This window comes from Lagenorhynchus albirostris, chromosome 8 (genome assembly GCF_949774975.1).
Source record: "Lagenorhynchus albirostris chromosome 8, mLagAlb1.1, whole genome shotgun sequence".
Lineage (NCBI taxonomy): Eukaryota > Metazoa > Chordata > Mammalia > Artiodactyla > Delphinidae > Lagenorhynchus > Lagenorhynchus albirostris.
This window is the reverse complement of record NC_083102.1, coordinates 98,224,860-98,296,948: the sequence shown is the minus strand read 5'-3', so window position 1 is coordinate 98,296,948 and position 72,089 is coordinate 98,224,860. Positions and strand designations below refer to the sequence as shown.

General features: G+C 37.7%; 1 pseudogene; it reads left to right on the top strand.

Annotated features, from left to right (window-relative positions):
• Window positions 1-70,522: 70,522 nt before the first annotated feature.
• On the top strand, window positions 70,523-71,007 carry LOC132524363 (large ribosomal subunit protein uL30m-like; annotated as a pseudogene).
• Window positions 71,008-72,089: the final 1,082 nt, after the last annotated feature.

Genomic DNA, 72,089 nt, shown 5'->3' with positions numbered 1-72,089 from the left:
CATTTTTTTAATTATATTTGCTACACAAATAGAGCAGTTTCAGAATTACTAACCCATAATCCTGTGACCCTGTGAGAAATACTTTTACTAACTAGATGACAACATGTACATACAGGATTTTTTTTTGGTTCATTTTCATTATTGTTTTTTAGCCTTATTGTATCAGGCAAGGAATTGTTTTCCAAAATTATTTAAGTTCTTTCCTTCCTCACTCCTTCAGTGTGTTTATGTTATTAATTTATATACAGTAAATTCATTTGTTACTATGTGCATTCCATTTTGGATTCCCCACATCCTGGTTGCTTTTAATTGTTTGTTTACTTTCTGGGTATGTGAAGGACATATGAAACATCTATAACTGTGAGTCAGAAATATATCAAAAGACATGTTTAAAAAAACCTTGTGCATTCTTCATTCCTGCTTCTCCATTCCCATTTCCCTTCTACCCACTCTATTCTCACTCACCCCTTACAGGTAACTCATCTTTTTGGTTTCTGGTTTATTATTTCTGTATTTTGTTTTAAAGAATTTGTCTTTAAGAGTTTAAAGTGTTTATCATTTGTCTTCAATTTTAAAGAGTTCTTGATAGATTAGGGATATCAACCATTTACTAATATTTTCTCCCAGTCTGTCACTTGATTTTTCGATGGTGTTTCTTGTCATGAACTTTTTAATTTTTATCAGTCTTTTACTGCCTCTGCATTTTGAGTCATAGTTAGGAAGTCTTTCCTTGTACAAAAATTAAAGAACAATTCACCTATGTTTTTTCTTGCGCTTGTATGTCTTTGATTTTCACATTAAGCTCCCTAATTCATTTAGACTTTCTCTTCTGTGTGGTGTGAGGCATGGGTCTAATTTTCTTTTCTTGTCAAGTGGCTACTCAGCTTTCCCAGCACAAATAAATAAAAAGTTTACATTTATCCCTACAATTTAAGATGCCATCTTCGTCAGATACTATATTTCCATATACATTTGTGTCTCTTTTTACTTTACTTCTTTGGTCACTTTTTTATTCAAGTCCCATTACTTCTCTGTTTTAACTATTGAGATTTCATGGGAAGTATTAATATCTGTTAGGGCTAGCTCTCTTTGAGATTTCCTTTTTCTGTGTTTTCCTGGTTATTCTTGAGTGAATACATTTCCATACGAATTTTGATACCAACATTAGAATGTTTTGCTGAGATTTCACTGAATTTATGAATTAATTTAGGAAAAATGATGTCTTTACAATGTTGACTCATCCTATGTAATTTAAGATGATGTCTTTTGTGTATTCAAGTTTACTTTTGCATTTTTCAGTAGTGGAAAATATTTAAAACATTTTCCTCTCATAGGTTTTGTACATTTCTTGTTAAATTTATTCTTCTTTGCTGCTTTTCTAAATGACATTTTCTCTATCATTATGTGCTCTTTTTATTGCTTATGTTTTTGAAGGCTATTGGTTTTATATGTTAATTTTATACCTTACTACTTCACTGATTATTTTACTGTTTGAATCAGTTGTGTCATTTTTCATTGTCTGCAGTTTTCCAAGTATACTATTATTTCACCTGCAAATAGAGACAGTTTTACTACCTTTCTAAAAATGAGGTATAGTTGATTTACAATATTACACTATGTTCAAGTGAACAACATAGGGATTCAAAATTTTATAGATTATATCCCATTTAAAATTATTATAAAGTACTGGCTATATTTCCTGAGCTGTACAATATATCCTTGTAGCTTATTTATTTTATACATAGTAGTTTGTATCTTAATCTTCTACCCCTATCTTGCCCCACATCTTTCCCTCTCCCCTCTTGGTAACCACTACTTTGTTCTCTATATCTGTGAGTCTGTTTCTTTTTTGTTATATTTGCTTTATTTTTTAGATTCCACATATAAGTGATAACATACAGTGTTTGTTTTTCTCTGTCTGCCTTTATTTCATGAAGTATAATACCCTCCAAGTCCATCTGTGTTGTTTCAAATGGCAAAATTTCATTCTTTTTTATAGCTGAGTAGTTTTCCATTATATACATATATATCTTCTTTATCCATTCATCTGTTGATGGACACTTAGGTTGCTTCCATATCTTGGCTATTGTAAATAATGTTGTGTTGCTGTTGTTGTTGTTGTCATTTGTAAATCATTGGTTCTTTTTTCCTGTAACACTTATGGATTTTTTTAGTTTATCTTTGAAAGCTATTTATTTCATTTGGATAGGTCTTGCTGTTTATAATTCTGAATCAATTTCCCTAGATATCTGGTCAACCTTTTCAATGTGTAGACTCAAGTATTTTACTATACCTATAAAATTTTCTTGTATTATAATTTTATATATTATTTCTGGTCTCTTGTTTTATTTTTTGTTTTCTTTAAGGAATCCAACAATAGAAACATTTTTTCTTTGCTCATTTTTCATTTCCACCACTTTCTTTCTGATACTTTTGGCTTTTTTCTATGTGCCATTTTCATAGTTTTCCTGCCTTTCATCAATGCTCTTTAAAAATTTTTTAAATTTTAGTTTATTGTATTTTAGACAGCTCATAATTTACTCTTTATTTCTGAGATAAATTTATCTTTTTCTTAAATTTCTTTGTGTTCAATCACCTTTTAGAAAACATGATCTCAGTTTTTGTCCATTTACTTTTAAAAATTTTTTTAAATTTCTGATTCAAAGTGGTTTTTCATACATTGAATGTTTGGGTATAGGTAATTATGTTTGGAGAATTGTGCTAGGCAGCCTTCCAAGTTGGCTCCCCAAATTCCTAATTCCTGAAATATGTGTTTCTTTGAGTGTTGGCAGAACTTGTGAACATGTTACACTATGTTATATGTAACAATAACCAATTCTATGATTACATTATGTTATATGGCAAAAGAGATTTAGCGGATGTAATTAAGCTCTCTATTTAGTTGACTCTAAGTTATTTAACAGGGAATTTATCCTGGGTGAACCTGAACTATTGAAGTAAGTCCTCAAAATAGACAAGAAGATCAACAGATGCTCTCCTGCTGGCCTGGAAGAAAGCAGAGGTCTATTGTGAACTGTTTAGGGAAGAGCCACATAGCTAGAACAAGAGAGTCGTCTCCAGGAACTGAGAATGATTCCTGGAAAACTGCCAGCAAGAAAAAGGGGACCTCAGTCTTAAACTACAAAGCCTGAATTCTGCCAAAGACATGAATAAGCTTGAAAGAGGATTCCAAGCTCCAGATGACAACAGAACTCCATCCAACATCTTGACTGCAGACTTTGGAGATCCTTAGTGGAGAACCTGTTTATGCCATGCCCAGACTTCTGACTTACAGACTTCTGACTTACAGAAACTATGAGATAATAAATGGGTGCTGTTTTAAGGCAGTAGTTTATGGTGATTTGTCATGAAAACTAATACTTACTTTAATATCTGGAAGTGAGGTGCTAGAAATGTGTGAGTAGTTTTGGAACTGGGCAATGGGAGAGGGTAGAAGAATTTTGAGGAACATGATAGACAAAACCTAGATTGTCTTGAACAGACAGTTAGTAGAAATCTGGACTTTGAGGATGGCTCAGAAGAAGTGAGGTACATGTTATTGTAAACTAGGGAAGGGGGATTCTTGTAATGTAGTAGCAGATAGGTTAGCAAAATTGTCTCCCGGAGCTTTGTGGAAAGCCGGACTTGTAAGCAATTAACTTGACTACATAGCTAAGGCGATTTCCAAACAAAGTATGGAAGGTGCTGACTGGTTTCTTCATGCTGCTTATAGTGAGATGCAAGAGGAAGAGATACACTGAAGGAAAAATTGTTAGACAAGAAGAATCCAAAACCAGATGACTATAAAGTCTTATTCTCTTCAGGTATTCAGTGATCCTAAAAGTGAGAAATAGCTGATGAAAGTTTTCATTAAGAAAAGTCTGAGTGTGTGACTGGGCAACCTTTCTAAAACTTTAGAAAGACCCAGAGTTTAGCATATAAACTCCCACAAAGGGTCTTTTCAAGAGAACAAGGGTGTTATCTTCTCAGGAAGTTTAAGGACCTGCCCCTAACCACCTCAGCAGGTGCCAGAGATAAAGTTGGGATTATCTTTAAAAGATCTGTGGATATGGCTTTCATCCAAAGACAAAACCCTTGGAAAACCCACATATTTCTTTAGAGAATCATTTCATCAGAAACACATTTGAACTACAAGGGGCAAAGAGAGGACAAAAGGAAACAGGCTGTTGGACACCTAAGATTCTACTAGCAGGAAACAGATTGATGAAATGATTTACTGGTAGACTTGTGCTACCCTTCATTGAAAAGCAGTGATGGTTTGGAGGGTGAGGCCAAGAGCCCAGAGGGCAGAGCTGAGAGCTAGGAAGACTGATACCCAGGTCCTGAAACCTAGGCAGGCACTCCTGTTTTCCCAGCTAGATTTCAGGACTACCATGGAGCAGTGAGCCCCCTTTTTATCATTTTCATTCAAACTGGATTTAGATGATACCAATGATGGGAATTTGGACTTGGAACTGATGAGATCATGTGGTCTAGATCAGACAAAGAGACTTTTGTTTTTGAGGTGACTATAATGAGACTCGGCTAACGCTTGCCCAGATTACTGACTTCTAGAGACTGCAAGATGTATTGTTTTGAGCCCATAAGATTGTGGTAATTTGCTATGCACCACAGAAAACTAACACAAGTGTAGACATAGAATTTTTCGTTTCTCCACTGGTTGTGTTTCAGGGAGGAATTTACCTCAGTCAATATATGTGAAATTTTATTTTCTGATTTTCTGCACAGTTTTATACAGACTGTACTTTTCTTTCGTTCTTTTAAAAAATGATATTATGTATCTTGTTATTGGTATCTAGTATAACTAGTCCATTTTGTATATTGTGGCTTTTCAATCAATCTAGCAAAATCCAGGTACTTTAGCAAGTTTCCTAGGTTGTTTCTGATGTTGGGGGTGGGTTGTGAATCTTCTGATTTGGGGATTCTTTTTTTATCTTGCAGAACTGTAAATTATCCCTTTCTCCTTCTTTGCTCCTTCACCTCTTAACTGTCAATGGGCCCATCTTCCTGAAGTGTTTTTTAGAAGTCTGAAAAGATAGGTATGAAAATATTAGCTCTGATTATTTCTGAGGGATGCATGTTTATTATATCATTTATATTTATTTATATCTTAAAATTTGTCTTCACTGATTGTGCTTTATTAAAGTAACAATATTAATAGTGATAATAATGGTAATAATGATAATACCCGTTGTTATGTGCTTTTCTTATGTGATTTACCAAGAAGAATACTTTACATACATAATTTCATTTATTCTATGCAGCAATATCCTTAGGTTATGAATTATAATTGTCCTTTGAGGTTTAGTTAGCTTAGATAGATGTCAAAACTACAACTTGATATGTCATGAATCAAGATGAAAATTTGGTGGAAATTATATAAAAATTTATTGGAGAGAGGTCTTTTTTCCTCCTTCTCTTCCTCTTCCTTCTTATTATTATCTTCATTGTATGACTAATAGATATTGAAAGCTTACTGTCATTATGGACCAGGCACTGTGCAAAGCACTTCACAGCCATGATCACATTAGCCATATGCAATAGAATCAATGCTATTAGCATTCCACTTTTACAATTAAAAAAAAATACTTTACAGAACTATTAAGTGCAGAATCTATGTTTTGAGTACAACTGTCTAGGTACCTCCTAGTATATATATATATATATATTTTTTTTTTAAATATTTATTTATTTTGGTTGCTCTGGGTCTTACTTGTGGCATTTGGGCTCTTAGTTGTGGCATGCAGGCTCTTAATTGTGGCATATGGACTCAGTTGCTGCATGCATGTGGGATCTTGTTCCCTGACCAGGGATTGAACCCGAGGCCCCTGCACTGGGAGCTTGGAGTCTTACCCATGTACCACCAGGGAAGTCCCCAAGTACCTTTTTTATTATCACAAAAATCCTGTGTTTATGAGTATTCTTATCATTATCACCCTTTTTTTGTCCATGTGAGTAGTCTTAGAGATGTAATTTATCCAAGAGTGCATGGCCAGTAGATGTCAAAGAAGGATGTGAACCCAGGTCATTAACTGTGAGAACTCTTTTCCCTTCACCATAGTTATAAATATAACTGTTCACATTAGAAGTGGATTATGTAAACTAATTTCTCAAGCTGTTTTGTATGAAATAACAGGCACTAATGATCCTTGATAGTACCTAATTTCTTGTCTTGTGACTTACAAATACTGTGCTGAGTTGACTGTGGACATGGTAAGTTATTTTCTACTTGATGGGCCTCTTGGGTCCTGTAAGACCAAATTATATTCAACTTTGGACTAGAAAAATGTTTGATTAGGCTGAGTTTAACATTTCCTCTTTCTTGGTACATTCCACTCCTGAGTTGCTCTTGCCAGAGACTTTACAAAAAGCTTTCCAAGCAGTTCATTGGTCTGGGGCAGACTCTTTCCATGGTCTTACACCTGGGTCATGGATCACATTTGCCTGTAATGTCAGAGCCCATTTTTAATAAAGGACTTTTGCCATTGCCATGACCCCCAAAATGGCATGAGCAAAACCAAACTGTGTTTTCAAGAAGACTGATCTTCCACCTAGCCCAGATTGATCGGGCACAGGCAATATTTCACTTTTTCTTTCAATGAAAGCATTTCTTCCTTTATTTTTTTAGGAAAACATTTCCATATTGTCACCCTTGAAATGTAAATCTAGAAACGTGGATGCAAAGATGTTGACTTTGTAGCTGGGGCCTGAACTGGAGCCTTGCTGTGAATTTTGACCTTGCTCCAAGCTTAGCGGCTACAGCCTGGTCTACGGTCCCTGTGTCTGTGTTATGGTTCCAGGACTGTTTCCTGGTTACACTCTGGGTACATGGCTTCTTCCTGGCATGCACTCAGCTTACTGTTTAAAGACTCCAAAATGAACAACCTAATTTCTGTGTGGTATTGAAGTGATATTTTAATCCTCAGTAAACAATTATTAGGTTGAATAATTTAATAATAGTTCAGCTATGTTATCAACTTGCCTCTCAAGCTTTTGAAACAATTCATACTTTTTCATGTCCTTTTAAAGTTACCAACAGCTTCTACAAACATAAATCAATCCAGAAACATCTGGATAATTTTAAGTTTCAACACTTTTCCTTTAAAACCTTACTCTAGAACTTAAAGGTTGAAAAATGTATAACCAGTTTCATAAAGGGTCTTGCTATAATCTCAAATTCACTTTAATATAAGTAAGACCCTTTAAAGTAGAGATTTTATATCAGAAATAAAAGTCTTATGTTTAATACTGTAATACTGTTATTCAGGTAAACAGTTAAAATCCTACTTTAAAGCTTGTAATACTGAGAACTCTTCAAACTATCTTTGTTCCTATGTGTGAAAGACAGGGATGAATAAAAATTTGAAAAAGAAAAAGAAAACAGAATATGGAGTTACAAGCCTTGTAGATTAAAATTAGCAACATAACAGCAAAGGTTTGTGATAAACATTTTATTTAACAGATAACATTTATCTGGCAACTAATAGGTGTCCATTCTTGTGTTAGTTTCCAAGGAAATGGAAACACAACATACTTTCTGCCCTCCATGCATTTTTTTTAACATCTTTATTGGAGTATAATTGCTTTACAATGGTATGTTAGTTTCAGCTTCACAACAAAATGAATCAGTTATATATACACATATATTCCCATATCTCTTCCCGCTTGCGTCTCCCTCCCTCCCACCCTCCCTATCCCACCCCTCCAGGCGGTCACAAAGCACCGAGCTGATCTCCCTGTGCTATGCGGCTGCTTCCCACTAGCTAACTGCCTTACGTTTGGTAGTGTATATATGTCCATGCCTCTTTATCGCTTTGTCACAGTTTACCCTTCCCCCTCCCCATAGCCTCAAGTCCATTCTCTAGTAAGTCTGTGTCTTTATTCCTGTTTCACCCCTACATTTTTCATGACATTTTTTTTTAAATTCCATATATATGTGTTAGCATACGGTATTTGTCTCTCTCTTTCTGACTTACTTCACTCTGTATGACAGACTCTAGGTCTATCCAGATCTTGTGAGGACGCACCCACTCTGCCCTCCCATATTGTGATCAGTGAACACCCCGTAGCTTTTTTTTTTTTTTTGCGTTACACGGGCCTGTCACTGTTGTGGCCTCTCCTGTTGCAGAGCACAGGCTCTGGACACGCAGGCTCAGCGGCCATGGCTCACGGGCCCAGCCGCTCCGCGTCATGTGGGATCATCCTGGACCGGGGCACGAACCCGCGTTCCCTGCATCGGCAGGCGGACTCTCAACCACTGCGCCACCAGGGAAGCCCCACCCCTTAGCTTTGTGAGAAGGTCACTCATCCAAATCCGTTCTGAAATTGAGGATCATAAACAAAGAGATTTTATTGTATGCCAAACTTTAACAGCTCCCATTTTAAGAACATATTTTCTGAGATTACATGAAAACAAAACCAAAAAGCTACAAAAAACAACCCAGCACTAACTATGAAGAGTTAGTTGTCTGGTAGTCTGCCTGCTTGAATAGACTGCAGAAAACGTGGTGTCCAACACTACCAGTGACCTAAGGACTGAGTTCACATACCATGAAAAGTTTTAGAACCATTTTCCCTTCGTAGATTCACAGAGCAAGAAAACTTTGGCACCAGTTGAGTATATCAGGGAGAAGTAATCAATTTTCACTGACTCACATTTGGGGCTGGATGTGCAAAACTGTGGCATGGCAAGGAGAGACAAGAGACATGTCATCTGAAAAGCACAATCGATAAAAGGTGGATGTGGAAGAAATTCTTAGCTTAATGGAACATTTCCTTCCTGATATTAGATCAAATTTCAGAGGGAGAAGCCTATTGTATGAGATTTTGTGCCATATCTTTGCTTAAAAATTACCTGTCATAGTACTAAAGCCTTTGATATGCATTCTTTCCTTGTCTCCTTCCCACTGGGCTCCGTGACACCTGTCTTCAGCCATAGGCTCCCCACTTTTGCTAGGCTCTGAAGGCTTCATCCTACCTTAACCGTGCTCACACCTCTGCAAGTAGCTCCTCTAGTACCTCATCCTCATTTGAACCCTGGGCGACTGGGTCTCTAACCTCGGAGACTAGGGGGACTCTAATGGTAACAACTGAGATAGGGAATATCTGAGGCAAATCCAGGTTAAAGATGAAATAGAGTTTCTCTTTTGACATGTTGAATTTCAGGGACACTTAAATTTAGTTATTCAGTAGCAATTTGTTTTGATAGGATTCTAAAGGTCAGGAAAGAAATGCATTAGGGAATTATCACATAGAAGGTGGGTAAAATAAAGTCAGTTGATGAAATCATCTAAGAAAGTGTTACAGGAAAAGCAATGGCCAAGAGGCAGCAGTATTTAAATGACAGAGGAAGGAATACAAATTCCTTAGAGAATCAAAAGCTATGGTTAGTATTTCAACAAGGAAGGAGTGACCCTGAGAGGCAGCTTTAGAAGAAAGCTGGAGTAAGAAGTCATTAGATAACCATCCATTGTATTTACAATTCACAGGGCTATTTGTGGCCTCAGTGATTACAGGATCAGTGGAGGAAAAGGAGTGGAAAGTAGATTAGTACACTGGGAGGTGTGAATTGGAGGTGGAGTCATGGAATCAGTGAATAGAGACAATGCTATGTCGACTTCAATTTCTAATCTTTTTTACATATACTGTATGAACTATGTCTTCCGATTCTACTTGCTCCCTTTGATGTTGGATTTACTCTGATGTGTTTGACTATGCTTAGAGGGACTGGGAAAAGTTTTGTAAATAGGGAATAAATACTTATTGAAAACCTACTAGGTGCCAGGCACTAAAGACAGAAGCTTTACTTGAATCATCTAGTTCAATTCTCATAACGTGAAAGGTTGATTGTTTTTACTTCCATTTTGTGGTCAGGAAACAATTATTTAGTGGAAGAGCCAGGATAGGAACACAGGTCTAACTCCCAAACCCCTTTACTTTCCATCACATCACACCACGGTCTTGAAGGAGAGGCTCACAAATTACTCTCACTTTGTAGATAATTGATGTGGTATGTGGTCTACTCTGTAGTGGCAGAGCTAGGGTTCTGGTTTGGGACTGAACTTCTAACTCATGGCTCTTTCTGCCCCACCACATGGACTGTTTACAGAAAGCAAGGTTACATGTGCTAAGTATCATGAAGTATATAAATGTGCCTATGACATGATTTTTTTTTTAAAAAGATGTTATGGTCTAAATGGGATAATGTACTTGGACACAGAAAACAGAGAGGAGGATTCTAACTTAGCAAGTGTGTGGGTAACAATAAAGCAGCTTATATTGAGCTGTATTTGGGAAAAGGTGTTCACTTTTTACAAAAGGAGGCAGCCTCTAATTAGAACTGATTGAAGATGTAGCCATGAACTTATAACACTGTGAAAATATTATTCAAATACTATCAACTTTACTGCTTGCAAGTAGTATCAATAGCAAGCTAAATTATTGAGCTGTATTAAGTTATTAGTCATAAGAAAACACAGACTTTTAAACTCATAACTAAGGGATGCATTGGATGGCATTTTCATAAGAACTTAATACAGAAAATAGCTGTACATACTGCATCCTAAACTAGGCCCCTGGGGAATAGAGAGTATTCTCATGCACACATAATGATCTACAGTCACGAAGACAGTTTTTAGTCTGAGAAGAGGTCAATCTCTTGTTCCCATCCGGTTAATGTCTGATTAATGTGCTAAAATATAATTAAATGCCGTGTCAAATTGTAATTTTCAGAAGGTAAAGACATGTATCTCATAAAGCATACTCAGGTGTCAAAACTTCATTCAACTAATTGATGAGGGAAATATTGCAAAACAGGATCAATGAACATTTTTAAGAACTGGATACTTATCAGCATTTTGAAAAAAGTATTAGAATAAGATTGATAGGTTAGATTCAAAACTTATTAATATCCCACCAAGCAGGACATTAGTTACAGTCTGTCCTGGGCAGCAATCTACAAATTGACTACCTCCATAGTGTCTGAGTTCCAATCAAATAGTAAATAGCAAAACTGGGCAGGCTGCCCCATTTTGATTTCCAAGTTTTGGGTGCTTTTCTCAAAGTCAAATTCTAAAACTATCAAATGATGTAGTTACTACTTTCAGGTATCCATACAATGCTGAATGTAATAAAATTAAGTTTTATTAATGTGGCAAGCATGACACTAAAATGACAGAAATGACGTGTCAAATGTTTTAAATATTAAAAATACTTTTATTTCAAAATCATTTTATATTTCCTTAGGTCTTTAGACTCATGCTAATTCATACATATATTTTAAAATTTGCTGCAGGTAATATTGAACTTAAAGTGAAATAGTTTTCCCAGTGGAAATTTACTCTGACTTTTTGTACATATAGAATTAAAGGCAACAATATTAATATCATTCTTCCATTCTTGTTTCTGCAACTACATATCTTTAATTGGAGCATATGTGCTACTTATTAAGGGCATACTGGTGAACTTCTGAATATTTATTTATCTATCCATGGTGCATGATTGAATATAATATGTTAACATATATGTATGTATAGGTGAGATATATTTTTAAAAGAAAAATATATAAAATATTTTTAAAACATTGTCATGTTCAGAATAAAACAAAGAGATGAACAAAAACCTTAAACTTGTTGAAGGAATAAAAGGATTGAGGTAATTTTTGAAAGAACTGTGAACTGTTCTGATCCAGGTTAATAAAGCTTAAGTTTCCTCAGCTGCAATCTGTGAGGTAAAGAGAAAAAACAAACAAGAATAACAACAAATCATTTCTTGATGTGTACTTTAGGGTGAGCTGGTCTTGTAAAACTTATCTTCAGGTTATCAAAGAGCTAAAGGAAGCATTCAGGACTTCCCTGGTGACACAGTCGTTAAGAATCTGCCTGCCAATGCATGGGACACAGGTTCGACCCCTGGTCCAAGAAGATCTCACATGCCACGGAGCAACTAAGCCCGTGCGCCACAACTACTGAGCCTGAGCTCTAGAGCCCGTGAGCCACAACTACTGAGCCAGTGTGCCACAACTACTGAAGCTCGTGCACCTACAGCCCATACTCCACAACAAGAGAAGCCACCACAAGGAGAAGCCTGCATACCACAAAGAAGAGTAGCCCCTGCTCACCGCAACTAGAGAAAAGCCCACGTGCAGCAACGAAGACCCAATGCAGCCAAAAATAAATAAATAAAATAAATAAATTTATTTAAAAAAATAAATAAAGGAAGCATTCATGTTACATCTGTTTGTGGAAGAGAAAATAAAGGATTTTAAAATTAGAAAGAAGACAGGAACATTTTATATACGTGTATTGTTTACCACTGAGCCTCAGCTGATGAAGATTCAAGCATAATTGCTACCAAGTTTGCTCCTGGTACTTTTACATCTGCTAGTAGTACCTACTATGAACATATAATTTTGTGTATTTCATGCATTAAGATTTCATGCACCCCAATGTTCATAGAAGCACTATTTACAATAGTCAAGACATTGTACCAACCCAAGTTCCCATCAACAGATGAATAGATTAAGAGGTTGTGAGATATATATATATATATATATATATATATATATATATATGACTTAGCCATATAAAAGCATGAAATACTGCCATTTGCAGCAGTGTGGATGGCCCTAGAGAATATTATGCTTAGTAAAATAAGTCAGACAGAGAAAGACAAATAGTGTATGTTATCACTTATATGTGGAATCTAAAAAATAATAAAATAAATGTATATAAAAACCAAAAAGACTCACAGACATAGAAAACAAACTTGTGGTTACTAAGTGAGAGAGGGAAGGTGGGGAGGGACAAATTAGGGTTATAGAATTAACAAATACAAACTACTATATATAAAATATATAAGCAACAAGGATTTACTGTGTAGTACAGGGTATCAGACCCATTATCTTGTAATAACCTATAAAGGAGTATAATCTGTAAAAATACTGAATCACTATGCTATACACCTGAAACTAACACAATACTGTAAATCAACTATACTTCAATTAAAAAAACAGATGTCTGTACTAAAATAACTGTTAAGAAACACACTTGAGAGTTTCTGCCCACATCAATGTTTACTTGCCATTGATATTCCAAATTTACATTCAATATTTCCATACAGTTGTGTCAACTGCTTGGATCAGGCTGAAACATGTCTCCCTGGTGGGGGACCACATTCTTCCTGCCTGCACCCAGCACAGAGGAGCTGGGTCCCCAGCTCTGACAGGGGGATCTGGGGCTGGGCAGCCAAGCGCTGGGGTGCAGGCAATCTGTCCTGTACGCAAGGGTCCACACCACCCTGGCTTTCCTTAGCTGAAATGTTCACCTTCTTTATTCTGCCAAGTATCTTTATTTTAGCTACTACTTTTGACTGATTGCTGAACAATCTGTTTTCCACAGCGTAAAATATCTGTGAGGTGGTTTTAATGTTAATACACTGCTGTGTGTTGAATTGCAGATTTAAACCAGGCTCTACCCTATACAGTGAACAAGCTCAGGTTAACCTGCCTCCAGGCATCTCTAGAGAATTTAGAGAAGGTAATGCATCTCCACTGACTCTACCTTTCATGTTCACAGTACTTAATAAATCATGATGATCTACAAAGAAACTGGCAACGAAATACAATGTTTCCCTTTACATTGGATTCCTTAGGGTGAGATATCCAATATAGCAGCCAGGGGACACATGTGGCTATTTAAATTTGAATTAATTAAAAGTAAATAAGACTAAAAATTCAGCTTCTCTGTCACATTAACAACATTCCAAGGGGTCAATAGCCACACTTGGCCAGAATGAGCAAGGCAGACATGGAACATATTCATCATCCCTTGAAGTCCTCTTGGATGGTACTGTCCAGAGCTGGGTAAGATGTAGGAAGACTCACTGGGTTAAAGAATTGTGTGGTTGAGAAAAAAAAAATTAAAATATATGTTTACTTACAACTTGATTTCCTCACTTAAAACTTGATTTTTCTTTCTCAGTTGAGTCCCTTAGAAAATCTCACAGATGGACATGCTACTTTCTGAAAACTAAGTTAGTCAAATTTTGTTGAAATATAATATGTATCTATCTACAAAGCTAAAATAAAAATCCAACAACAACAAAACTAGGAACACCAGTGAAGGTTTCATCAGGGCATTTTATTTTATTTTATTTATTTATTTGCGGTACGTGGGCCTCTCACTGTTGTGGCCTCTCCTGTTGCAGAGCACAGGCTCTGGACACGCAGGCTCAGCGGCCATGGCTCACGGGCCCAGCCGCTCTGCGGCATGTGGGATCTTCCTGAACTGGGGCACAAACCCGTGTCCCCTGCATTGGCAGGCGGACTCTCAACCACTGCACCACCAGGGAAGCCCTATTTTTTATTTTTTAACATCTTTATTGGAGTAAAATTGCTTTAAAACGGTGTGTTAGTTTCTGCGGTATAACAAAGTGAATCAGCTATACATATACATATATCTCCATATCTCCTCCCTCTTGCGTCTCCCTCCCACCCTCCCTATCCCACCCCTCTAGGTGATCACAAAGCACGGAGCTGATCTCCCTGTACTATGTGGCTGCTTCCCACTAGCTATCTATTTTACATTTGGTAGTGTATATATGTCCATGCCACTCTCACTTCATCCCAGCTTACCCTTCCCCCTCCCTGTGTCCTCAAGTCCATTCTCTACATCTGCATCTTTATTCCTGTCCTGTCCCTAGGTTCTTCAGAACCATTTTGTTTTTCAGATTCCATATATATGTGTTAGCATATGGTATTTGTTTTTCTGACTTACTTCACTCTGTATGACAGACCCTAGAAATAACTCACTACAAATAACTCAATTTCGTTTATTTTTATGGCTGAGTAATATTCCATTGTATATATGTGCCACATCTTCTTTATCCATTCATCTGTCGATGGACACTTAGGTTGCTTCCATGTGCTGGCTATTGTAAATAGAGCTGCAATGAACATTGTGGTACATGACTCTTTTTGAATTATGTTTTTCTCAGGGTGTATGCCCAGTAATGAGATTGCTGGGTCATATGGTAGTTCTATTTTTAGTTTTTTAAGGAACCTCCATACTGTTCTCCATAGTGGCTATATTAATTTACATTCCCACCAGCAGTGCAAGAGTGTTCCCTTTTCTCCACACCCTCTCCAGCATTTATTGTTTCTAGATTTTTTGATGATGGCCATTCTGACTGGTGTGAGATGATATCTCATTGAAGTTTTGATTTGCATTTCTCTAATGGTTAGTGATGTTGAGCATCCTTTCATGTGTTTGTTGGCAATCTATATATCTTCTCTGGAGAAATGTCTGTTTAGGTCTTCTGCCCATTTTTGCATTGGGTTCTTTATTTTTTTGATATTGAGCTACATGAGCTGCTTATAAATTTTGGAGATGAATCCTTTGTCAGTTGCTTCATTTGCAAATATTTTCTCCCATTCTGAGGGTTGTCTTTTCATCTTGTTTATGGTTTCCTTTGCTGTGCAGAAGCTTTTAAGTTTCATTAGATCCCATTTGTTTATTTTTGTTTTTATTTTCGTTTCTCTAGGAGGTGCATCAGGGCAGTTTAGAATCTCTTTGTTCTAGAGGAGACATGACCAGTGTCCAGTGCTCTTCCTGCCTGGCTTGTCTTTGAGGGTCAACAGCACAACAGACTCTGTGTGCATATTGTCATCCAAGTCCAATGCCTGGCATGAGCCGTCACTGTGGAGACAGCAGCTGGGCTTCCTTAAGTAATCACCATGGTCGGATTAAATGTGCCTTGTAGATCTGAGATCTGGTTTTCAGCATAAAGACAAGAAGTGGAGAACTATGCCAGCTCTTGAGAAAATTCCAAAGTTTTCCTACTAGTTTATAGACAATCATCATTTTTTGGCATAATACATTGGAATTTTGTCTAAAGAAAGTAGTTCACTAGTTATTTGAATGTTCAGTTTTAGTAGCAAGTGAAGGAAAGCATGTTGATTTCGGCTCTTGCAGAACTTTGATTTTAGGGAATAGTAGACATTATAGAATTTTTTCTCTAATGCCCAAAGGTCACTATTTGGAAGACCAAGTCTTATTGTAATTTGAGCATTAACTTAGCAATTTAAAGTTTACAGGTCTATTTCTCATGTACAATATGTTGGAGAAATCTTCACAACTCTTAGAAGACAACACCAGGGACTAAGAGGAAAAAAATATTGGCCAAGGTTGAAGATGTAGGAATAAGCATAAGTGTTGGCTTCAATATCAAGTGTAGGCCATTATCAAGGCCACCAAAAAAGCACCCTTGTTTTTAGTGCTTACATTTTTGTTTGTATAACTCATGTAAATGGTTCCTAACCTCTGTTTGATCACACTACATCTTTAGGCTATGATGAAATATCCCAGAAACATGCCCACACCCACAGAGAATTTACATACCCTTTCTGGAGGTTTTGGGGTCCTGTAAAGACATATCAGGGAGTCCATGGGACCCAGGATAAGAAGTCCTAAGATAAACCTAAAGATTCAACATACCTTTTTTTAAGGCCAGACGCTTTCCCCACATTTAGTAAACCTAATATCCACATGATGGCGGCAAAGTCACAAAGTACCTTTCCACGGCGTTCAACGTTCCCAAAGTAAGACTCCTTCTTCCAATGTCACACTGAGAGACATAGAACCAAAGCCAACTGGTAGATTAGTTATTGAATAGCAAGTCATAAAACGTTGTAAAGAGTAAAACAAAAATCAGTACAATTAAACTTTGCTTTTGTGACTATTTTGCTTTTTTCTTAAAATTATTAATGTATTTCCTTGGTTAGTAAAAATTTGAGTTATCTTTGACTGAGCCAGCTTTTATATTTTAGTAATTAACATAATGGAATATGAATTGATACATTTTATATTATAGATTAAATATTTTTATATATTTGGCCATGTGAGTCATGATGTGATAATAAAGGCGCATAAAATGTATAAATTTAAACATTAATTTTTTTCCTCTTTTGAGAATGCCAAGTTGGCATGACAGTCTTTGACATTTTTGCTTAAGGTTATTTTCTACTTAGAATATTTAGGTTTTAAAAAATCTTTTAATACTTAAGTTTTCTTGAATATCAGAAAGAACTTTGTTAGAGTTTTTAGTATGTTTAACTACAGTATGCTTCCTTTTAGTTTTGTTTTTTCTATCTATATCTTGAATCATTTCACAAAGAGTTTGAGTTAATAAATTATGATGTTTTTTAAAGTTTATTCTTCAGAAGCGCAGTCCCTTAAAATACTCCAGGAAGAGTAGATTTCATAGTCTACATAAAATGAAACTTTTGCACACTATTTCTGTCTTTTCAAGATTCATTGTATACCTTATTATACTAAAAGCTCTGAGAAGTCCTAGAGACACATACCTGTTTAACTTTATTACAGAGTTTTCCAAATTCTTTGGCTAATAGGACATCTCATAACAGCATAATAACTATTGTAATATCCTGCAGAAATAGTGTTCCTTGAAACACTCGGCATGGACTTATAAATTTCATTCCTTTATGCCCTATTTCTGGTGATTCAGATTATTTGTACATTTTTTTTAAATAACACTGAAATCGGTGCCATGAAAATGGAATTACAGTTTCATTCTGTTGCTACTAAGTAGTGTGATTTTAAATAAGTTATCTAGTCCTCGTGATTCTCAATGTATTTATCTATGCAAGAAACATATTATAAAATAAAACTCTGCTTTTTTTTTCACTTTTTTCTTCTTTCAATCTCTGATGCTTTGTTCATTCTTTTTTTTTAATTGAGTATAGTTGATTTACAATATAGTATTTATTTTAGGTGTACAGTGATTCAGTTATATATAAGTATTTTTTCAGATTTTTTTCCATTACAGGTTATTACAAGATATTGAATATAGTTCCCTGTGCTATACAGTAGGTCCTTGTTGCTTATCAGTCTCCAATGTTTTGTTATTCCATAATGTATATCTGAGCCTGCTTTTCAAAGACAAGGCCTTTTCAGATTTTCTTGCACCCCAGGACACTACACTAAGGCAGGACACAGCTTTATTATACAGAAATGAAAGACTCCTAAAATAATGTGCAAGAAACAGAAATCAGATTCAGAATTTGTTCTGCTGCTTATTAAAAAAACACCTATACAGTTATGGCTTTCAGCAAAAGGTAGGAGTTGGTTTTTCTCTTACATGATAAGCAGTATGATTATACAATGCAATTCCATCAGCTTTTCCCTCCTGTTGCCATGGTGAGTGCTGCCACTCCAGCCATAATGCTCACCCTTCAGACAAGAAGGAGGAAACTACACAGGGAGGTGGGTGCCTATAGGAAGAAAGCAATAATTTCCCAACTATTCCTAGCAGGCTTACTTTTTTACTAACATCTCATTCATAACCCAGAAGAGTACCTGGCATAGAACAAGAGTTCAGAAAAACAATTGACCTTTGAACAACAAAAGTTTGACCGGTGTGGGTCCACTTACAGGTGGATTTGTTTTCAATAAATACCTATAGTTCAATAAATACTAAATATAGTATCTGCACTTTCATTTTACAGATTGTTAAATTAACTAAGTGGGGAGGGCAGTTTGTGTCGATTAGAGATCCCAATAGGTGGAATCAAAAGGACCAGGGGTTGGGTCCTGATCCTATCCAAACTATTTCAGCTTCCTGCCCTTGTCTGAGCCATTTACCAGTTCAATCTCTAAGGCAGAGATGGCAGGACACAGATTTTCGACCTTGTGGGGCATGGTGCCCTTAACCTTCACATTGTTCGAGGGTTAACTGTATTTACTGAATGGGGCTTGGAAAGTTTTCATCCTCAGGGCAATATCAGTGTCCCTCAGTAAGTGCCAAACCTCTTTTCTCTCCTTAAGAATTATAAATGACTGTGGGTGATATTAATATGACTTCAAACTTCCTAAGCCAACAATGCTAGAAGCCTCAGTATGTAATTTGTTTTCCAAATTTATAGCAAGATCTGTGAATGGAAAATATCAAATAGACCAAACTATATAACTAAACCAGTACAATTTCATTATAACTAATGGCAGCATCCAACCACATGATGATTGGAAATAGTGCTAAAAATGGAAACACCTCATAATTACAGAATATGGGATTTGGAAAGAAAGAGAATTCAAACTCAAAATCTCTATAACAAAGAAATAAGCAAATCATACTTGCAGATGGTACTGGAAAGTGGTCTGAAATACCACAGACCTTAATGAAATACATTTTACAATAATTTACAGTCAGTCAAGTTTTTTCATATACATTAGCCATCTCAGTATATTTAATCTTTCCAGCCATTTGTATTGACACAGCTGTTACAGTGGCCCCATTTTGCACATGGTAGACAGTGAAGAATAGGACCACTTACTCAAGGTTATGTATGCTCAAGTGTCACTGATCATCTCTGTGATTTAAAAATAGGCACAGCATGAAATGATAGGAAAAGTGTTTGCCTTGTTCAGTATCAACCTAGTACTGAAATCATGCTTGTTTGGTCCTATCATAGGACTCTGCCTTTGAAATAAATTACCTTCTCTTTACTTCAGATTGACCTAGACTTTTCCTGACCCTAGTTTTGTGGCCTAGCTTTGATTTTGGCCTTGGGTCACAAGATTTGATCATGCCTAGACTGTCCACCTGGATGACAGGTGTGGATGGTTCTCAAGGTCATTTCATCATGCATCCCTTCATTAGCTGCTGGTCCCCTCTCTCCTGGGTTTGAGCATAACCGTGACAGCACACACAGTCACCCAATTCTAAATTCTGTGCCCTTTCTACTCCATCCTTCTTGATCATTTTATGCTATTTGTTTACAAGATTAATAAAGGCAACCATTCCTAAGTCACATGATCTAAAATATCGTATAATTGTCAGGAATGCTGAGTTGGTAGCTAAAATTAAGTAATTATTCAATTAATTAATTAATTAATCAATCAATCCAAAATTTATTAGAAGCCTATTTTACTCCAGGTAACTGGTAAACTTCTGAGATCACAAGATGCATAACACCTATCCTTTACCTTTGAGGAATTTTATACTCAATCTGTGTAATGACTGCGTTGTTTCTAATTTAACATTTCTGGAATTTTTCTGGAACTTGCTAGTACGTCCTATTTCTCCCCTTGTTGACAATTTTGATTTCTCAGTCTGCCTGCTGAATATGTAATTCTTCTGTCTAAATATTAATGGGAGTAAACTTCCTCAGTATACCCTGGACACACTGAGCCAATGATGTATATATAGCATAGGGAACTGGAAAGCCAGCAGGACATGGGACATTCCCTAGAACAAAGACAGCTGGACCCTTCAGAAGAGCAATTTCTCACAAGTGCTACTGGTTAGATACAGCAGAGTCATCATGTTAAAGTCTATATTCCCAATTTTATAGGTTAGAACTTGTCACTCTCTCCTTAAAAATAATAAGTAAAGTTTGAAATGAAGACTCATGTAACACCAGCCATTTCTCACTGTGATTCTCTGAGCAGAGTTTTTTTTTTGAAAATGATCAAGTAGGCTGACTGTTAGTTGCCTGGATAATAAGAGCTGAGGAAGCATTTTGGGCAGGATGGGAGTATCTTCTTTGGAGAACTGCAATAAAGCTCAGCTTTCGTGGAATCAGGGTGAGGTTCCTCCCTCTTGTGATGGGGAACTAGAATTACTCATGGGTTCTAAAGTTCCCAAGTGTTGAATGTTGACTTTTCCAGACAAATTCTGTGACTAGCTGAGACCCAAATGCAGATTGCATGGCACCAAACATCTCCTTAATATTCCCAGTATCAGAGATGTCAACTCAAGCTTCCCCTATAGAACAGGAGGCTGTGGATAGAGGTCAATTAGAGGTTCTTTCATCCAGGAAGCATTACCTATCACCTCAGTTTGGGTTAGTTTTCCTACCAGGGAGCTACTGTATCCTCCATTCTTCTACAACTCTGGTGGATATCACAGTGTATTATAATTACAAGTTCATTTCTTGGCAACCTTCCTGTTTTTATAAGTTCCATAAAGGCAGTGATTGTGATTAAGTAACCATTGACTCCCAAATACCTAACACAGTGTGTGTTGTATGGAAAGTGCTCTATTAAGTTTGAGTCAATTATAAAGGCAACACACCATGGTGTTAAGCATATGGAGTCTGCAGTACAACTGCCTCTTGACAGCTGAACAGCTTTGAGCAAAATTAATCTCTTGGTGCATCAGGCCCCTCATCTGCAAAGTAAATACTGTAATGGTAATTATCTCATGGTGTTGCTGGAGACATAACTTAGTAGAAAGAATGATTTAAGGAAAACACAGTCAACACTCAGTTCAGGTTAATGAAGGTGAGGCATCCTTCAGATGAAATGACCTACAGAAGAGGCGTTCAGAAGGGAGAGGAGCCGCAGCCAATAGATTAACAACCTGAAGCTCAAATTACCTTCAGTTCTACAAAGTAATACATTTCCTTATTATTAAGTCAATTTTATTTGGATTCTCTATTCTATTTCCAATTTAAATGAAAGGATTCTAACTGACTCAGTGTAGTTAAACTTATTAATATTGTCAATCTCATGGTTATGGAATTAAACTTTCTATAATTTAACATTTCTCTGATAAATCAGTGAGGCTAGATGTCTTGTCATTTGTCAATTGCTCATTTTTGTTCAGCTGCGGTGAACTTTTCTGTTTTATTTTGTGACAGTTTTACTATTTGAGAATATGTCTATTTTATAGATTCTTATTGATGTGCATAGGTACGTATATAAATATGTATTCTGGCTTATAGTATTTTCTGTTTTTTTTTCCAACTTTATTGATGCATAATTTTATTTATTGATGTACAGTACAATTGTAAGATATTGAAAGTGGAAAAAGTGAACATTTAGTGTAAGTATACATTGTGAAACGATTCCTCCCAGTGAGTCAATTAAGACATCCATCACCTCACATATTTACCTTTTAGGTTTTTTTTTATAAGAAATTTTGAGTTCTGTTCTTTTAGCAAATTTCAGTTATACAATAGTGTTATCAGCTGTAGTCATAATATTATACATTAAATCATAAGACCTTATTCATTTTATAATTGAAAGATTATACACTTTTTTTGTTTTGGGTTTTTTTTCACATTTTATAATTTTATTTTTTAATCATCTTTATATTGAGATATAATTCACATATCATATAATTCAGTGGTTTTTATTATATTCACAGAGTTGTGCAAATATAATCACAATCAATTCTAGAATACTTTCATCACCCCAAGGAGAAACCTTATGTCCATTAGCAGTCGCTCCCTGTATCCACATCCACCACCACCCCAAATTCCCTTACCTCCTAGGCACTGTGAATTCACTTTCTGATTTTATAGATTTGCCTCTTCTGGACATTTCATGGATGGAGTCATACAATATATGGTACCCTCTCCAACAGAGAAAGCCCCTCTCCGACAGGGAAATCTATTGGGACAGAAGGGAAGCATTTGAAGCTGTCGGAAGAGGGTGAAGCGGCCGATTTGTGGCAGACCGGACAGAGTGAGAAATATACAGATGGTCTGTAATGCAGCCCTATGTGCCGTGGACTGAGACGTGTGTTCACAGGTGTGCAAGGGGGGTGGGATTTGGAGTGTGGGGATTGGAGAACAGGCTCAGAGTGAAAGCAAGATTATACACTTTTAACAATCTCTTCCAATCTCCCCTACCCCAGCCCCTGGCAATCACCATTACACTCTCTGTTTCTGAGTTCAGCTTTTTTAGATTCCACACGTAAATGAGATAATACAGTACTTGTCCTTCTCTGTCTGAGTTATTTTACTTAGCATAATGCCCTCCAGCTTCATCCATGTTGTCTCAAATGGCAAGATTTCCTTCTTTTTAAAGACTGAATACTATCCCACTGTATGTATGTATGTATGTATGATATCTTTATTATCTGTTCATTTGACAATGGACACTTAGGTATTTCCATACCTTGGCTATTGTGAGTAATGCTACAATGAACATGGAAGTTCAGATATCTCTTTGAGACAGTGATTTTGTTACTTTTGGATATGTACCCAGAAGTGGGATTGCTGGATGATATGGTAGTTTTACTTTATTTCTTTGAGGAAACTTCATACTTCTTTCCATAGTGGCTGTACCAGTTGATATTCCCACCAGCAATGTACATACAATTTCCCTTTACTCCGAATACCTGCCAGCGCTTGTTATCTTTCACCTTTTTGATAACTGCCATTCTAATAGGTGACATGTCATTGTGATTTTGATTTGTATTTCCTTGATGATTAGTTAGGTTGAGCACATTTTCATGTACGTGTTGGCCATTTGTGTATCTTCTTTGGAAAAAGTCTATTCAAGTCCTTTGTTCATTTTTTAATTGGGTATTGTCTTCTCTTTGCTATTGATTTGTATGTGTTCCTTGTATATTTTGGATTTATCCCTTTCTCAGATATGTAGTTTGTAAATACTTTCTCCCATTCCATATGTTGCCTTTTCATTCTGTTAATGGTTTCCTTTGTTGAACAGAAGTTTTTTAGTTTGATGTAGTCCCACTTGTTTATTTTTATTTTTGTGGCCTTTGCTTTTTGTATCAAATAGAAAAAATCTTTAGAAAACTAAGGTCAAGGAGATTGCTCCTTATGTTTTCTTCTAGGAGTTTACCGTTTTAGGTTGTACATTTAAGTTTTTAGTCCATTTTGAATTGATTTTCGTGTATGGTGTAAGATAGGTGTCTAGTTTCATTCTTTTGTATGTGTCTGTCCAGTTTTCCCAGCACCATTTATTGACGGAACTATCCTTTCCCATTGTGTATTCTTGGTGCTTTGTCCAAATTTAATTTATATATATATATATACTTATTTCTGGGCTCTCTTCTCTGTTCCTTTAATCAATGTGTCTGTTTTTCTGTGTCAGTACTATGCTATTTTGATTACTATAGCTTTTTTTTTTCTTGATTACTATAGCTTTTTAACACAGTTTGAAATTAGGAAATATGATGCCTTCAGCTTTGTTCTTCATTCTCAAGATTGATTTGGCTATTCAAGGTCTTTTGTGGTTTCACACAAATTTTAGGACTTTTTCTCTATTTCTGTGAAAAATGTAATTGGAATTTTGATCAGAATTACATTAAATCTGTAGATCCTTTTGGGTAGTATGGACATTTTAACAATATCAATTCTTCCAATCAATTAGCATGGAATGCCTTTCTATTTATTTGTTTCTTCTTCAATTTCTTTCACCAATATGTCATAACTTTCACTTCCTTGATTGTTTTCTTAATTTCTCTTTCTCATTTTTTGTTAGTGTATAGAAACTCAACTTTTCTGTTAAATAGGTTATGAAGTTCTTTTCTAGGTCTACAAGTCTGTAGCTTAGTTTTAAACTATTTATAGTATAATTTGTTGTGTTATTTTACTGTGATGGAGTCATATTTTGTTTTTTACTTTTTTACTGCTTTTGTGGTCTTATTTAAGAAACCTCATCCTTAATTGAAATTGCAAAGAAATTCTCCTATATTTTCTTCTGAGTATTTAAAAGCTTTTCCTTTTTAAATTCTGTCTTTTATAACACATCTTGAATTTATTTTGGAGTATGGTGTGATTGATGTAATTTTATTGTTTCCATTATGGAAAGCCAATTGTCCCAATATGATTTAATAAATGAATTCCTCTTTTTGCACGATTTATAATGCTTTTGCTATTGTATGCCAAGGACCATTCTTTCATGAGTTTATTTCTATGCTATTGATATATTTGTCTGCCCCTATACCAACTTCATATTGTCTTAATTAATATAACTTATAAGATTAACAAATTTAATATAGGTTATAAATAACTTTTTATATTTGCTAAGTCAGCTTACTTTGTTCTTTTCCTAAATTTTCATTGGTTTGTCAAGATTAATGCATTTTAAATTAAAGCATGAATTAAAAAATATCAAGGTTAAATTCATGCAAGCTTCACTATTTTAACAATTTCATAGTGTACAATTCAGTGTTTTTTATTATATTCACAGTGTTGTGCTACCATCCACACTATTTAATTCCAGAACATTTTCATCACCTCCAAAATAAACCCTGTACCCATTAATCAATCACTCCACACTTCCTTCTCTCTCAGTGCATGGCAACCACTAATATGCTTTCTGTTTCTATGGCTTTGCCTATTCTGGACATTTCACATGAAATGATTCAAATGGAATCACACAATATGTGCTGTTTTGTGTCTGGGCTCTTTTAATTAACATAAAAATTTCAAGCTTTACTTATGATGTAACATGTATTAGTACTTCATTCCTTTTTATGACCAAACAATATTCCATTGTATGACTATACCATATTTTATTTATGCATTCATTAGTTAATAGCGATTTGGGTTGTTTCCACCAATTGATTATTATGAATAATGCTGCTATGAACACTTATGTGCAAGTTTTCATTTGATCATATGTTTTCATTCTCTTGGGAGTATATCTAGAAGTACAATTGCTAGATCATTTGGTAATTCTATGTTTAACTTTTTGAGGAACCACCAAGCCACTGTCCTCAGTGGCTGTACCATTTTGAATTTCTACCAGCATGGTATAAGGGCTCTAATTTCTCCAAATTCTTGCCAACATTTATTGCTTTCCATTTTTTACAGCTATATTAGTGAAAGTTATGTGGTATCTCATCATGATTTTTATTTGTACTTCTCTATTTATGATGAGCACATTTTTGTGTCTTTAGTGGACATTTACACATCTTCTCTGGAGAAAAGTTTATTCAAATCCTTTGCCCATTTTTAAATTGGGCTGTTTGTCTTTTGGTTGTTGAGCTGTAATTGTTGTTTATATAGTCTGGATACTAGACTGTTATCAGATATAAGATCTGCAAATATTTTTACTCCTCCTGAGTTGCCAAAGTGAGTTGCCTTTTCACTATTTATTTATTTATATTTTAAAAAATTGTTATTGGGGTATAGTTGATTTATAATGTTGTGTTAGTTTCAGGTGTACAGCAAAGTGATTTAGTTATACATATACATATATACACTCTTTTTTAGATTCTTTTCCCATATAGGCCATTACAGAGTATTGAGTAGAGTTCCCTGTGCTATACAGTAGGTCCTTATTAGTTATCTATTTTATGTATAGTAGTGGGTTTATGTCAATCCCAAACTTTCAATTCATCCCTCTCCCCAACCCCTGGTAACCATAGTTTGTTTTCTACATCTGTAACTCTATTTCTGTTTTGTAGATAAGTCCATTTGTACGCTTTTTTTAAGATTTCACATATAAGTGATATCATACAATATTTGTCTTTTGCTATCTGACTTAATTCACTCAGTATGACAATCTCTAGGTCCATTCATGTGCATGCAAATGGCATTATTTCATTCCTCTTTATGGCTGAATAATATTCCATGTACCACATCTTCTTTATTGATTCATCCACTGATAGACGTTTAGGTTGCTTCCATGTCCTGGCTATTGTAAACAGTGCTCCAGTGAACACTGGGGTGCATGTATTTTTTTGAATTATGGTTTTCTCCCCAGGACTGGGATTGCTGGATCATATGGTAGCTCTATTTTTAGTTTTTTAAGGAACCTGCATACTGTTCTCCATAGTGGATATACCAGTTTACATTCCCATCAAGAGTATAGGAGGGTTCCCTTTTCTCCACACCCTCCCCAGCATTTATTGTTTGTAGATTTTTTGATGATGGCCATTCTGACTGGTGTGAGGTGATGACTCATTGTACTTCTGATTTGCATTTCTCTAATAATTAGTGATGTTGAGCATCTTTTCATGTGCTTTTTAGCCATCTGTATGTCTTCTTTGGAGAAATGTCTATTTAGACCTTCTGTCCATTTTTTGATTGGGTTGTTTGTTTTTTTGATATTAAGCTCCATGAGCTGTTTGTATACCTTGGAGATTAATCCTTTGTTAGTTGATTTGTTTGCAAATATTTTCTCCCATTCTGAGGGTTGTCTTTTCATCTTGTTTATGGTTTCTCTTGCTGTGCAAAAGCTTTTAAGTTTCATTAGGTCCCATTTGTTTACTTTTGTTTTTATTTTCACTACTCTAGGAAGTGGATCAAAAAAGGTCTTGCTGTGATTGATGTCAAAGAGTGTTCTTCCTATGTTTTCCTCTAAGAGTTTTATAGTATACAGCCTTACATTAGGTCTTTAACCCATTTTGAGTGTTTTTCTTTCTTTTTTCTTTTTTTTGCAGTGTGCAGGCCTCTCACTGCTGCGGTCTCTCCCGTTGCGGAGCACAGGCTCCAGACGTGCAGGCCCAGTGGCCACAGCCCACGGGTCCAGCCACTCTGCAGCACATGGGACCCTCCCAGACCGGAGCACGAACCCGGGCCCCCCACATCAGCAGGCGGACTCCCAACCACTGCGCCACCAGGGAAGCCCTTGAGTGTATTTTTGTATGGTGTTAGGGAGTGTTCTAATTTCATTCTTTTACATCTAGCTGTCCAGTTTTCCCAGCACCACTTACTGAATGGGCTGTATTTTCTCCACTGTATATTCTTGGCTCCTTTGTCATGGATTAGGTGACCATAGGTGCATGGGTTTATCTCTGGACTTCCTATCTTGTTCCATTGATCTATACTTCTGTTTTTGTCCCAGTACCATACTGTTTTGATGACTGTAGCTTTGTAGTATAGCGTGAAGTCAGGGAGCCTGATTCCTCCAGCTCTGTTTGATTGGTAAGCAATCCATAAGATTGCTTTGGCTATTCAGGGTCTTTTGTGTTTCCATGAAAATTGTGAAAGTTTTTGTTCTAATTCTGTGAAAAATGCCATTGGTAGTTTGATGGGGATTGCATTGAATCTGTAGATTACTTTGGGCAGTATAGTCATTTTGACAATATTGATTCTTTCAATCCAGGAAAATGGTATATCTCTCCATTTGTTTGTGTAATCATCTTTTTTTTTTAAATCAGTATCTTATAGTTTTCTGAGTGCAGGTCTTTTGCCTCATTAGGTAGGTTTATTCTTAGGTATTTTATTCTTTTTGATGTGATGGTAAATGGGATTGTTTCTTTGATTTCTCTTTCTGATCTTTCATTGTTACTGTATAGGAATGTGAGAGATTTCTGTGCATTAATTTTGTATCCTGCAATTTCACCAAATTCATTGATGAGCTCTAGTAATTTTCTGGTAGCATCTTTAGGGTTTTCGATGTATAGTATCATGTCATATGCACACAGTGACAATTTTACTTCTTCTTTTCCAATTTCTATTTGTTTTATTTCTTTTTCTTCTCTGATTGTCATGGCGAGGGCTTCCATAACTATGTTGAATAATAGTGGTGAGTGTGGACATCCTTGTCCTCTTCCTGATCTTAGAGGAAATGCTTTCAGTTTTTCACCACTGAGAATGATGTTTGCTGTGGGTTTGTCATATATGGCCTTTATTATGTTGATGTAGATTCCCTTTATGCCCACTTTCTGGAGGGTTTTTATCATAAATGTGTGTTGAATTTTGTCAAAAGTTTTTTCTGCATCTATTGAGATGATCATATTGTTTTTATTCTTCAGTTTGTTGATGTGGTAAATCACATTGATTTGTGTATATTGAAGAATCCTTGCATCCCTGGGCTAAATCCTAGTTGATCATGGTGTATGATGCTTTTAATGTGCTGTTGGATCCTGTTTGCTAGTATTTTGTTGAGGATTTTTACATCTATAGTCATCAGTGATATTGGCCTGTAATTTTCTTTTTTTATGATATCTTTGTCAGGTTTTGATATCAGGGTGATGATGGTCTCATAGAATTAGCTTAGGAGTGTTCCTTTTGCTCCAATTTTCTGGAAATGTTTCAGAATGGTAGCTGTTAACTCTACTCTAAATGTTTGATAGTATTTGCCTGTGAAGCCATGTGTTCCTGGACTTTTGTTTCTTGGAAGATTTTTTAATCACAGTTTCAATAGCAGTACTTGTGGTTGGCCTGTTCATATTTTCTATTTCTTCCTGGATCAGTCTTGGCAGGTTGTACTTTCTAAGAATTTGCTCATTTCTTCTAGGTTGTCCATTTTATTGGCATATAGTTGCTTGTAGTAGCCTCTTATGATCCTTTGTATTTCTGTGGTGTCAGTTGTAATTTCTCCTTTTTCATTTCTAATTTTATTGATTTGAGTCCTCTCCCTCTTTTTCTTGATGAGTCTGACTAAAGGTTTATCAATTTTTAAAATCTTTTCAAAGAACCAGGTTTTAGTTTCATTGATCTTTGCCATTGTTTTCTTTGTCTCTATTTCATTTCTTTCTACTCTGATCTTTATGATTTCTTTCCTTCTGCTAACTTTGGGTTTTGTTTGTTCTTTTTTCTCTAGTTGGCTGAGGTGTAAAGTTAGGTTGTTTATTTGAGATTTTTCTTGTTTCTTGAGGTAAGATTGTATTGCTATAAACTCCCCTCTTAGAAATGCTTTTGCTGCTCCCCATAGGTTTTGGATTGTCATGTTTTTGTTGTCATTTGTCTCTCACTTTCCTGATAGTGTCTTTTGATGTACAAAGTTTTAAGTTTTGATTCAGTTCAATTTATCTATTTTTTTTCTTTCTTGCTTGTGCTTTTGCTGTCTTATTTAAGAAACCATTGCCTAATTCAAACAACAAAGATTTACACCTGTGGGTGTGAGTCTTTCAACTTTGTTTTTCTTCCTCAGGATTGTTTTGTCTATTTGGTGTCCTTGTCAATTCCATATGTATTTTAGGATCATCTGGTCCATTTCTTCATAAAAAGTGGTTGGAATTTTGATAGTAGATAAATGTGAGGACTACTGCCTTCCTAACAATAGTAAGCCTTTCAGTTCATAGACATGGATGTCCATTTAGTTATGTCCTCCTTAATTTCTTTCAACAATGTTTTGTACCTTTCAGTACACTAATCTTTCACCTCGTTTGAAAAATTCAATCATAACTATTTTATTCTTTTCGATGTTATTGTAAACAGAACTTTTCATATTTTCATTTTTGACTTGTTCCCTGTTGTGGCTTCAAACTATGTTGAACTCATTTGTCCATTCTAATAGTTTCTTTGTGTGTGTGTCTTGGTGTCTCATTTAGGTTTTTCTATGTGTAACACATGTCATTTGTGAAATGTGATAGTTTTACTTTTTCTTTTTCAGTTTGAATGCCTTTTATTTATTTATTTTTTGGTCTAATTACCCTAACTAGAATTATTCTAGTACAATGTTTAGCAGGCATAAAAAGGGTGAAAATCCTTGCCTTGTAGTTGATGTTAGGAGGAAAATCTTTCAGCATTTCACCCTTAAGTATAAAGTTAGTTGTGCATTTTTTTTTTTCTTTGTGGTACACGGGCCTCTCACTGCTGTGGCCTCTCCCATTGCGGAGCACAGGCTCTGGACGCGCAGGCTCAGCAGCCATGGCTTACAGGCCCAGCCACTCTGTGGCATGTGGGATCTTCCCGGACCGGGGCACTAACCCGTGTCCCCTGCATCAGCAGGCGGACTCTCAACCAATGTGCCACCAGGGAAGCCCTAGCTGTGCATTTTTTATAGCTGTCCTTTATTAGATTGAAAAAGAGTTCTTCTACTCCTATTCTTTGCATGTTTTTACCATGTAAGGGAGTGAGATTTTTTTGTCAACTATTTTGCCTCAATTAAGGTGATGTGTGTTTTTTCTTCATTCTTTTAATATAGTATATTACATTGATTTATTTTTGTGTGTTGTACTCTTACATTCCTTAGATAAAGCCCACTTGGTCATTGTGATGGTTAATTTTATGTATCAACTTGGTTAAGCCAAGTACCCAGCTGTTTGGACAAACATTATTCTGGATGTTGCTATGAAAGTATTTTTTAGATGACAGTATTTTTTTTTTTTTTGCGGTATGTGGGCCTCTCACTGTTGTGGTCTCTCCCGTTGTGGAGCACAGGCTCTGGACACGCAGGCTCAGTGGCCATGGCTCACGGGCTCAGCCACTCCGCAGCATGTGGGATCTTCCCGGACCAGGGCATGAACCCGTGTCCCCTGCATTGGCAGGCAGACTCTCAACCACTGCGCCACCAGGGAAGCCCAATGACAGTAATTTTTAAATCAGTAGACTTTGAGAAAAGCAGATTACCCTCTATAATGTGGGTGGGCCTGATCCAATCAGGTAAAGGCCTTAAAACAAAACAGATTAAAGTCTACCAAGGAAGAGAGAATTATGCCTCCAGGTTGTCTTTGGACTCAAGATGCAATAATAACTCTTCCCTGGGTCTCCAGCCTGCAGATTTTGGACTTGCCAGTTTCCATATTTGTGTGAGCCAATTCCTTAAAATAAATCTTTCTTTTTCTATATATACATATATTCTATTTGTTCTGTTTCTCTGGTAAACCCTAACTCAAACGTTCAACGTTTACAATCCTTTTAGTGAGCTGCTAGATCTTTTTCTCTAGTATTTTGTTAAGGATTTGTGCATCTATATTCATAAGGGATCTTGGTCTGTAATATCTTCTTGTAATATCTTTACCTTGCCTAGGAGTCAGGGTAGAACTGGGCTCATAGAGTGAGTTATGAATGGTGCCTTCTTTTCCATTTTTCAAAAGATTTTGAGAATGATTGATGTTCATTCTTTTTAAAATGTTGGAGAGAATTCACTTGTAAATCCATCTGGTCCTGAAATTTTCTTTGTTGGAATCTTTTTGATTGTTGATTTAATATCTTAGTTGTTTTAAGTAACATATTTTCTATTTCTTCTTGAGTCAGTTTTGATAGCTTCTGTATTTTTAGAAATTTATTCATTTCATCTTAAGTTTGTTTCTTGCATACAATTGTTCATAATGTTTTCTTACAATCTCTTCTGTTTCTATAAGGTCTGTAATCACGTCACCACTTTTATTTCTGATTTAGTAGTTTGAGTCTTGTCTCTTTTCTCCATGGCCAATCTAGTTAAAGCTGTGTCAATTTCGTTGATCTTTATGAAGAACCAGCTTTTGCTTTTTTCTTCTCTATTGATTATGAATTCTATATTTTGTTTATCCCTGCTCTAATATTTATTATTTTCTTCCTTTTTCTTTTTTTGGGTTTAGTTTGCTATTCTTTTTCTACTTTCTTAAGGTAAAAGGTTAGCGTTTTGAGTTGAGACCATTCCTTTTTTTTTTTTTTTACTATAGTAACTACAGCTGTAAATTTCCCTCTGAGCATTGACATCAGTACATCTTAAAAGTTTCTTGTGAACTTTTCTTTGGCTCATTGATTATTTAGGATTGGGTTGCCATATTCAACATATTTTGATTATCTAAATTGTATTCTGTTATTGATTTCTAATTTTGTTTTATTTTGCTCAGAGAAGATGGTTTGTGTGGTTTAATTTTTCTAAAATTTATTGAAATTTCTGTTGTGGTTTAATGTACAGTTTATCCTGGAGAATATTTCATGAACATTGGTATATGTATTTTGCAGGGTTTTGTATTCTAAGAACATCTGTTAGTCTAGCTGGTTTATAGTGTTGTTCAAGTCCTCTATTTTCTTACTGATCTTCTGTGCTGGTTCTGCTTGTTTTTTAGAATATTGAAAATTGCATATAGAGGTCTCCAACTATTATTGAAGATATGTCTATTTACCCCTTCAATTCTGTCAGTTCTTACTTCATGCATATTAGGGCTCTGTTATTTGGTTTATATCATGATATCTGTTTGATATATCTGTTTGAAATATCTGTTTTATATCATGATATATGTTTATATCATGATATCTTTTGATAAATTAACTCTTTTGTCATTTTAAAATATCCTTGTCTGAAAAATTTATGTTTTAAAGTCTATTTTGTCTGATATTAGCTATCTTTTGGTTATTGTTTGCATGGAATACCTTTCCCATCATTGTATGCTTAATCTATTTGTGTCTTTTGATTCTAAAGTGAGTCACTTTTAGATAACATATAGTTTGATCTTGGTTTGTATTATTGTTGTGACCCTCAGCAGTGCTCTTTGAGTTAATGTCTAGTGTCCTTTTATTTCATCCTGAAGGACTTTCTTTAGCATTTTTTGTTGTTCAGTTCTGCTAGTGATAAACTCCATGGTATTTTGTTAATCTGGAAATGTCTTCATTAACTTCATAGAGTCTTTGACTAATAAGTCCACTGTGTGGAATTTCTCAGGGACAGTTTCTATTAAATTGCCTTTTGCCTGTGTATGTTTCTTATTTCTTTGTTGCCTCACAATATTTTGTTGAAAACTGGATATTTTGAATGTTATAATATAGCAACTCTGGAAATCAGATTCTCCCTTCTCTTCCTCAAGTGTTTATTGCTGCTTCTGGCTGTAGTTATTATTTTCTGTTTTCTAATAAAGACTTTCTGAACTAATTTTGTATATTCTGCTATATCTTTTGTTGTGTGTGACCACTGAGATTTCTGTTCCATTAATTTAGTGGTTAGTCTGTAATTGCCTTGACTGCTTTGATCCCCCCCAAACAAACAAACAAACAAAAACAAAACCCTCTTCAATTCATGCAGAGAAACTCTGTGTTTATGTTGCAGCATGTCTTCAGCATTCAGTCAAAGAGATTACAATTATGACTTCACTTCCTGCTTTCAAAGCCTCATCAGCTGAGGTGAAATATCATAGGCTTCTCTTGCCTTCACTGACCATGTGCACAGCCCTGGGCACGTGCATGACCTTCTAGATTCCCAGAAATATATCAGGGTTTTTCGAAGCCCTTATTTCCCAAAGTATTTTATTTCCCAGACTTTTCTCCCAAACTTTTAGTTAATTTATTCTTTGTCTCAAGTTTATCCATTGCCATAGGCAGCAGTGGCTAAAACATTTGACTGTAAGTGTTTTTGACAAATATTGATTGTGTAACAGCTTTAGCACTAGGTGAGTCCTGGATTAGGTAAGATAAAGGCAAGCCTTTCAGGCTGGTTTTCAAGGGAGTCGCCAGACAGTTCAAAACATATAATTCTTTGTAATTGAAGTTGATTGTGCTTCCTTTGGTACTGATCTGGGAATACAGGCCATTGTTTTCAGGGCTGTTAGTAAGTTCAGGGACAGGGAGTAGGACTACTGTGAGTTAATTCACTCTAAAGCTTAGTGTTCTTACAGAGATTTAGCAATTTTTCTTGAATAAATGTTCCCCTGGTCGAGATAGTGAGCAAGATGGAAACACAATCTTTTAGTAACAAAATCTCAGAATCCCATGTCTTTTTTTGTATTTTACTTACTAGAAGTGGGTCACTACATTCAACCCACATAAAAATGATATGATGACACAAAGATGTGTATATACCCAGAAGAACATTGGGACTCATTTCGGAGACTGCCTTCCATGCTAAGATAGACTTTTTTCTTTGAGTCCCATATTTATTTAGTATTATTTTCTATATTTACATTTGTGTCTCTATCCTTCAGATTAGATATTTTCTACTGGTAACTGGATATTTTCTGATTGTATTCCAATCAGAAATAATTGTGCTTCTGTTGTACCCTTCTGTTATTTACCTTATAAGTTCTTTGTTTCAGATATTGTATTTTTTCTTTCCTAGAATTATTATTTGATTATTTTTATAGATTACAATTTTGAATTAAAAATTTCAATTTTTCACTAATTTTGCCCATCATTTTCTCTATTTTCTTGGACACATTAAGTAATACTATTTTAAAGTCTTTGCCAGCTAACTTCGAAATCTGGGTAGCCTGTGGATCTGTTTGTATTATCTGTTTTTTCCTCAGCTATAGGTTATGCATTTCAAAATAAATAGCATTTAAAAAAAATGACATTTATTATGCATTTGAAAGTTTTAAAGTCTTCATGTAATATATTCTTCTACAGAAGATATACCCTTCCCTTCATTGGGCAGGTGGCCAATGGTCATTTAATTCAACTGGAGATTATGTTTAGTGAAAGTGGGGTTGCATTCCTGGTGAAGCTCAATCACCACCGGCCTTCCAGGGTTTTCAACAAAGAGATTGTTGAGCTCCATTCCATAGGGTCACTACCCTGCCCCATCTAAACTACAACCTTTGTCTTGCCTGACTGCCAAAATTGTTTCTAACTTGTTTCTAACTTGTTTCTGACTTTGAGAGTATTCCCATTTAGGTTTTTAAGTTTTTGCCCCCAATAGCTCAATGTTTTATATTCTAAATGGGGAGAGGAAATTATACCAAAATAACGAAAGAGAGTGAATTAAGTTGGTGGAGGGGCTGCAGTGACAAATGTGGCAATTACTCGGTGGCCATATGGATGCTTTTAAAACATAAGTTAGATCATGTCACTCCTTAACTCTCTAATGGCTTGGAAGAAAATTCAAAGTGCTGACCATGTTCTATAGGACTCTATATGATGGGACATTGGGTTCACACACCAAACCCCTTTTTCCTATTCTTCCCCTTATTCATTAAGCTCCAGCTCCTCTGGCCTCTTGCTGTTCCCCAGACAGGCCACATGTGGTTCACCCTACAAGCTTTGCATTTGTTCCTCCTTCTCCCTGGAACAATCTTTTCTGGAGGGTCACTCAGACTTCTGCTCAAACATCATTTCACGGGGTCCCACCCCAGAACTCTCTGAGTCTATAGTTTTTCCCACTTCTCTTTCTTCTTGTGTGCATATGGTATACTATTATAAATATGTTAATTGTTGGTTTGTGTGCTGACTTCACTCCAATGTAACCTCCATCAGATTGGGGAGTCACTCTGTCTTCCTCACTGCCATCTTTCCAGGCTTAGAGTGACGCCTGGCACATGGCAGGCACACAATATATAAGTATTTTTCAGTGACAGTTTGTTGAATGAAATGGAAGTCCAGATTGTTAATATAAGATCACAGCTGCCTCATAAGCTTGTAAGACCCCTAATTCTATCTAAGGAAATAGGGGAAGATTTCCAAAAGTAAGTAAGAATTGGGCTATCCAAAGCTGACTCCTGATGAGCAAGGAGAGGACAGAGTATTTCAGGAAAAGGGAACAAGCTACAAAGAAGCAGATACAGGGAAGAGCCCAAGATTTTTCGTATGATTCCTACAAATCCTGTTAAAATGCCTAGAATAAATGGATGCATGTGAATTACTGACAGACCAAAAATAAAATTCTAAATAAAGGCAAACTATTAAAAGGATAATCTTGGCTAAGTTTATCTTCTAATAGATCCAGGGTCATTTCAAAATCTCTCTTAGCATTTTTCATTTTCAATCTTAGGAGGGAAATTTTTTGTTGTGTTTTTTTTATAATTTGTGGGTAATTTTAATTTACAAGAGTGTTGAGCCATCAGTGACCATTTATTAAAAGTCACATAAATTAAGAGGCCTAAAATAATTGGGAATTCATGTAATGTAAAATTGCCTGTATGCTTTTGAAGTTAAAACAGTTCTTCATATGTCCAAGAAATCCACCAGTGGGGCCAGAAGTCCAGCATTTGAGGGCCTTACTGGTGGGGAATGATAGGGGAGGAGACTGGGGCACTCTGGCTTCATCTGGACCATGCTGAGCATCAGAAATGGGTCCTATGAAAAAGTTGTAGGTGAAGATCATCTGTATCCACAGTATTTAAAGGAAATTTTTTTATAATTCAAAGCTTAATATTTGTTAAAGTTAAAACTTATGAACATTAACAATAGCCTATGAGATCTGACTGAAAGGCACCTGCAATTTTCTCATGAAAACATTAACTGAGATTGCTGGACCACACAACACTTTTGCTATTGCACATACAGGTTACAGCATGTTGCAATGACTCACAATAAATTTATTTAATGGTGTTTATTCCTACAACTTGCCAAGAAAGACCAAATTTGAACTGTTTGCTTTCCAATTCTTATCAGAGACCTTGTTGAGGAGATTGATATTTGAGAAAGATAAGGGCAGGGGCAGGCCAGCCATCTATTCTTGCATGTGTTGTGGGACATATTTTTATAACTTTTGAATTTCATTAGCTTAGGTCCCCTTATTCCCCTGAAATAAACAGCACACTTGCATCATTTTTGTGAGTGTTTTATTATATTTGTAACTTCAGTTTTTTTGGAAGTTAATACAGGGAACAGTCACATCCCTGCATTTTTGCACAGCTGCTATCAGAAACATTGGACACAGGCTCGCCCATGTGCTGGTGTGAGGTCCTAAAAGTAAAATGAATTTGGGATTTATTACAAACACGGTGGAAGGAAGTTGATTTTAAGCTCATGAATCTACATTTGAGTCTTTGTTCTGGCATTCGGGAGGTGTATAATTTTAAAGCAACTGTCACTAGTCTCCCTTATCCTCGGTTTTTTAATCTGTAAAATGGCAATGTTGTGATATTTAATTGACAGGGTGTTGTCAATTTTACTGAGAGCTTATATCTAGACTTTGCAAGCTTTGTTGCTTTTTTATCATTACATGACTCTTACTTGCAGTATATTATCAGAACATCTTTGATCATTGCTCAGAGGTTTACCTGCTAAATTTTATGAGACAATGAAGTTCAGTAACCCGTGTTGCTTTGCCTTTGCTTCTTGATTACTCAGAACTGAATTTAATACTTACTATGGACATTGCCAATTTGTTACCAAATGGTAAATATATTAATATAAATTTTTGTGTATGTTACCTCTTCAGTATTTTCTTTTAATTTCCATCTAGTAGATGTGTACACAGTCTCTAATCCTTTTAAATGTGGTAAGATAATATGTTATGAATGACAAATCATTTTTATTAGGAAATGTGGGTTGTGAATGATATGTATCCAGTAAATAAAATACATTAATAGTAACCATTAGCACCCATCCACTTGGCAAACCCTGAAAAATGGAAGTTCTGAAGTGAATTTATAAGCCTATTCTGGCTTTAAATAACACGGTTATCAGATTGGATTTGTTTACAACTAGAGACAATAGGACTAGAAGGAAACTTTTAAATTACTGAGTTCAACACAATGGTTTTACAGAAGGGAAACTGAGACAAATAGAGAGGATGTGCAGTCAGTTGGCAGAAATGCTCCCTTGGGAATGGTGGGCTCCTGTGTCCCAGAGCCTTGCTGTTTCCCATAATTCTGTCTATATTTGCTCTTCCCTCCATTCCATTTAACACGTGTCCTGGCTATCTATTGCAGCGTAGTCAGCAGCTCCAGCCCTTAGTGGTGGAAAACAACAACCTTTTGTTAAACTCCCAGGCTCAGTAGATCAGGAATTTGGATATAGTATAGTGTAGTTGGCTCACCTTATACACAATGCCTGGGGCTTCAGTTGGGAAGACTCAACAGCTTGGGGTGACTCAAATGTCTGGGGCTAGAGTTCTCTGGAAAATTCTTCTCTCAATTTCCTGGCATCAGGAATGGGGTAACTCAAAAACTTGAACAAGGATGCCTGCTCATCACTTCTCTTGAGACTTTGACTTCAGACATGGTTGTCTTGGGGTGGTCAGACTCCTTACATCAGGGCTCCAAGGATAAGATTTTCAGTGAATGAGGAAGAAGCTGCCTGACCTTTAATGACCAGCATTGGAAGTCACATAGCATCATATCTACTCTATTCTGGAGGTCAAATAACCACATGCTCTCCTGGGTTCCAGGAGAGAGGACGTAGACACCACATCTTGATGGGAGAAGTATCCCATATTAAAATTGCCAGAAAGATATTTACTGAGAGCATTTGATGTGTCAGATAACAGGTTCTTCTTGGGGAGACAGAGATGAATGAGGCACATTCTCTATCTTCAAAGGGTTCCCAATCTATAAAGAAACAGAGGCAGACACTGCCCAAGTTGATCTAATTATGATACTATAGCAATTACTATTTTGATTTTGCAAGAGGATAGTGCATTAATTAATAAAACCAAGTATAGAAACAGACCAAAGACTATATGGAATTTTGATAAATGATGACAGTATCATGGGAGGTCATTGTTTAAAGAAGGGGTTATATAATATATAGAGCTAAGAAAATGTATTTCTACACAGAATTTATGAAATAGATGTGTACCTCCCACTGTAAAAAAATTAAGTCCAGATGGATTAAGGACTTAAATGTCAAAAGCAAAGCTTTAAAACTGGTAAAAGCAATGTAGATGAAAATCATTCTGATCTTGGGTTTAAGAAGGATTTCTTAAGCACGACACAAAAAAAACACTAATCACAAAAGCAGTGATTGATGGAGTCCACTCCATTGAAATTAAAAACATCTGCTTATCACAGACTATCCTATAAATGTGAACAAAAGCAAAAAAAAGGGAGAAGATATTTGTAAAATATATAGCTGAAATGTGATCCCTATTTATTTATCATCTATCTCTCTATCTACCATCCATTCTTTAATCTATCAATCATCTATTTATCAATCATCTATCTACAAATAAATGAGAAAAAGACAAACCACTCAATAGAAAAAATGGACAACAGACAAAAAATAGCAATTTACTGAAGAGAAAAACATAAACAGTCAATAAAAGAATGAAGACTTTCTCCACTTATTAGTGATCATGACATGTAAATTGAAATACTATGAGACATTTTATACTGATGTGATTTGTAAGAATTAATATGTAAGGCAATAGCAGTGCAGATTCTAGTGAGATCATAAACTCATGCAAGAACTTTGAAAAATAACATGACATTTTATTAAAGTTCCTGAATTCTAGCCCCCATTGCATTCCTTCTCCAAACCTTCATCTCCATGCACCAAGTTTTGACCCCACTAAATAGGGAGTAAAACATCTGAAATGATGCCAGAAAAAGGAGACTTCTTTTCTTTCAAAGGCAACACCAAAGAGAATTAGAAGTAAACCATGAAAATCAGGTCCCCTTAAAATTAAAATCTTCTTCTCTGTTTGTTTCTTGAAAGCAAGCCAGCAAACAAAATGGTGGTAATATTATCTGTGGCTTCAAATCTCATATCTTATTTTGCCCTTGATGTCTATGATGGAAGTTAAATAGTACAGGGTTTCAAGATAATTCAGGAAAAAGAGGTGGACATTTTGTCCTTCATTGGAAAGTTGTCTCAGTGCTTTGTAAAGAGAGGTGTAGCTGAGACATACACTGAAAAAGAAGGGCTATAAATGGGAAGTTTTATGGACAACATGGAAGCTGCCGGACAACTATTTTAATTAGCCTTGAGGAAATGAGCTCGACTGAAGGAAACAGAATTCAGACTTTGCCTCCAGATAACCCTAGACACTGAGGGACAAATGATGCCTAGATTCAAGTGAGCTACCCTTTCTTCTGTCCCTCATTATTTCTTATCACATTTGAATGCTCCTGCACTGCAGTTTTCTCTACATTTATAAATCCATTTATAACAAGTTTAGATAAAATTCTTCAGCCTAACTTTTTATCTCTTTGAGCCTCATCCGTGCCTTGGACAACGCCATTCTTTGGCACACACCAATGCTTGGATGGCTTCCCTCCCTGTCTCAGAAAGGCCAAGAGAGCACTGCTTGTGAAGTTTCAAGTTTGAACTTCCCTTCAGAAACACTAATGTCAAATTTCTGGGGTGAAATAACAAATCGGCTCACTGGTTCATCTGAGGAATAAAGAGCACGAAGGCTGAAGAGGGTTCTCATGGTCTGCTCAGGACCAGCCTCATCTGCAGGCTTTCATTCACTAAACAAAAGCCCATGGAGAGACTGCTCTGACTGGGGTCTGCCCCCTGTGCTGCACACATCAGGCCTGGTCATATCAGAGTGTAAGAATCCCCCTCAGATTTCATAGTCATTTATGTCTCAAATGGGCTTGAGGGTTGACATGGCTCATAGGAGGTCTGTATTCTAATGAAGCTTGCTTTCTTGTGAAGGAGACTAATGATAAACATCCTTGGTGTCTCTGTCTCTCTCTGTCCCTGTTTCCTCTCTCTGTCTCTGTCATCTGTCTCTCTCCATCCTTCTCTTTGTTTCTCCTTCTGCCTCTGTCTCTCTGTTCCTCTCTGGCTCTGTGATTTTTTTCTCTCTCTCTCTCTCTCTCTCTCTCCATTTCTTTGTCTTTCTCTGTTTCTTCCTCTCTCCATCTCTGTCTCTGTCTCTGTTTCTGTCTCTCTCTCTCTCTCTCTCTCACACACACACACACACAATCAAAACACCAGGTAGGAATAAGTGCTATGCAGATAATTGAAAAGGGTATGTGGTGGATAGTGACTTAGGGCTTCCTGTGATCAAAGGTGAGCAGGGATATCCCTGAGTTGTTACTTTAAAACAGCAAGTGTAATGAAGTGAAAGAGTACCATGAGGAGACTCAGGAGAAGGGTGTTCTAGGCATGTGAAACTGCAAGGACAAAGTTCCCTGTGGTGCAAATAAACCTCAGGAATAGAAAGGACAGCAGGAAAACCAGAATGGACAAGAAGGGAGGCAGTTATAGGCAAGGAAGTTGGAAATGAAGGCAAAGGTTAAATGGGGCTTTGCAATCCAAAAGAAGAATTTTGAATTTTATTCTAAATGGCATGGGGAAATACTGGAGAATTTTAAAGATGGGAAAGACAGGATCTAATTTCTGTTTAACAGATTTCTACAGCATCTACAGGTATCGTATGAAGAATGAGGTCTCCATTGTAGGGGTCTGCAGGTGGAAGCAAAGAGTCAGAGTCTGTGATCTTTGGTACAGAGAGAATGGTGGTGGTCTGGACTAGCATGGGAGAAATGCAGAGACCTGGAGGAGATGAGGCATGTTTTGCGGATGTCTGTGGATGAAAGTGGAAAGTGAAGCCAACAAAGTAAACCTAAAAATTTCCTAACCACTTGGATGATTAGAAGTGTTGTTAATTTAGATGGAGAATCTAGGAAAAGAGAGAGTCATGTGGAGGAAAAATAAAGAGTCTGTTTTGACTGTTGAGTTTGAAATGCTATGAGACTCTTAAGTGATAGAAAGAGCAGAAAGAGATCAATGAGAAGTGAGAGGGAAGTTGTCATTCTCAGGGGAGGGACTCTACTGATAAGCAGTGGAATCTAAACTGGCTAAGGATGCATGATGGGCTGAGGGGAAAGTAATAAAATCATGGAAATTTCCAATAAATTGAAATTTCAGCAAAATAGAATTTCTAGGGAAGTTAACTGGAAGGATACAAAATAGCAGTAAAAAAGTAATTTGTTTGAAACTAAAATCTTGAAGATTGTGCCATTATTGGTGATAGAAATTTTCTGGTATGACCAAGGAAGGTTGTGTGAGGTGATTTGGAAGGAACGCTTCTTGGTGGGTGAAATGTTAAAGCGTTTTGGAAGCAGGGCTGTTGGGTGGATTCTTCAAGGAGAGTTTGGTATGCCTAAGAATGGAAAACAAAATCAATGTCAGGTGTCTTCAGCAGACAGGAGAAGGAGGAGGAAGACAAAGAGAAAGTGGCCTCAGGATCTGGTTGAACATACAACTGGTAGTAGAGTACAATTTCCAGTTTGAGAAAACCCTTTCAAAAATAGTCTTTAAAAAAGGAGAAACAGCCCCAGGCTATATAAATGTCCTTTCTTTTTTTCTTCTCTCCCTCTCTTCATTTCTTCCCCCTTTCCCCCACCACTGACCATTGACAGTTAAACCCAAAGGCTGAAAGTCCAATTAGGAGAGAGACACAATAATTTAAATGAGAGATGATGGTGACCTCAACCAGGGTTGTTTTTTTATTGCTGCAGAATGAAGGACAAAGAGTTAGAAATGACAGGATATGGTTATCACTGTGGTGTTTAGATGACTAAGCAGGCTGAGAAAGTGACTCCCAGTTCTGACTTTGGGAAATGTGTGCATATTGGTGTCATTCTCTGGGACAGGGGAAGCAGCAGAGGATTGGGGTGGATGAGGAAGCCAGTGGATTTGTTTAGGCATTATGGAGAATGCATGAGAAGAGGAATGGTAGGCACTTGGCTATATGAGCAAAGAGATCGAGATTTGGGCTGTAAGTACTGACAACCATCAGCATAAGAGCAACAGAAATCCTGGGATGGAGGAGAGCCCCATGGAGAAAGAGCATCTTGGGAGAACAACCTTGGCAGAATATCAATGGGCACTGCTTCTGTGCAGCAGGAGCAGGGTTAGCATCTCTATGTAAGGCCAAATAACTGCAAGAAGGATTACTTGTTCCACATCACATGACCATTAGAACCTGACTTCAGTGTTGTTTGACTGTGTGCTGTAGAATGGAATGGAATGGAATTTGTACAGGAAGATTGTTGGATGGAGCACTCATATTATTCTGCTGTCGTGGTAGAAAATAAAGTGTGCCTTTGTCCAAATGCTGACTATTAATGACATACTATGTGTCCTTGAACAAGTCAATCTACCCAAAAGACTTAGTTTTCTTATCTGTGAAATGGGGATAATATCCAAACTAACCCTACAGAACTCTGTGGGAGTGATAGTAGACACATGGAGTGTTTTGTAAATGGTGATGTGTTCCTCTAACTACCAAATTACATAAAAAATTAATTAATTAATTAATTATTTTTGGAAGTGTTGGGTCTTCATTTCTGCACACGGGCTTTCTCTAGTTGCAGTGAGTGGGGGCTACTCTTCATTGTGGTGAGCAGGCTTCTCATTGTGGTAGCTTCTCTTGTTGCAGAGCACAGGCTTTATGTGCATGGTCTCAGTAGTTATGGCTCATGGGTTCAGTAGTTGTGGCTCTCGGGTTCTAGAGCTCAGGCTCAGTAGTTGTGGCACACGGGCTTAGTTGCTCTGCGGCATGTGGGATCTTCCCAGGCCAGGTATGGAACCCGTGTCCCCTGCATTGGCAGGCAGATTCTTAACCACTGTGCCACCAGGGAAGTCCAAAATATTAATTTTTAAAAACCCATATGTTCTTTTTGTTAGGGGGCTGTAAACCATAAGTTAATAGTAAAGTAATTGCATATATATAAATATATACCTATAAATTTCTAAGTTCTCATAATCTGAGATACACTTGGCTAGTGTTAAACATGTTTATCTTACTCTTGGTCTTCTTAAACTAGGATATTATGGTAACAAAAGGGCAAACCAAAGGTGTTCCCTCTGTGTTATAGTACATACAGAATGCTGTGTATGTAAGTTTGCTGTCTGTCTGAGAGACACAAGGTTGTTCCCATTGCTTCCTTAATAAAATAGTCTCCTTCCAGGTTGTATCTTTGAAAATATGGAACTGTGTGGCACTCTGTGTCATACAGATGGGGAATAAAACCATGCTCCAAGAAGAATGCTAAGGTATCAGTGATATCTGGCTAAGTCCACACAGCCTTTGCTACACATCACCCCTTCCCTTTCTCAAACAAGCTGTGGATGTCTCTGGCATCAGTTTTCTTATTATCTGAAGTTGTTGAGCTCTAATGTTTTAAGATCTATATAGTATGAGTTTGTTCTTAGAGGCTACTTCAGTGGAGGAACGCCTCTTTAAAAGGTCAGATAGAGACCTTCAAGATGGTGGAGGAGTAAGACGTGAAGATCATCTTCCTCCCCACAAATACATCAGAAATACATCTACATGTAGAACAACTCCTACAGAACACTTATTTAACTCTGGCAGAAGACCCCAGACTTCCCAAAAGGCAAGAAACTCCCCACGTACCTGGGTAGGGCAAAAGAAAAAAGAAAAAACAGAGACAAAAGAATAGGGATGGACCTGCACTGTGGGAGGAGGAAAAGTTTCCACACACCTTCACTGACGGAGATGGGGTGTGGCAGGGGGGAAGCTTCAGAGCCATGGAGGAGAGCACAGCAACAGGGGTGCGGAGGGCAAGGTGGAGAGATTCCCACACAGAGGATCAGTGCTAACCAGCACTCACCAGCCCGAGAGGCTTGTCTGCTCACCCGCCGGGGCAGGTGGGGGCTGGGAGCTGAGGCTCGGGCTTCAGTGGTCAGACCCCAGGGAGAGGACTGGGGTTGGCTGTATGAACACAGCCTGAGGGGGCTAGTGCACCACAGCTAGCTGGGAGGGAGCCCGGGAAAAAGTCTGGACCTGCGTAAGAGGCAAGAGACCATTGTTTTGGGGTGCACGAGGAGAGGGGATTAAGAGCACTGCCTAAATGAGCTCCAAGATAGGTGCGAACTGCGGCTATCAGCACAGACACCAGAGTTGGGCATGAGATGCTAAGGCTGCTGCTGCAACCACCAAGAAGCCAGTGTGCAAGCACAGGTCACTCTCCACACCTTCCCTCCTGGGAGCCTGTGCTACCTGCCACTGCCAGGGTCCTGTGATCCTGGGACAACTTCCCCAGGAGAACATGTCACCTCAGGCTGGTGCAATGTCATGCTGGCTTCTGACACCGCAGGCTTGCCCCTCAATCCATACCCCTCCGTCCGCCAGGACTGAGTGAGTCAGAGCCCCCTAATCAGCTGCTCCTTTAACCTCGTCCTGAGTGAAGAACAGATGCCCTCAGGAGACCTACACGCAGAGGCAGGGCCAGACCCAAAGCTGAACCCCAGGAGCTGTGAGAACAAAGAAGAGAAAGGGAAATCTCTCCCAGCAGCCTCAGGAGCAGTGGATTAAATCTCCACAATCAACTTGATGTACCCTGCATCTGTGGAATACATGAATAGACAACAAATCATCCCAAATTGAGACGGTGGACTTTGGGAGCAACAGTAGACTTGGGGTTTGCTTTCTGCATCTAATTTGTTTCTTGTCACACGTTTATCTTAGTTTAGTATTTAGAGTTAATTATCACTGGTAGATTTGTTTATTGATTTAGTTGCTCTCTTCCTTTTTTAAAAATATACAGATATATATTTTTTTCCCATTTTTCTCTTTTTGTGAGTGTGTATGTGTATGCTTCTTTGTGTGAGTTTTGTCTGTATAGCTTTGCTTTTACCATTTGTCCTAAGGTTCTCTCTGTCCATTTTTTTGTTCGTTTTCTTTTTGTTATTAGTATAGCTTTTACCATTTGTTATCATTGGTGGATCTGTTTTTTTTGCTTTGGTTGCTCTCTTCTTTCTTTCTTTTGTTTCTTTTTTAATTACTTTTTAATTTTTAATAATATTTTTCAAATTTTTTTATTTTAATAACTTTCTTTTCTTTTCTTTTCTTTCTTTCTTTCATTTTTTCTCCCTTTTCTTCTCAGCCATGTGGCTGACAGGGTTTTCGTGCTCCGGCCGAGTGTCAGGTTTGTGCATCTGACTTGGGAGAGCCAAGTTCAGGACATTGGCCCACCAGAGACTTCCCAGCTCCATGTAATACCAAATGGCAAAAGCTGTTCCAGAGATCTCCATCTCAACGCTAACACCTAGCTCCACTCAATGACCAGCAAGCTACAGTGCTATACACCCTATGCCAAACAACTAGCAAGACAGGAACACAACCCCACCCATTAGCAGAGAGGCTGCCTAGAATCATACTAAGCTCACAGACACCCCAAAACACACCACTGGACACGGTCCTGCCCCCCAGAAAGACAACATCCAGCCTCATCCACCAGAACACAGGTGCCCGTCCCCTTCATTAGGAAGCCTATGGAGCAACTGAACCAACCTTATCCATTGGGGGCAGACACAAAAACAATGGGAACTACAAACCTGCAGCCTGCAAAAAGGAGACCCTAAAACACAGTAAGTTAGGCAAAATGAGAAGACAGAGAAACACAAATCAGATGAAGGAGCAAGGTAAAAATCCACCAGACAAAACAAATGAAGAGGAAATAGGCTGTCTACCAGAAAAACAGTTCAGAGTAATGATGGTAAAGATGATCCAAAACCTTGGAAATGGAAGGGAGAAAATACAAGAAACGTTTAACTGGAACCTAGAACTAAAGAGCAAACAAACAATGATGAACTTTAAAATTCTCTAGAAGGAATCAATAGCAGAATAACTGAGGCAGAAGAAAGGATAAGTGACCTGGAAGATAAAAGAGTGGAAATAACTACTGCAGAGCAGAATAAAGAAAAAAGAATGAAAAGAATTGAGGGCAGTCTTAGAGACCTCTGGGACAACATTAAATGCACCAACATTTGAATTATAGAGAATCCAGAAGAAGAAGAGAAAAGAAGGGGACTGAGAAAATATTTGAAGAGTTTATAGTTGAAAACTTCCCTAATATGGGAAAGGAACTAATCAATCAATTGCAGGAAGTGCAGAGAGTGCCATATAGGATAAATCTAAGGAGAAACACGTCAAGGCACATATTAATCAAACTATCAAAAATTAAATAAAAGAAAAAATATTAAAAGCATCAAGGGAAAAACAACAAATAATATACAAGGGAATCACCAAAAGGTTAACAGCAGATATTTCAGCAGAAACTCTGCAAGCCAGAAGGAAGAGGCAGGACATATTTAAAGTGATGAAAGGGAAAAACCTACAACCAAGATTACACTACCCAGCAGGGATCTCATTCAGATTTGACAGAGAAATTAAAACATTTACAGACAAGCAAAAGCTAAGAGAATTCAGCACCACCAAACCAGCTTCACAACAAATGCTAAATGAACTTCTCTAGGCAGCAAATGCAAGAAAAGGAAAAGACCTACAATAACAATCACAAAACAATTAAGAAAATGGTAATAGGCACGTACATATCGATAACTACCTTAAATGTAAATGAATTAAATGCTCCAACCAAAAGAAATAGACTGGTTGACTGGATACAAAAACAAAACCTGTATATACTGTATACAGGAGACCCACTTCACCTAGGGACATATACAGACTGAAAGTGAGGGGTTGGAGAAAGATATTCCATGCAAATGGAAATCAAAAGAAAGCTGGAGTAGCAATTCTCATATCAGACAAAATAGACTTTAAAATAAAGACTATTACAAGAGACAAAGAAGGACACTACATAATGATCAAGGGAACATTTCAAGAAGAATATATAATAATTGTAAATATTTATGCACCCAACATAGGAGCACCTCAATACATAGGGCAAATGCTAGCAGCCATAAAAGGGGAAATCGACAGTAACAAAATCATAGTATAGGATTTTAACACCCCACTGTCACCAATGGACAGATCATCCAAAATGAAAATAAATAAGGAAACACAAGCTTTAAATGAGACATTAAACAAGATGGACTTAATTGATATTTATAGAACATTCCATCCAAAAACCACAGAATACACTTTCTTCCCAAGTGCTAATGGAACATTCTCTAAGATAGATTGTATCTTGGGTCACAAATCAAGCCTTGGTAAATTTAAGAAAATTGAAATTGTATCAAGTATCTTTTCTGAACACAACATTATGAGACTAGATATCAATTACAGGAAAAAACTGTAAAAAATACAAACACATTTAGGCTAAACAATACACTACTAAATAACCAAGAGATCACTGAAGAAATCAAAGAGGAAATAAAAAAATACCTAGAAACAAATGACAGTGAAAACACAACAGCCCAAAACCTATGGGATGCAGAAAAGAAGCTCTAACAGGGTAGTTTATAGCAATACAATCCCACCTCAAGAAACAAGAAACATCTCAAATAAACAACCTAAACTTACACCTAAAGCAATTAGAGAAAGAAGAACAAAAAATCCCCAAAGTTAGCAGAAGGAAAGAAATCATAAAGATCAGATCAGAAATAAATGAAGAAAACAATAGCAAAGGTAATAAAACTAAAAGCTGGTTGCTTGAGAAGATAAACAAAATAGATAACCCATTAGCTAGATTCATCAAGAAAAAAATGGAAAAGACTCAGATCAATAGAATTAGAAATGAAAAAGGAGAAGTAACAACTGACACTGCAGAAATACAAAGGATCAGAGAGATTACTACAAGCAACTATATGCCAATAACATGGACAACCTGGAAGAAATGGACAAATTCTTAGAAAACTACAACCTTCCATGATTGAACCAGGAAGAAGTAGAAAATATAAACAAATCAATCACAAGCACTGAAATTGAGACTGTGATTAAAAATCTTCCAACAAACAAAAGCTCAGGACCAGATGGCTTCACAGGTGAATTCTATCAGATATTAGAGAAGAGCTAACACCTATCCTCTCAAGCTCTTCCAAAATATAGCAGAGGGAGGAACACTCCCATACTCATTCCATGAGGCCACCATCACCCTGATACAAAAACCAGAGAAAGATCATAAAAAAAGAAAACTACAGGCCAATATCACTGATGAACATACATGCAAAAATCCTCAACAAAATATTAGCAGACAGAATCCAACAGCACATTCAAAGGATCATACACCATGGTCAAGTGGGTTTTATTCCAGGAATTCAAGGAGTCTTCAATATTTGCAAATCAATCAATGTGATAAATATATTAACAAATTGAAGGAGAAAAACCATATGATAATCTCAATAGATGCAGAAAAAGCTTTTGACAAATTCAACACCCATTTATGATAAAAACCCTCTAGGAAGTAGGCATAGAGGGAACTAACCTCAACATAATAAAGGCCATATATGACAAACACACAGCCAACATCATTCTCAATGGTGAAAAACTGAACCTTTTCCACTAAAATCAGGAAAAAGACAAGGATTTCCACTCTCCCCACTATTATTCAACAGAGTTTTGGAAGTTTTTGTCTCCACAGCAATCAGAGAAGAAAAAGAATTCAAAGAAAACCAAATTGGAAAAGAAGAAATAAAGCTGTCACTGTTTGCAGATGACATGATACTATACATAGAAAATCATAAAGATCCTACCAGAAAACTACTAGAGGTCATCAATGAATTTGGTAAAGTAGCAGGATACAAAATTGAAGCACAGAAATCTCTGGCATTCCTATACATTAAAGATGAAAAATCTGAAAGGGAAATTAAGGAAACACTCCCATTTACCATTGCAACAAAAGAATAAAATACCTAGGAATAAAGCTATCTAAGGAGACAAAAGACCTGTATGTAGAAAACTATAAGACACTGATGAAAGAAATTAAAGAAGATACAAACAGATGGAGAGATAAACCATGTTCTTGGATTGGAAGAATCAATATTGTGAAAACGACTATACTACCCAAAGTAATCTACAGATTCAATGCATTCTCTATCAAACTACCAATGGCATTTTTCACAGAACTAGAATGAAAAATTTCACAATTTGTATGGAAACACAAAAGATCCTGGATAACAAAAGCAATCTTGAAAAGGAAAAACAGAGTTGGAGGAATCAGGCTCCCGGACTTCAGACTATACTATAAAGCTACAGTAATCAAGAGAGTATGGTACTGCACAAAAACAGAAATATAGATCAACGGAACAGGATAGAAAGCCCAGAAGTAAACCCATGAACATATGGTCACCTTATTTTTGATAAAGGAGGCAAGAATATACAATGGAGAAAAGACAGCCTCTTCAATAAGTGTTGCTGGGAAAACTGGACAGCTACGTGTAAAAGAATGAAATTAGAACACTCCCAAACACCATACACAAAAATAAACTCAAAATGGATTAAAGACCTAATGTAAGGCCAAACACTGTAAAACTCTTAGAGGAAAGCATAGGCAGAACACTCTATGACATAAATCACAACAAGATGCTTTTTGACCCACCTCCTAGAGAAGTGGAAATAAAAAGAAATATAAGCAAATGGGACCTAATGAAACTTAAAAGCTTTTGCATAGCAAAGGAAAACATAAACAAGATGAAAAGGCAACCCTCAGAATGGGAGAAACTATTTGCAAATGAAGCAACTAACAAAGGATTACTCTCCAAAATTTATAAACAGCTCATGCAGCTCAATACCAATAAAACAAACAGCCAATCCAAAAATGGGCAGAAGACCTAAACAGACATTTCTCCAAAGAAGATATACAGATTGCCAACAAACACATCAAAGAATGCTCAACATCACTAATCATTAGAGAAATGCAAATCAAAACCACAATGAGGAATCACCTCACATCTGTCAGAATGGCTATCATCAAAAAATCTACAAAAAATAAATGCTGGAAAGGGTGTGGCGAAAAGGGAACCTTCTTGCACTGTTCGTGGGAATGTAAATTAATACAGCCACTATGGAGAAGAGTATGGAGGTTCCTTAAAAAAACTAAAAATATAACTACCACATGACCCAGCAATCCCACTACTTGGCATATACCCTGAGAAAACCATAATTCAAAAAGAGTCATGTACCAAAATGTTAATTGCAGCTCTATTTACTATAGGCAGGATATGGAAGCAACCTAAGTGTCCATCAACAGATGAATGGATAAAGAAGATGTGGCACATATATACAATGGAATATGACTCAGCCATAAAAAGAAATGAAATTGAGTTATTTGTAGTGAGGTGGATGGACCTAGAGTCTGTCATACAGAGTGAAGTAAGTCAGAAAGAGGAAAACAAGTACCGTATGCTAACACATAAATATGGAATCTAAGGGGAAAAAAATGTCATGAAGAACCTAGGGGCAAGACGGAAATAGACACTGACCTACTAGAGAATGGACTTGAGGATATGGGGAAGGGGAAGGGTAAGCTGTGACAAAGTGAGAGAGTGGCATGGGCATATATACACTACCAAACTAGATAGCTAGTATATAAAGCTATATGTATAAATAGCTAGTATATATAAAATAGATAGCTAGTGGGAAGCAGCCACACAGCACAGGGAGATCAGCTCAGTGCTTTGTGACCACCTAGAGGGGTGGGATATGGAATGTGGGAGGGAGGGAGATGCAAGAGGGAAGAGATATGGGAACATATCTATAACTGATTCACTTTGTTATAAAGCAGAAACTAACATACCATTGTAAAGAAATTATACTCCAATAAAGATGTTAAAAAAAAAACTTTAAAAGATAACACCACCACTAATAAATCTGGAGGGTTACAAAAATATGGCAAAAAGGAAAATTTTGAAAACCATAAGAAAATTATTTGTTAAGCATCATGATTGTGGTAAGTTTAATTTATGATTGTTCATTAAGAGTATATAGAAACATAATTGATTGTTGTATATTGATTTGTATATTTTGTATATTTTTGTATATCCTGAATCATATTAAACTCGCTGATTAGTTCCTATACATTTTTGGAGATTCATCCAGACTTTTCACATTGTCTGAGAACAAAGACTGCCTTAATTTTCCTTGGCAATCTTGCTGTCTTTATTTCTTTTTCTTGCCTTATTGTACTGGGTAGACTCACTAGTATAATTTTGAACAGAAGTAGTAAAAATTGGCATCCTTGCTTTATTCTGCATCTTGTGGGGAAATAAGTAAGTCTTGCACCATTAAGTATGATGTTAGCTGTAGATTTTAATAGCTATATCTTTTCATATTATGGAATTTCCAGTCTACTCATTTGCTAGGATTTTCTGTCAGGAATGGATATTGAATTTTGCCAAATGCTTTTACTGCATTTATTGAAACAATAATAGTTCTACTTTGTTAGTATGGTGAGTTGCATTGATGATTTTTTTATAGGCACATTGATGATTTTTGAATGTTAAACTAACATAGCTTTCCAGGGATAAGCCCCATTTGGTTACTATGTGGTATCCTTTGTATATGGTGTTGTATACAATTTGCTAAAATTTGTTTCTAATTTTCACATCTATGTTCATGAAAAATATAGTTTTCTTTTTCTGTGAAAAAATGCTTGTGGAAAACATTCTCCCCAGCTCAATTTTCTGAAAAGGTTTGGGTAGAACTGGTATTATTTCTTCCTTGAACATTTAGAGGAATTCACCAGTGAAGTCATCTGGGCCTGCAATTTTCTTTGTGGGTAGGTTTGTAACTACAAATACAATTTCTTAAGTAGGTATAAGGCTATTCAGGTTCTTCATTTTTTTTGGAGTGAGCTTTGGTAGATTGTATCTTTCAAGAAATTTGTCAATTTCCTTTAAATTGTTGATTTACTGATATAAAGTTGTTCGTAACCTTCGCTGATATCCTTTTAACATCTGTAGAACCTGTATGATGTCACCTCTCTCATTCTTGATATTGGTAATCTGTGTCTTCCTTATTTTTTTCCTGATCATTCTAGAGAAAGGTTGATCAATTTGGTTAAGTTTCTCAACAAGCCAACTCTTGGTTTCATTGATTTTCTCTACTATTGTTCTACTTTTCATGTTACTCATATACACCCTTACATTTCTTTTCTTTTGCTTACTTTGCGCAGTGTTTGCTTTCTTTTTTTCTAGTTTCTTAAGGTAAAAGATGAGGCAGTGGATTTGTAATAATTATCTTTTATAATATGGGTTTTTAGTGTTGTAAATTCTTCCTAAATTCTTCCTATTGCAACTGTGACATTTTACGAATTTTGATACGTTGTGCTTTCATTTTCATTCAGGCTAAGATATTTTATAGTTTTCTTTTTGATTCCTTCTTGGATCCAAGGGTTAATTATAAGTCTGTTATTTAATATCCAAATACTTGGGGAATATCCAAATATCTTTTGGATATTGATTTCTAATTTAATTTCATTTTGTTCAGAAAGCATACATTGTATGCTTTTAAATATACTGAGGTTTACTGTGTGATTCAGAACATGGTCTATACTGGTGAAAGTCCCATGGACTCTCAAAAAGAATGTGTGTTCTGCTGTTGCTGGTTGAGTGTTTTATAAATATAAGTTAGTGTTCTATTAGGGAAACAGCAGTGAATAAAACTGTCAGCATCCATTTTTCTCATGTGCCTTCTGTTCCGGTTGAGGGAATCAGATTATAAACATAACAGATAATCACAATATTCCGCTGACCTCCAGCTCTTTCTATTTTCTTCTCCCATGTTATTTTTATCTTTTGCCCTTATCAGCATCTTGGTATTTTTTTCCAGCCGCATTCATTCATATGGATGCTTAGAGTTGTATTTAATTACACTGGGATTTTGCCAAGTGAGTATATGAAGCAAGAAGAGCAGGGAGGTTGAGGGTGTAGCCAAGCACTTGATTCCCATGATTGACCAGAGAACTACGCAGGGTAAAGACAGGTGAGTGGACATGAAAAGAGTGAGGAACATGAGTCGTAGAATTCATGGGTCATGGGGAAGATTATTGGGATTGGAGAACTGGAGGAAATAAGCTGGGACTTTTGAAGTGGTGATCAGAGGATGGTTTACTTGAAATTGAGGTGAGACAGAAGTTGCAATTATTGGGAATTGTAAGTTGTGACTAAGAAAATATATTTTCATGAATATAATGTGGCTCTTCGAAAGTTTCACAGCTAGTACAGGAAGGAGCTCTGGAGAAAATCCATCTATACCTGGAATCAAGCTAATTTTCTTTCCCCTTTACCATGCTGGCACCTCACTGGCCACATTTTCTTCACAGTTTCAGCATCACTCCTCACTTCATACTCTTTTAGTTTGCAGGCTGCCCAAACAAAATGCCACAGACCAGATGGCTTAAACAACAGAAATTAATTTTCTCACAGTTCTGGAGGCTCAAACAACAGACATTTATTTTCTCTGAGTCCTGGAGGCTGGAAGACCAAGATCAAGGTGTGGGCAGGTTTGGTGTATCCTGAGGCCTCTCTCCTTGGTGTGTAGATGACCGTCTTCTCCTTGTGTCTTCACTTTCTGCTGGCCTTTATTCTGTATACACATCCCTGGTGTCTCTCTGTATGTCCAAATTGTCCTCTTACAAGAACACCAGTCAGATCAGGTTAGAGCCTATGCTAAGGCCCTAATACCACCTATTTAAAGACCCCAATCTCCACAAACAGTCACATTCTGAGGTACTAGGGTTAGGGTTTCAACATATGAAGTTGGGGGGAATACAACTCAGCCTCTTACACACATCATGATTACCACATTCAGCAAAGTATAGAAGAAGCACTTTAAAAAATTGTAAACCCTCCTTATACTATGATATTTTTCTGTCAATAATGTAATGCTTCTTTCATTTCCCTATTCTTTCAACTTCATTTGTCTTAAACCACTTAAAGAGAATTAACATTCTCCTCATCACCACTCAAGTTTCCCTGCCCTTTCCCAAAGCACTTCTGTCCTCTGGAAGGTGAGGTGAGCCCCTCTATGGCTATCATTTCCCCACAATATCTACTTGTCAGTGGCCCAGCCACATTTTCATACACTGTTGCCTCTCACATCATAAGTAATTATTGTACTCTCACTACCTCTCATAGCAAGTGCTTCAGTTGGTTCGTCTCTGTGCTGTCTGCTATCATGTCATGCATAGTAAATGAGGAAGGAATATCTTTAGTTTTTATTTAAACCAAACTTTTAGAATATCTTTTATATATGATATTTGCTAAATTTATGTTAAGAATATAACTATTGAGTTAAAATTAATTTCCTTTCTTCTAGAAAACGCTGAACTATTATATACAGAATTGGGATTTTGAACAAGATGGGCATAAATTAGCATCTATGTTCTGCTCTTTTATTAGCTATGTGGTAAATAAACAGTGCTCACACCTTTTATCTGTACATTGTGGCTAACAATGCCTTCTTCAGAAAGTCTGATGAGAATTAAAATGAGGTGATGTTATATAAGGTGATAACATAGAGTCTGACATATGAATCTTCCTTGGTTTGGTTAAGCTCTACAGACAGTTATACAGCATATTCACATGCTGAGCCTGAGCTGGTCATGGGAGACACAAAGAAGAAAAGATCCATTCCTGTTCCAGAAAGCCCACAACCATGGGAAAGAAGGAAATCCTGCTATTGGCAACAACTTGGATGAACCTGGAGGGACTTGTGCTAAGTGAAATGTCAGATGGACAAACACTGTATGATAAAAAAGCCAAACTCTGGGGAAATAGAAAGCAGAGTGATTGGTTGCCAGGTGCTGGGGACGGGTGAAATGGGGTGATGCTGGTCAAAGTTTCAGATATAAGATGAATAAGTTCTGGGGATCTATAGGCACAGCATAGCATGGTGGTTATAGCTAATAGCACTGTATTATATACTTGAAGGTTGCCAATAGAGTAGATCTTAAATGTTCTCATCACACACAAAAAAGAAATGGTAGTTATGTGAGGGGATGGAGGTGTTAGCTAATGCTATGATGGTAACAATTTTGCAAGATATAAATGGATTAAATCCTTAAACTTGCACAATGTGATATGTCAATTCTATCTCAATAAAGCTGGAAAAATAGTTTTTTGAAAAAAGAGAGCCACAGTCACAGTCTAATTGGGGATGGGAGGACTGAATGTAGGGACAAAACCAGAGATAATTTCAATATTACAACGAACAGGTAGTCCATTAATACTAGTATTTGGTCACACCTGGTAGAGTGTGTAAGTTACAATGACACCACATGGCAATGGTTGAAATTCTACTGGAATCAAACCTCTTCAGGGAAGACTTCCACACTTGTTCCTTCACTCCCAGGAGACAGTGACCCATTTGAGGTGTGTATTATTCTGGAAAGTTCATTCTTCCCATGAACAATCACATACACAAATGTGCCCAAACCTGACATTGCAAGGAAGGTCAAACATGACCTTACAATATCATCCGTCTTCTGGTTTAATTCAATAAAACCAAAAGGGACAAAGAAGAAATTTGTTTCCTCTGAGCATAACTTATAAAACTATGCTTTTTTCTATATACAGTTGACCCTTAAACAATATGGATTTGAACTTCTGGGGTCTACTTATACACAGATTTTTTTCAACAAATATATTGGAAAAATTTCTGGAGATTTACCACAATTTGAAAAAATCTCACAGACAAACCGTGTAGCCTAGAAATATCTAAAAAATTAAGGAAAGGTATGTCATGAATGCATAAAATAGATGTAGATACTAGTTTATCCTTACATAGGCATAAGGTGAGTGATATTTAATATGAAATTGATAATGTGTTAGTTTTCTTACTGTTTTATAACTTTGTTTCAAGGAATTACATTACTGTACAGTATGCCTCTCTCATAATTGGAGAAATACTCATCAGCCTATAATCACAGGTGTTTCTTTTAAAAAAAGTAACAATGTTTCCAATACTATATTATGAATATGACTATAATACCTTATGCCATAAAACTCCTATAACGAACCATTCATTAGTGTATAGGCAAAGTTACTGTGAAGCAATCATACTTCTACTTCTTAGCTATCAAGGCATGAATCAATATACCTATAAATAAATATGAACTTTTTCACATTATCATTTTATTTTTTATGTCTATTGTTAGTAATATGTATAACATCTACAGTGGTTTGTATCACATAAGACGATGCTGATGTAGGTATGGACAGACAAGGTAATTCACCTTGTAAACAGGCAATGCAAACTTATGGTAAGGATAAATACAGTACAGTACCATAAATGTATTTTTTCTTCCTTAATGATTTTCTTAATAACATTTCTTTTCTCTACCTTACTTTATTGTAAGAATACAATATATAATATACAAAATATGTGTTCATTGACTATTTGTTATCAGTAAGGCTCCCTGTGAACAGTAGGCTATAGGCAGTTAAATTCTGGGGGGAGTCAAAAGTTATACATGGACGTTGGACTGCATGGCGGGGGGGGTGGTCAGTGCCCCTATCCTCTGCATTGTTCAAGGGTCAACTGTACTCTATCAAAAATGTTTATAAAAATGATTTTACCAAAAATATTTCCAATTTTTTGAGTTTCTGATGCAGCACAATCTATGATGTAGTGAAACATAGGTGGAGGCCACAGCGAACAGATTAGCTTCCAAGAGGGGCTTCTCTCCTTATTTTGTCTGTGGTTTTGGACTCTTAACCATTACAAGTCTAATGGGCTCTAGCACCTGCTCATTTAGGATAACAATAGTATCCACCTCTTCAGAGTTGCTGTACATGAAATAATCTATACAAAATGTTTAGAGGAGTGCTTAGTACTAGTCAGTATCCAATAATTTTTTACTCAGACCTAGAACTGTGATTCATTTTAAACTTAGAATTTCTTTCTCAACGGAGACATGAACATTTGCCAATGGTTGCTAGTGGTAATGGGCTGCTTGGATTAAATGATTGTTATTTATGTTATTCTAACTGTGTCACTTTAAGGGCAGGGGTTTTGACAGTGTAGTCTATTATAACATACAGTCCCTCCTTGCAATATTGGAAAAATTTCTTTTTGGATCTGTGCTTATGCTGAACAACCATTTTTTTAATGAAAAAAAGGAGATTCTTAACTCACTCTTGTTTTCCTTTCAGAAAACTCTGAAACCAATTGGTGGCCTCTTTCACCATTGTGTGAACCTGGTACAATGCATGCACTTTCTGTAGTTATAGAAAATTATATCGACTTCGTATAATTTCCCCATTTTAAATTTTTACCTTGTCCTGAGTTTAATTAACTATTTACTTTCTTGTTATACTGAAATATTTTTTGGAATGACGCGGAGTATATGGATACAAAGATGGAATCATCTTTTGTGTTGTGCCATCACCATTAGTAATTAAGGGAATATTGGAGTTCCTCCTACTAGTTATGGCCCTTATCTGAGAGAACATTTGACAGACAAGATAAATGTTATCACCCTTTTGCATGGTGTTATAGAATGAATTCCAAAATTCATATGTTGAAGTCCTAAGGCCCACACGCCCAGCACGACTGTATTTGGAGGCTGGGTCTTTAGGGAGGTAATTAGGGTTAAATGAGCTGATGCGGGGGGGGGGGCATTTTGATGGGATTAGTGTCCTCAAAATATTTCTCTCTCTCTCTCTCTCTGTCTCTGTCTACCACTTGAGGACACAGTGAAAACCAGTCACCTGTAAGGCAGGAAGTGAGCCTTCACCAGAACTCAACCATAATAGCACCTTGATCTGACATGTCCAGCCTCCAGAACTGTGAGAAAATAAATTTCTGTTGTTTAGGGCACCCAGTATGTGGTACTTTGTTATGGCAGCCCTAGCTGAATAACACAGATTTTTTTTAGTTTTTCAAATTGAGTCAAGAGTTTTGGGGGAGTTATAATTTTGAATACTCTAATTATAAAAAACTATGTATAAAATAAACTAACATCATAACATTTTATAATTTTTAATCCATCACAGTATCTGTTGAGCCACCCGAATGCCTTTGAAAATAGATGGAATAGAAATTTTAAAATACACACAAGGTTGAATTATAGATTTTTAAAGAAAATTTGGCATCCTGATTTTCATTTCTCCCAATCTTTCTGCAGCTTTCAACTCAGACCTAAGGCTTCGTGTTCAGAGCCCTTAACCTCATGTATTATTTCTTAAAAGTTTTTCTAACCTGGTGAAAGCTGAACACTGAATGAATATCTGATGAGGAAGTAACATTTCAGGTGTGAAAATAATACTGCAGTAAAATGGTAAAAGAAGGATCCTAGTCTTTTCAAGATACTTAGTGAACATATAACTGATGAAATGATACACTATCTGGGATTTGCTTCAAAATAATGCAAGGGGGAGATGGGTGGGGTAAAGATAAAGCATGGTTGAATAGTTTGAAGCTGGGTGTTGGGTACATGGGGGTTTGTGACACTATTATCTTCTTAATAAAAACATTAGTATCAAAAGTTGCTCCAGCTTAAAACTTAAAAGGCACACTGATTTAGACTGTTCCCCTCACTCATTCATGGCCAGACTCACCAGGAATCTTTTGAAAGCCTGCCCTTAACTACATCTCCCAAATATGTTGAGTGTCTGTGCCTCCCTTCTCTGGATGAAGTTCCACAGAGCTAGAGACAGGAAGAGGGCAGGTAGTGACCACCTTGTATGTCCACTGCTACTATCCTCTCGGGGGCCTTGGTCCCACTGCCATATTGTTTGGCTGTGCAGGTGCTAAGTGGGACACAGCTCTCTGGGTCCCTCTGGGATCTCTTCACTCTCTAGTTCCTGGCCCTTACTGGTTTCCTTCACTCCACGCAGCTCTCACCGGTATCTCACTGTGACCACTACCCCCACACCTCTCTGAACTCCTACCCCCGCTTTGGCGGCTAGCCCCCCAGGTGAGATACGGCCAGGCACTCCAGGCTGGCCACCTTCTTTGGAAGATGTCAGACTGGGCAATCTGACTGTTGAACTCTGTTCCTTCTCTCCACCACACCATATGTCCAGTGCACCTTTTACCTGATGGGTAGGGGCATAGCAGGTGGCCAAACAACCATCCCCTCAACTGAGCTCTACCCAAGGAGGGAGATGCTTCATTATAGGGACCCCTGACTCCAGGAGAATTATCTGGAAGCCCTTCTAATTTGACTTTGTTGGAAGTGGCTGATGAAGACATATATTGTCCTTTATGGGCGGGGGTCACTATCCTCCTGTGACATGGTGATTTATAGTAAGTATATATTATATTTGGTCTTCATCCCTGTTTCTGGCACAGAGCTTCTAAAATGCTTGGAAAGTAATGAGAGCATAAAGGTGTCTCTTGTTGTGTTAATTAGGTGGCTTTTGGACCCCACCTGGAGATGGGTGCTGGTTGCCAGGGGTGCAAACCAAGTGATTAGAGGGTTGGAACTTTTAGTCCCAACCCCCTACCTTCCCAGGAAGGAGAGAGGGCTGGCAATGAGTTAATCACCAGTGACCAATGATTTAATCAATCATGTGTAAGTACTGAAGCCTCCATAAAAACCCAAAATAATGGGATTCAGAGGCTTCCAGGTTGGTGAACACATGAAAATTTGGGGAGAGTGACATCCTGGAGATGGCATGGAAGCTCTGTGTCCCTTGCCCATACCTTGCCCTGTGTATCTCTTCCATCTGGCTGTTCGTGAGTTATAATGAACCTTTTATAATAAACTGGTCATCTAGCAGGTGAAATGCTTCTCTAAGTTCTGTGAGCCAGTCTAGCAAATTAATGAAACTCAAGGAGAGGTCGTGAGAGCCTTCCATCTAAGCTGGTCTGTTAGAAGCACAGATGACAACCTGCACTTGAGACTGGCATCTGAAGGGGGTGAGGGGACAAACTAGGTGCTTAGAGGGTAAGAACTTTTAGTCCCAACACCCTGCCTTCCCAGGAAGGGGAGAGGGCTGGAGATGAGGCAATCACCAATGACCAAAAATTTAATCAATCGTGTGTAAGTAATGAAGTCTCCATAAAAACCCAAAATAATGGGATTCAGAAGCTTCCAAGTTGGTAAGATAAGCCCTTAGCCTGTGGGGTCTGATACTATCTCCAGGTCCAATGTCAGGCTGAGTTAATTGTAGGACCTCCAGCTGATGTCACAGAATTTCTTGGTGTGAGGAAAACCCCACACATCAGAATTGGTGTCAGAATCATCACCACCCCAGGAGGCTGGCACCTCACTGTCACCCCTCTCCCTGGGATGGGGTAGAAAAGGGGGACAGAAGCAGGGAGCAGGTGGCTGAGTGAGGCAGGGGAGGAGTGTCTGTCCCCGGCTATTCCTTTCTTTGTTAGATTGTTGGGTAAATAGACCTTTTGTCTTCAGCCCCTTCAATCATCCCATGCCTCCCACTGACAAAGGTGGCTCCCAGTGCAGCACCTCAGAATCTGGCCTGGGAGCATTGGCTGGACCATTCTTGTGTGGAATCCGAGTCCTTCCTGAGAGTGGCACTGGCACAGAGTGTTTCTAAAAAAACACTTTGTGTGAAGGGCAGTCGCTTCAGTGTTCAGTGTGGAGCTTGTGCTAACAATTGAGCCCTTGTCCACGCAGCAAGCTGGTCGCCGCCTGCTCTGTCCCTGCACCCACCAAACACTAGTTGCCGATGTCAACGTATAAACCCGTGGTTCTCAATCTCTGCGTGGCTGCTTCCACTGCATGAGATGCTGCGAATCTTGACCAAGGCTTGTTCTTTATTTTTACTTCAACTTTTACCTGAATATGCCTTTTCTGAAGCAGAATGTGAATAACGCATCAACGCCACTCACTGAGCAGGTGCCGCTTACACTCCTACAGCAGCTCTGAAGACATTCAAGTCAACAGCAATTTCAGACAGACTTTTCGTTTGGTCCTATTTCTCCTGATTCTAACTAAGGAGTCATCATGGCTTACCTGCACATTTAGAAAATTCAGGGCAGTAAATCTTAAATTATGAGGTGCCAAGTGTAAAGGTCCCTTCAATGAGTCAATGACTCCTACGAACATATTCTTGATAAATTATCACGGGCAAAAGATGCAGAGTTCAGTACATTTTCATTGGACTATGGGCTCTTGATGGACATCTACTATATAGTTAGAAGTTATTGTAAACCGAAGCCAACATTCTACTAGTGTTTATTAACCACTTGAGGAAGCTTGCTAATGAGTTGACTTGCATTCAACACACAGCCAAGTTACAGAATCCCTACTGTGCAAGTTCACGTGGACAGTCAAATTTCTTGTGATTTTTAGAATAGATGCTCTGTAATCAAGGCATCTTTTCTGTGTCTTGTTACTTTCAGTTACTGCTATTCTTTATTATTAATTTTGAGTATACAAAATGCATGCAATTTAACTTTACCATAATAGGTTTTGTGGAGAGTTGTTTGGTTAATCCTCGAGCGTGTGGTGATGCACAATTATATCAATGAAAATGTGTATGATAATTATCTTCTGAAAAGATTTTAAGACATAGATGCATTTTAGTTCAAATATGACTCGTCTCTGGATGTTAAGGAAAATTTACACAAAATTCCCTCACCTATTACATTTCGTAATTTTTCTTCATTTATGTTTCTTCATACGCTGCCTGAGAAGATGTACTGCTAGAGCAACTTGCATAAATTATTATAATAACATCATAATACCTTTAATACTCTAACCTTTATTATTCTTAATTTTATATGAGCTTTATAAAAATGGATATGAAATATATAAGTAGTTAAAAGGGCCAGAGAAGTGGAAAAGCACAGGAAGCCACATAACTCTAAGATGAGAAATGGCATTGAAAACTGGCTAAAATGACATGACTTGGAAACATCTGGTGATTGGTGAGGCCAGGGAGTGCCAGCAAGGTGCTGCCTGCAGAGTCCACATGCCACTCAGTGTGACCTGCGGCAGCCTGCATAGCAGGTATGCACTGGCAGAGGCACATGGAACTTGGTCAGGACAGCAGTGGCCAGGAGAGAGTGGGTACTGTCTGCAGGAGGGAGTGAACAGCCAGAAGGTCACTGCCAAAGTCCAGTCCCGAGACCAGAACACAGCTGTGGCTGGGGGAGGTCCTTTTTGAACCAGCAGGTTCTCAAGATCCACTTTACTGCCCTCCTCCTGCCCTGTGGGACCCACTGGCACCACCATGCTGGCATAGATATGTCAGGGCTGAGGCAGAGGAGAAGGTAGATGACTGGAGGAGAGAAGGAAAACCCTAAAGAGTGAGTTCAGCTACAAGGAGGGATCATACTTTTTAAAAATGATAGATTCTGTTGAGAGACGGACAAAGGAGATCTAACACACACAAAGCTTGGGCTACCTGATGAGGGCATTTGGGTACATTTTGTAGTTACTGTATGTCGAGGATACAAAGCTCTTTCGCCTTCACTCTACTGAATACCCCTTGGGTTTGTGATCATCTTGTTCACTTAGCAGAGAAGAACACAGACTGGAAAGGGGAGGATGGATTTCCTCAAGTCACACAGCTACAAGGTAAGGATGGAAGGAGAGCCTGGTGTGTGAGGGGTGGCAGCTCCCAGGACAAAGAACAAGACCCAAACACTGCTGTGTAAGGACAAATAGTCGTTTCATTACTCATAGTTCAGGGAAGATACAAATATTTGTGTCTTTCTACCTTGGGCGTTTGCTAACCGCCAAGAATTCATCAAAGCTTCGAGGTTGCACAGGATTTTGTGGTCGTTTGTTTTAATTGCTTACATACATGGATTTAATTTCTTACATACACGTTCACCATGGGATAACTTCACACACTCTAGCAGTTCTGAAAATTTCCATATAAACATAATCTTTTTGAGCGTTATTTGTTTATTCCTTTTATAAAAATTGCATATGGTTTTCTATGAAACGCAGAGCATCCTGGTGAGAGACCGCTTTGTGACACAGTTCAATCAGCCTCTGAGGAGCCTGGTCTGAGTCAGGTGATCTTCTAGCACAGACTCCTGGCTCTACCCTTTCTCTTTGCTGGGGAGTCTGCCATTGCCTGCTCCCCCAGCTTGTCAGGGCTGGATGCTGCTTACCAAACTCTCCTGCATTGGACACGAAGTGCTGGTCACCCCATGGAACAAGCAGGTCATACAGTAACACACACTTGCCCATTGCAGAGCTCAAAGGATGCTGATTTGAAAACCTTGAGCTCTTGTATCTTGACTTCTTCCTTCTCCCCTGAGGGCTGTCCCTTTGGGGAAGGAGAAGGTGGGCACTGCTGAGAATTTCTTGATCTTTGAGCAGACACCCCACAGCTACTCCTCACACCAGTCTCTTCTGGAAGAGCTAGAGCAGGGCGCCTGAGCCCTTGCAAGGGTCTCCGGGGCATCTGTGCTGGGGGTCTGGGAAGGACTGTCCTCCGTCTCACCAGAAAGGGGCTCCCTTTGCTGGGTGGAAATCCCATGAGGAAATCCATGTGGCCATGTTGCCACAAGGAGGGAACAAGCCGGAGAGTGAAATTGTGCCTGTAAAGGATCGTGCCTGCATGTCCATGGCATGGTTGAGTCCTGAATTCACAGCCATCCGTCCTCCTCATTTCTTGTTAAAGGAAATAACAAAGGCTTTTTATTGTTTAATGCACTTCTAGTTTAGTGATCTCTTGTTTGTAGACCATCACGACCTATTTCTCTTTCAACCACTTTAGTGAGGCAAAGGTTTTGAAATTCAAGCATTGTTCAAGAGAAAGAGAGAAGATATCTTGTCTCTAAATAGAATTCTAAGAGTTAGATTTGCCTGTGTCAGTTGTAGCTTTACTGCAGACCTGCGATAGGGAATTAGGAAATGGAATAAAGGGAGAGGCCAGTGACACTTCTGACCCCACTGGATGCGGGAGAAGGCTGAGTGGCTCTGTCCACTCTAGGCTTAGTCCCTCGGGAGAGCTGGGGGGTGGCGAGGAGGCAGGTGAAGTACAGAAAGGATTTGGCCCTGCCCATCCCCTGGGGTCCAGGCAGAGACCATTCCCCAGCACTTCCTCAGAAAACCAGATGGTCGTACCTGGGCAGCTTCAGTGAGGGGGGAAACATTTCATCCACTTATTTATTTCTTTCTTGTCTATTTTTTTAACCAGTTATTCAGCCTTTATTTTATAATTATGAGTGAAGATTCAAAGGAACTTGGCACAAAGGAATCCTAGCCAAGTAATCAATGAAGGGGATGTCTCAGAAAACAAAACCTATTCAAGCATGTTAGGAGCAGGAGTTGCAGGGAAAGGAAAGAGTTACAGAGCCCTCCTCCCCAGGAGCTGTGAGGCAAGTGCATTCTCTCTACTCCACCCCACTCCCCAGCCCCCAGCCCAGAAATCTCACCAGAATACATCTCAACCTTTTGTTCCCTGGTGTTCTGTTAATACTTAGAAGGCCATTTCAATTGAAAGGCTTGAATCCCATTCTGGATTTTTTAAAACCACATCCTCCCATTCAATGTCATTGCTATACCCTTCTGGAAATCCTCTTAGGTGACTGGTCAGTTGTTTAATTGCTCTGTCTTGGATTTCTCTTTTAAATAACTACCAACCATTGATTTTGCTCCTAAAGGCAAGGCTGTCCTGGCTCAGCTAGGTTGTCTTTATTCTGTGTCTTTGACCATGAAGGTGGGGGGCCTCTTGCACAGAGGAAGGAGAGAGAAAATGTGAAAGAAACCACCAGAGCTGGGGCCTCCTCTAACTGACTTCTGACATGCCCATGTGGGGCAATTACAAAGGCTGCCTGGGGCTAAGGGGAAGGGATGGAGAGAAGAATTTCAGGCAGGTTTAAAACCAAGATAGCCAGACCTCTGGCCACATGTCACATACCATCCTTCCACATGAAAATACATTCACCCCTGTGAGTCCTCTATGAAACTCCGACAATCCCTGTGTCCGATGAGTTTTCTTGAGTAAGGTTTATCTGTCCCTCTCTCATCTAACTTACAACTGTGGAGCAGGCTCTCCAGCTGAAAAGGAGAGAAATGGAGGGCCGCTGTTGCCATCGGTTCATAGGGGCTCAGACCCACTGAGTGCTGCCCAGTTGTGCTCTCCCAGGAGGTTCTTCATGGCTTATGGTGAAACAGGGAAGAACAAACCTAACTCCACACTGGATCTATTCCTCTAGCTCTAACCCTCGTGCTCTGTTGCCTGTGCTTAGTCATGCTGGCTCTGGATATTTTGGAAAAGGATGCTGCCTACAGCCTGAAATATACAGGATAGCCCATTCTTAAGGGTCTGGCCTTTAAAGGTATGACTCTTTTCCATTCATATGGAGATAAAATGTTGCAGAACAGAGACATTTGTCTTGTTGGAGGTTTACGGGAGCATCGTGACCTGACCTAGGCAGATAGCTGGAAGAATGAAGGATTCCAGCACCAAGAACTTTGTAACCACCAGCCACATCCCCTCCCTTTTTAGTACAAAAGAAGCCTGAATCCTAACTCAGGTCAGATGGTTCTTTGGGACACTAGTCCGCTATCTTCTCAGTCTCCTGGCTTTTCGAATAGAGCCGCTATTCTTTGTCCCAACACCTCTTCCCGATTTATTGGACTGTTGTGCCATGAGCAATACAAGCTCGGACTCGGTAACACTGGCTCCAGCCCCTGGGCTCTGGAGTAATCCATTTACCATGAGGAATGACCAGTTTCTAGAGTTGTGTAATTTTCTCAGCCTGATTCCTGCTGTGTAACAAGTGATCCCAAATTAGTGGCTTTGACACAACCAGGTGATAATCTCACAGTTTTCCTGCTAGCACTCAGCTCCTGGAATCCACCTGAAGGTTCTTGCCCAGGTGGCCCCCACAAGCAGTTCACAGCATGGGGACTTGCTTTCTTCCAGGCCAGGCCGAGCCCATCTCTGTGCTGTCCCTCTCTTCTCCCACTCTTAAAGGGCTCATGGGATTAGGTCAGGCCCACCTGGAGAATTGACTGATCCTAAGGTCAGCTGATTTGAGAGCTTAATCACATCTGCAAAATCCCCTCACAGCTGTCTCTTGAATTGTATTTGATTAGATAACTGGAGGAAGACCTGTGTCCACCAGGGTCCAGGAGTCTCATTAGCTGTCTTAGAATCCTGCCCACCACATGACCCCTGGTAGTTTGGAGGTCCAAGGGCTTCATTTTGCTGTGCCCAGTTTAGTCCAAGCTGGTAGTGTTTCCATAGAACAATTCTCTTAAAAACTCTGTGCCTTTCCTATGAGATTGGGGTGCAACAGCAAACGTCAGAACCACAAATCTCTTTCTTTGAGATACCAAGTTTATCTGACTATTTGGGACATCTGTTGGAGATTTTTTCTTTTTTTGGTCTTTTTAATTTCATTAATAATGTTTATATTTATAAATACTGATACTTTTTCCATTGAAGCTTATCTACAGGATAGCTATAATCTCCTCTTCAATCTTTCTACTGAGATATTTTCAAGTTTCTACTAATATACCTATTGACCTATTATTACCTTACTATTTCACAACATTTTGTTTTCTTCTTGCTGGTTGAGTTTATTTTCTTTATTTAGTGTCTCTTTTGGGGACTCGATTTTTCTCTTTTTACTTGGATACAGGAAGTTAGATTGAGGAAGTTACTTGAGTTAATTTCCATAGAATTATAGGAATAGCTGATCATGTGTGAGTGACCACAGTTTTTGATAACAGGATTGCTGCTTCTGGCATGGGAGGAGATGGTCTTATCTTCATCATGATGGGATGGAACACAATCCTGAACATGTTGTGTTGAGATTTCTTGGGTAACATGTCCTCTGACTTTTAGAGCCCCCAATCTCCTCTATTAAGTTATCTCTGGTCTCAAAAGCACACCACATGACACCCGAGACTCATGTACCCTAAGAGTGGTGGGTAGGAGGGGTGGGGACAGAGCCAGCTCTAAACACAATACCTGGCCGTCCATCCAATTCTCCATCATATCTCAACTCCTGTTTCCTTCAGACCTGAAACAGTCTGTGCTTTTCTCACGCCTGTGAATTTTGTGTGATCTACATTACTCCTTCAGCTTACTTTGAATTATCAATTCTCTATTATCCTAGATCAGAAAGTCATTTTCCTTTAATAAACTCTACAAAATAATAGTTACCAGTTACATAGTACCAAAGATCAGCCTCCCATCTGTTCTTGTTTGGTCTGCCAGAGTGTGTGTGCTGACTCATTATTAAGGAAGGATAGCATCCTGATGGGGCTCCAAATAAAATTTCCCTATATTGGATGGCCATTAATATTGCCTCTTGCCCACCCTGTAAGACAATCCCAGCTGTGCATCTCAAGGATACCACTCTTTTGTCATATGATTCATTTCATGTGGGCTACATCGAGCACATGTTAAGTATTGCTCAAAGACACTGGGGGATATAAAAGGGAGTATATTTAAGATTCAGCCTTCATGGAGTTTTCCATTGCAAGGTGAATGCCAAGAGAGATCCGACTGGGAGGAGAGAGAATATGGAGCAAGGGGAGGTTCTGTGGATGACATTGGGCTCCACCTGGGCTTTAAAAGAAGGATAGAGTGTGGTCATATGGAGACTAGGGAGCCAACACTTCAAGAAGAAGAAACAATATAGATTAACTGTTAGCATTTTTCCAAGTTTCTTCCATCTAATTTGTCTCAGTTATCTTCATAAATTCCATGAGCTGTAAATATTGTTGTTATTATTGTTATGTTATTAAAATAACATCCTTATATTATTATCGGCAGTCATATTATTTTACGATTTCCATAGTATAAAGGTCTTGTGTTGGATTCAATATTCACTCTATTAGCTTATAATTCAGAAATAATTTAATCCTTCAAACATTAAAAGAGTGTTCAATGCCTATAAAATTATCCCATTTTAGAGATTAGTCAACCTGGGCTATGTTCATATAATTAAAAACAATTAGTTTGAGCTCTCTTTACTCTAATTGGTCAGTTGCTGGGTATTGTGTAAGCCCAGAAGGGAACTTTTATTTTGACTCTTTATATTTATGTAAAAATTATGTTTAAGAATACAAGGAAGAATAATTCCAGGGTGTTTCACTATGTGTTGCAATGATCTTTGTTTCCTTCCAGTATACTTATCTATGAACCCGTCATTTTATTGGCTCCATGGTTATAAATGTTTTCAGGAAGTGCTTTCTGAAACAATAAATACCTCTCTGCTCCATTATCAAAAAATTCCCTGCATTTCATGCCTACATTTTATTTTGGCAACATTCAGGGGAAAAAGAAAGGAGCCTTTGTTGATCAGACTTTCATACTAAAACCTGAAATTTGGGAATCTGAAAAGTGAGAATAATGATATCTTTCTTTTTATGAATATTTAGAAATGTTTATTTCCAGCCCTCACTTTGGTGAAATTTTCAATGAGTCTAAAATAATCATAATTTTAAGAAAGAGTAAAACGTCTTTGTCCTTATAGTCTACAATGTGCTTTCAACACTTTATCCCATGTACTCACCATGAAGTGGGCACTCTCAGCCTCATTTTCCAGTGGAGGAAACAGAATCCTGGAGGAGACAGGTAACTTGTACCAGGTGTTAGGGCCATTAAAAAGGAGAAGTGACTCAACTCAAGGCTCTCCCTCTGTCCCCCAATTGAAAGACCGTTTTTCCCCTTCAAAACAAAACAAACAAATGAAAATTCTCTTTTTTACCTCTGGGTTCAGATGACAGTTACATTTTGCCCAAGAATATTGAGCAATATCAAATGACTTTTTTTCCCTGAACACTGGAGATGAACCACAAGTTATTATAACAAAACTGGTCATTGCTCTCGCCAAAATATTTCATCAGCTTCTGGCGTCTCCTTATATCTTGATATGCTTATCCAGCATGACTGATGGCTTGGTTCTTAATAAGTAGGCTAGTTAGGCAGAGCAGTTAATGACAGGAGATTTTTCTTTGGCTCCAGGGCTCAGCATGCACAGACAGGACCCTGCATGAATTCCCCCAGCATGTGACGATAAGATGCTTCTAGTCTGCCAGCATCAAGCAGCTTCATTAATTAAAAACACATTGCATGTTATCACAAAAGACTGATTTTTCTAGGAAGAATTACCCTTTGGCATTTATGATGAGCATGAAGAAAAACAGATAATAAGACTACAGACATAACTTTCCTTAATTTAGGACAGCAAATATTTAAGATTAAGATTAAGGCTTCAGGAAAGAGAGGCTTTAGTTATCATTCTGCAAAGAAACTATTTGGGACAGTTGTTTTTCTTTGTTTAGGCTGGCTCTAGAAGGTAAACATTTACTCAGCCATGTCGGGTATCTGTGATTTAACATGATATAGCCCTAAAGTTTAAAACACACAACTGAGTACTTCACCCTTTTGTGCTTAAAACAAAACAATGCAAAATCAACAATAAGTGGACTAATAAAAAGTTTACCAAGCTGCCAAACACTGAAAAAGAATCTAGCAAAATCAAGATGTCTCTCTGAAGGAGGCTACTGATATCTTCAGCAGGAAGTGCAGTGTTCTGAGGCTGAGTTTTAAAGCAGTATGGTATTAAGATGACCTACCTCATAGCACTAATATAGAACTTAAGAGAACCTGGAATCCAAAGCCACAAGATTTGACTGACTTGGATGTCCAACTCTATGTAACCATTTCCAATGTCCTGCCAAGCAGTTTTGTAGCTCCTGCTTCAATTTCACCCCAGACCTCATTACATTACAAAATTTGCGTTTAAACTAGAAGAGTTCCAACTGACAAAGCGTCCTCCTTAAAAAGTTGAAGTGATGCTTTTTTACTCCCTGGTGTAAACCATTTCTACTTGAAAACTTCTACCATCTCCCACCCAAATGTTCTCTCCTCCACACTAAGTATCCTCTATGAAGTCTACTTCCCATCAGGTGGAAAGACATTTAGCAGTCACCATCTCTAAGAACAGTCACCACCCTCATGGCAAGGATTTTGCACTCAGTAGTTCAGAGCCCCCCAGGCACACTATCAATGGTGACAAAAGGTGTGGAGCCTCTTTTTGTACAGACTGGATTTGTCACAGATTTACGAAGTCAAGAATTCCAGATGAAGTTTTTCAGCCTTCACCTGAAGGTCATGAAAAATATGGTGGGGATCCACAGCAACCTTATAAACTGGATATTGTTACCAGAATAAAAAGTACAAAAAGACGTCCATATTGGGAGAAAGATTTAATAAGGATGCTTGGGTTACAAAAAGCACATACTCCTCAAGTTCACAGGAATATCCCTTTGGTGAAGGCAAAACTGAAAGCGGTTAAACATTTGATAAGAATCAAGCCCCTGAAGCTGCCACGAGTTCTCCCAACGGAGGAGGACATGTCCAACGCGTGCCTCAAGAGCACTGGGGAACTGATGGGGGCGTGGCTTCAGAACCCTGAGCACCAGGAAGAAAGGAAGTCCTGATGGCCTCGCAGCTTCAGAGTAAAAAGTGCAAGTCATTTCTATGTAAAGATGGTGAGAAAGTGTTCTCATTAAAATACGTTTTAAATTCTAGTCATTAAAAGAAATATAAAGATATTTTCCAGATCCCTTCAATATCTGGGGTCTCTTCTTCACATGTGGCAGTTTGCCAGTGACCCAAAATCAAGCACAATAATCCAAGAGCAAGCACAATGAAGCATCACATTCTTAGATATCTACTACGTACTTATATTAAAGCTGTCTTAGTTGAGTTTAGATGTTTGTCCAGAGCTTTCATGGTATTTCCATTTCTGAGATGATGATGTGCCCTGTGCATTATCTATATGCCCTTGCTATAAGGTCTATGTTGACCTGCCTTTTATGTCCTGTTGCAGATCCTGGTGGACAAATGTTCAAGCAGCTGCCTTAACTCTATACTTACCTGTTGTATAAGGAAAAGTAATTGTAGGATTTCCTACTTACAAAGTTATGACCCTGAGATGGAGTATTTGCATTAGATACATCAAACACTAGGATCTTTACATTTTTTCCTCCCTTAATGTCTATTTTGACCCAATATAAACAAAGTCTGGGCATGATATAATATCAAACCATTATACGCGTCTATAGGTTGCTTAAAGACTATCCCAAAGAGGGAAATTCAGGGAAAATTCCAGTATAATTTAATTGTTCACATTATTTTTAAACAAAAGCAGATGGTTATATTTTATAGAATTTTGCTCTATTGAATGACTTGTTTTGGCACAATATAAAGTCAAGTAATGTTCAGACTGGGGACCAGGGTGAAATGGTGCTGTTTATGTACGTGACATAGGAAGATCTGAGCATGAAGGTCAACTAGGTGTAGACTAATGTTGGTTCCCTTTTATTTATTAAGTGAAATTGACATGCCTTAGATGACAGGTAAAGCTACACAACTTTTCCCATCTTGGCTCTTGTGACACTTCTCTGCAACTTTCACATTACACTATTAGAACTTTCATGTTACAACTTTCACATTATGGCCGTACCTCTAAAATATACCACATGGCCTCACTTTCCAGTCTTTGCTTACACATTTTCCT